Here is a 72089-nt window from a genome sequence, read left to right on the forward strand (position 1 = left end):
ACAAGGTCCCAACAGCCTCTTTAGAAGAGCTGGGCTTCCTGAGGGAGTTGCCCCATCCCACAGATGAGAACTAGTAAGGCCAATGGTATGAGCTTCCATGAGGAAGAAGACAATCCATTAATCAAAATCCTGTTCTAGACTGTTGAGAGAATCATACATCTTTGGGATATCATTTCAGTCCACTTCATCTTGCACGTGTGACTGGCCCTTCAAGTTGTGCACTGACATGAAGGTGTTATTACTGGGAACTGTCTAGGTCCTAGGAGGCTTTTAGAAAGAGAACATTGAAGGGGAAAGGGAAATATGATCAGGCACTGGGGGGGAGGGGTGGGTGGGTAATCAGGGGTGACCCTGAGGGCCAGCAGAAAGAATGGAAACAGGCAACCTTGTGAGGTAGGAGGTGGGGGGACCCTCTAGAATGTGCCAGAGATCTGGGAGGTGAGAGACACTCAGGACTCAAAGGGAGGCACCTTGGATGAAATGCCTGTGGTGGAGAGAGAACTTGTAGAGCCCACCTCCAATAGAAAGACAGTGCATCAAGTGGAAGGATGAGGTTGCCATCTCACAGTCAAAAACTCTGACCCAGAATTGTACCTGTCGAAAAGAATTGCAGGGACAAAAATGGAGAGGAGACTAAGCAAAAGGAGGTCCAGTGACTGGCCCAAGTTGGGATCCAGCTTAAAGGGAGGCTCTAAGGCCTGACACTATTACTGATGCTATGGTGTGCTTACAGACAGGAGTCTAGCATGCTGGTCCTCTCAGAGGCCCCACAAGCAGGTGAAAGAGTCAGATGCAGATACTTATACCCAACCAATGAACAGAAGCCAGGGACCCCTGTGGTTGAATTAAGGAAAGGCTAGAAGAAGCTGAGGAGGAAGGAGATCCCCTAGGAAGACCAGCAGTCTCAACTAACCTGGACAGCCAGGATCACTCAGACACTGAGCCACCAACCAGACAGCATACAGTAGCTAGTTCAAGGCCCCCAACACATGTAGAGTGAGAACTGCCTGGTTTGGTCTCAGTGGGAGAAGATGGGCCTAACCCTTGTGATACTTGAGGCCCTAGGGAGCAAGGAGGTCTTGTGGATGTGGAGGGACATACTCTTGAAGATGGGGGAAGAGGAATGGGATGAGGAATTGTTGGAGGGTTGACAGGAAAGGGGCATAACAACTGGACTGTAAAAAGAGATTAAAGAATAATAATTGAGAGAGAGAGAAGGTGGGAGGGGGAGGGGAGGGGGAGGGAGAGGGGCAGGGGGAGGGGGAGGGGGAGGGAGAGGGAGAGGGGAGGGAGAGGGAGAGGGAGAGGGAGAGGGAGAGGGAGAGGGAGAGGGAGAGGGAGAGGGAGAGGGAGAGGGAGAGGGAGAGGGAGAGGAATGAGAATAGATGTGTGGCAAAGGCTGGCCTTGAGCTCCTGATCTTCATGCCTCTGGCTCCTTCAGCAAATCCTACTGTGCCTCACCACAACAGGCTTGTAGAAGAATGCAAACTGATCCATAATCATTACCTTGTACAGAGCACAAGTCCAAGTGGATCAAAGACTCAGCATGAAACCAGATATACTGAACCTGACAGAAGAGAAAGTGGGGAATACCCTTGATGCATTGGCACAGGAGAGAATTTCCTGAGCAGAACACCAATGGCTCAGGCTCTAAGATCAACAATTGATAAATGGGACCTCATGAAACTGAAATGCTTCCTTCTGTAAAGCAAAGGACACTGTCAATCAAAGAGGCAGCCTAAGGAATGGGAAAATATTTTTACCAACTCCATTTCCAACAGTGGACTAATGTCCAAAACATATAAAGAACTCAAGAAGTCAGACTCCAAATAAACCCCAAATCATCCAATTGAAAAAATGGGGTACAGAGGAAAACTGAGAGTTCACAACAGAGGAATTAGATGGCCAAGAAGCACTTAAAAAATGTTCAGCATCCATAGTCATCAGGGAAATGCAAATCAAAACAACCCTGAGATTTCACCTCACACCAGTCAGAATGGCTAAGATCAAACACTCAGGTGACAGCAGATGCTGGAGAGGATGTGAAGAAAGAGGAATACTCCTCCATTGTTGGTGGGATTGCAAGCTGGTACAACCACTCTGGAAATCAGTCTGGTGGTTCCTCAGAAAATTGGAAATAGTTCTACTTGAAGATTCAGCTGTAGTGCTCCTGACAGCATACCCAAAAGATACCCCACCATACCAGAGGGATTCACATTCCATATGTTCATAGCAGACTTATTTTAATAGCCAGAAGCTGGAAAAAACCATATGTCCCTCAACCGAAGACTGGATACAAAAATGTGGTTCATTTAAACAACGAAATACTACTCAGCTCTTAAAAACAAGGATATCATTAATTTTACAGGCAAATGGATGGAACTAGAAAATATTATCCTGAGTGAGGTAATGCAGAACCCAAAAACCATACATGGTTTGTACTCACTGAGAAGTAGATATTAGCCAAAATGTACAGAATACTCATGATACAGCCCATGGTTACTAAGAAGTTTAACAAGAATGAAGGCCCAAGTGAGGATGTGCCAATCCCCCTTAGAAGGGGAACAAGTTATCCACAGGAGGCAGAGGGAGGAAGGGACCTAGGTGGGAGAGGGTAGGGGTGGGGTAAAGAAGTTCAGGCTCAGGTATGGGGAGAGACAGGATGGAAACCCAGAGGGCCAGGAGAATGAATGGAAATATGCAGCTTCCGTGGGTGAGAGGTATTGGCAACTTCTAGTCCCAAAGACTACGAGGCCCCCAGGACTCAATGGGGTGACCATAGCTGGATTGCCCATCTGTGTGGAGATGGAACCTGAAGAGACCACCTCCAGTGTGTATATACAGGGCCACCAGTGGAGGGATGGAGTTACCAACCCACCTTTAAATTTTTTGACCCAGAATTGTTCCTGTCTAAAAGAAATGCAGGGAGAAAAATGGAACAGAGACTGAAGGAAAGGCTGTCCAATGACAGGCCAAACTTGGGATTCATCCCATGGGCAGGCACAAACTCTGACACTATTACTGATGCTGTTGTGCTTGCAGACAGGATCCTAGCATGGCTGTCCTGTGAGATTCTTTACCAGGAGGTGACAGAGACAGATGCAGATACTCAACAGCCAAGCATTGGACAGAGATTGGTGACCCCTCTGGAAGAGTTAGGGGAAGGACTGAAAGAGCTGCAGGGGATGGCAACCCCATAAATGAACAACAGTGTCAACTAACCTGGACCCCTGGGAACTCCCAGGGACCAAGGCACCAACCAAAGAGTATATAGAGGCTGGCCCATGGCCCCAGTGTATATATCCCATATACAACCCCTTGTCTGGCCTAGGTGGGAGAGGATGTTTCTAATCCTGTAAAGAATTGATGCCCCAAGGGAGAGGACTTCGGGGGTGCAGTGTAGGGGTGAGTGGGTGAGCACTCCTCAGAGGCAAAAGGAGAGAGAAGGGGGTGAAGAATTCCTAGAAGGGGGGTTGATAGGGGCAACCTTTGGAGTGTAAATAAGACAATTAAAACAAAACAAAATAAAACAAAACAAAAAAGAGACTAGACACAGGAATAACATAGAAATGGAAATTATTTTTCCATGAAGTCAGTAATCCTTACCAAATGAACTCTTTCCCCCAAGCAGACAGCTATGAATATCATCAAGCTAAACCACACCAGACTGCATCTCTGTAAAAATGGCCAAAGTTACTGTAGCCAGGACATGGTGCTTTCAAGTCAGCCCAGGCTTGCCTAAGAGGTGATGGGAGAGACTTTTGGGCCCTCAGAGGTCTAGAACTCCAAGGAAGGAAGGAGAGAAACCTCAGAGAAAAGAAAACTGTGTGGTGAAAATTGTGTTTACTTTAGACTCTGGGATCCTGTTTCTCTAGCAAGAGGTCATGTGAGCAAAGTACAAGGCCCTTTGCTATCTCCAGATGCAAACAGCTGGGCCAGGGCAATGGCTCACTGCTTGAAGTGTTGGAGGCTCAAGCATCAGCACCTGAGGTCTGATCCCCACCACTGGCTTAAAAGCCAGGCAGCTATCCCAGCGCTAGGGAGCCTCTAGAAAACAGACTATGAATTCCTGGTGCTTTCTGGTCTAGAACAGACACATCTTAGAAAACTTGTCTCTAAAGCCTTAAGGGTGGTGAGCAAAGGAAGCAGTGGAGGGAGGTACCTTTGCCCACCTTGGGCCTACACCTGTTCAGAGGTCCCTCCCCACATACACTCACAAGTACAGGAACAGACATGCACACACTTTCAAGAATCACCTGCTCAGAGGTCCATACATAGACACACACTTGAACACACACACACACACACACACATTTTCAAGAATCACCTGCTCAGACTCAGAGGTCCATACATAGACTCACACTTGTACACACACACACACACACACACACACACACACACACACATTTTCAAGAATCACCTGCTCAGACTCAGAGGTCCATACATAGACTCACACTTGTACACACACACACACACACACACACACACACACACACACACACACACACATTTTCAAGAATTACTGAATTCCTAGCTGTGTGGAGGCCAGGCAAGGGCACAGGATGTGAGGAAGGAGGCTCCTGACATGGGACATGGGATCCAAGACTTTAGGGAGTGCTGCCCCAGAAACAGCTTGCAATGGGGTTGAAAAGAGGCTTGGAACCAGGAGTCCCAGGGTTCCCTGACTGGGAGACTCTGCAAAATGTGACCAGGGGTTATGTGAAAGTGTTTAAGACCAGGGCTGAACCAACATGGTCGACAAGCTGCAGAAGGGGACCTGTTGAAGAAGGCAAGCTGCATGTGACTCAGCAAAGATTCTTCTGGCAAGACTCTCATTGCTCATTCTGGGGACACCAGGCCTCCTGCCTATAAATAAGGCAGTGCACTTCATGATGGGAACCGAGTGTGACACAGGGGCCTCGACCCCTCAGCTCAGGCATTTCTCAGGGAGGGCCTGGCGCCCTTTGCTTCCAGGTCTGGCTGAGACACACACGTGGTGAGGACCCTGCGCAAAGTCCCAGTTGGGTGCACCTCCCGGGCGCACTGGCAGCTACAAGCTTCCCAGTCCCAGCGGTGCGGGGCGCCTGCGCAGTGGGCCGGCGGCGGCGCTCTTTGCGGGAGTCGGGGACCCCCGCCTCCGCCCCTCCGCTCCTCCGCCCGTCGCCCTCCGGCGCGCGCGCGCACGCGGACCCGGCCACGCGCGCGCACGCGCCTCACCTCGCTCAACCCCTGGCGCGGCAGCAACGGCGGCGCCGGCGGTGGCGGCGGAGCGGGGGAGCCGTCGAGCGCGCGCGTGAGCGAGCGAGCGCGGCGATCGGGAGGGCGGGGACCGCGCACGGTCCACTCCGGGGCTTTGCGGAGGCGTGGGCTCTGGGCTCCCGGCTCCGGGCGGCGGAAGCGGCGCCTCCAATCAGGCGGCGGGCTCGCGACCCTCGGCGCGCCAGGCTGGTGCTGCCCGCCCCGCGGACCGACTGACGCGCCGGCTCGCCCCCGCCCGCCCCCGCCTCGGCTCCCCGGGCTCCGCTGAGACTCCGATCCGCTCCACACCGCTCTCCTCTCTCCTCTCCTCCAGCCTCGCCAGGCCCTCTGAGTGCCAGCTGAGCTCCTGGGCTGCGCGCCGGCGGCCCGCTCGCTAGGCAGCTGCAAGCGACCTCCGAGGCGGCGGCGGCGGCGGCGGCGGTGGCGGCGCCGAGGATGAAGTGCAAGCCTAACCAGACGCGGACCTACGACCCCGAGGGCTTCAAGAAGCGCGCCGCGTGCCTGTGCTTCCGCAGCGAGCGCGAGGACGAGGTCCTGCTGGTGAGCAGCAGCCGCTACCCCGACCGCTGGATCGTGCCGGGAGGGGGCATGGAGCCCGAGGAGGAGCCGGACGGCGCGGCGGTGCGCGAGGTGTACGAGGAGGCGGGAGTCAAGGGGAAGTTGGGCCGCTTGCTGGGCGTCTTCGAGCAGAACCAGGACCGCAAGCACCGGACCTACGTGTTCGTGCTCACCGTCACCGAGCTGCTGGAGGATTGGGAAGACTCGGTCAGCATCGGCAGGAAGCGCGAGTGGTTCAAGATCGAAGATGCCATCAAGGTCCTGCAGTGCCACAAGCCCGTGCACGCCGAGTACCTGGAGAAACTGAAGCTGGGCGGCTCCCCTACTAATGGGAACTCGGCCGCCCCGTCCCCGCCACAGAGCGAGCCCTAGTATGTACCGCTCCCGCCCGGACTCCTGCCTGTCGCCTCCCCGCACTTGCCTCCTGCCTGCCAGGGGAGCACCTCTCCTGCCCTATGCGCCCGCCTGCCAGCCCGCACGGGCAGGAGGGAGGCTTCTTTTGTTTCCTTGGCAGGCAGACCTCTGAATCACGCTTGCAAACTGTCTAGGTTGCCAGGCGCTGTTTGTAGACAATTTGCACGTTTTTCAGATGCTTTTCCAATCGCTTCTTGGTGACACTGTAAAAATCTTGCGGTCAGCCACAGCTGCATGGGATTTTGGGAAAGGTGCCTTAACTGCTTGCCTTGCTCTTGGGGGGTGTGCGTGTGTGTGTGTATGTGTGTTCACGTGTGTGTCAGTGTATGCTTGTGTGCCTATCTGCTCTGTGATGTTTTTGTTTGGATGTTTTTTTTTTTCCTTTAACCAGCCTTAACATGTGTTTGTGAGTGTGTGTGTGTGTGCTTTTGATGTCAGGCTTCTTCTGTTTATTTTTTTTCTTAGTGGAGGGGCCTTTAGTGTCCTACCAGCTGGTGAGGGGCGTGTGTGAGTGGTGGGGGGCATCTTTTTATGTTTTTCCCTCATTTTCTCATTCACAGCCTTCACAGTGAATATGACTGGAGGGCATCTCTACCAACCTGTAATAAATATACATGGAAGCTGATACTAACTTAAGCATTTTATTCTATGTTACCTTTAAAAAATAACTTGCTAAACATAGAACTGAATATCATCAATTTTCCCCATTGGTTCTCTGTTACATAAATCCATTGAAGTAAAGTAGGTGTAGTCAGGAAAGTGATACTGTCAAAGAAATGAGTACAAACCAAAATGATAGTTTTTTTAATAAACCAAGCATGTAATCTCATATCCTAAATAGTAAATTATTGACTATAATTTTCCTTTCGCTAATTACTCAATATTCTCAATCACTGAATAGATATTCTCAGTTATCTCAGTCATAAGAGTCTATACCTATCCTAGAGAAATGAATTATTGCTTTATTTATGTATTGCATCCATAAAAATACCTCTTACCCCAAACATGCCACACATATGTTGGAAGTTTAACTACAATGTGGCATTCTAGACATAACACACAGTATTCTATTTTTACTTTTAAACTCTATTTGACTAATGGGGGAGACTATTGATTTAAGCAGGTTTCATTAGCATCCTATAAACAAACATATTGTTGTTTCATTCAAAAGTATTTGGATTGAGCAGTGCAATTTGCTGAGATTTTCTTTGGGATCCACAGAGATTGTTTATGCAATTTTCAACCTTCCAGTCCTTTCCATTTCCATGTTTCATACCAAAACCCCCAGCTAACACTTTTTTCAATTCAATTTTATACAGTCAAGTGAAATATCCTTTCCGGGGGTCAGTCTAGAAAAGTAAAGAATGAAAGCATTTAAATAAAATAATCCCAAGACATGTAGACAAAACAGCTGACTCAGAAAGAAAGCAAATCATGTCTATATCTTATATTCTCCTAAAGTCTGACAAGCAGGTGTGATATTCTCCTTGGAGTGGTTACTTAGTGCCTATGCATTTTATGTGTTGAGTGCAATGAAGATGTACAGCTGAAAATTTTAGTTTATCCCCTCCCCTCCAAATCCAGTACACTGATGCAAGATAATTAAGTCTTTTACACAAGATAATAGGAATTTGCTTTCAGCATGTTGTCTTAAAGGGCTGATCCCACCCCCATCCCCTCCCAGTTGGACAAGTGCCTATGCTTATCCTTTAAAAAGCTTGAAGAAGCCATGCTGAAGTTGAAATAATTTTGATATGTTTGATGCAGCCACAAGATGTATTAGAAACCTATGTTTTGTCAATCAGATCCCCCCCCCTTTTTTTTTTTGCAAGAAGTAAGGGGCTTGAAACACAGTTACAAATAATTCTTCGATCTGGTTTTATTTGAGAGAATTGATGGAAGGCTTTATTTAGAAGCAAAACCTGAAGTGTGTAAGAACAAGAGCAGGTAGCTTGTAACATAGCCGTATGGGTGGCAGTGCTTCTGGGACACATGGTTTAACAGTCTCTGGATGTGGAGTTGCGTCTTTCCTGGCTTCCTGTTAAATGGAGTTCCTTTAGAAGAAAGAACACTCTCTCCCTCAACAGTTGTTAACTGGGGAAGGGAACTGAAATTGCTTAGAACCTATATAATACTAACAGCTGGCCAAGCTTCTTTTTCCCAGAGTTCTTTTTGTGGAATCACCTATCATAGCTATGTTCCTAACTGACTGTTTTTCTAATAGAATGTGAACTCCCTGAGGATTAGGACTCAACCTGAATCCTGCATAACTCCAGGGCTTCAAAAGAGGGACTAAAATTCGGAGACACTTGTCATTGACTCCGGCATTAGAAATGTCTACTACCCGTGAATTCCCGAATTTTCTCTTTTAAGCTTTATAACATACCTGGGGGACTTTGTTTCTTTAGCCTCTCACCTGTGCTTACAGTGGAACTTCACTGGATAATTCACTGCGGGCTTTGCCAGTATAAAGGGTTGATGAACCATACTAAGTCCTCAGTAAATATTTGTTGTCTAGACGCTACAGGAATGGACAAACCAGTAAAACCTTTATTAATCAGATTATCTTTTTTTAGGTGAATGGAATAAATGTTGTTCAGATTTACTTTGAAAGAATCAAGTATGTGAACCCAATGATGAATGGAATTGTGAAGCACAGGTGAGCTCTTTGACATCCCAAGAACACAGCTCAGCCTATGCTTTTGGACACTCCTTTCCTGGTATTAACAGTGGCTACTCTTCACGTTGTTGCACTACCACTGTATCTGTACAGAATTCTATTTGGCACCTGTGGCCTTTTTGTGCTTTTTGTCTGTATTTCCCATCAGATTTGACCGTGAATGCAAAGAACTTGCTTTCTTAGTCCTTTTATATCTAGCATACATTACTTGATATATGGTAGGCGTCACTGAATATTTGTTTAATATTTTGTAATGATAATGAATGGTGAACCATCCCTCTTCTAATATCTCTAGCATATATGTGGCTTTTGTATATCAAGTGTTACATGATGATTTCAAGGCAGCTGTGAGATAGTAGCAACAATTGTTGTTCATATGTCTGTGTTATCCCAGACATTATGTACCTCCTACATTTGCCAAAATTTTGACCTAAATTTGACTGTGCCTCTTGACATAATTTCTCCTCTATAGAAAATGCAGGAGACAGAGAAACGGTTTACTATATGTCAAACAGATGAGATTCATAGAATCTCCTGACTTCAAGAAAACCCAGGACAGATGATCTAGTTTCTTCAGTATATAAGTCACAAGGATGAAAGGAAAGGGGGGAGGCTGAACCTATGGGTTGAGGAAGGCTTCAGAGAGTGGTCAGTACCTATATGGATCTAATTTTGATCCTGATTTGATCAAACCATAAGATGAATGAATTTATCAGACAATTAGAATACTTTGAGCATTGGCTGGATATTTTCACATTGATTATTGTAATACTGTGGTTATATTAGAATCAAGAATTCTTATCTGCATTCATATATTTACAGTTGAAATGATATAATGTCTGGGATTTGCTTTAAAATATGTCTTGATATTAAATACACTGGACATACTCAAACAAGATTGGCCTTTAAGATTGTCTAAGCTGAATGGTGATTAAATGATGTTCATTATATATGTTCATCTCTGCTTTTGTATGTTTGACATTTTCCGTAATAAAAAGTTAATCAAAATCATTGGAAATGTTGGAGTTCTTATAATTAAGTCTAGGATGCAATGCTGGGAGAAAACAATGAGGAAAAGGTTTATAGCTTGGTTTTTAAATGTTGGCTCCAGGATACTACTTCTGGTCGAAGATGTCAAATTCACAGAAACAAAAGGCGACATGCCCTGGAATGGCTAGTTACATCCTTGTTATAGACCACTGCTTTGAGTTTTTGTTTGTTTATTATTTTGTCCTACTGAAATAGGAATAGTTAAATCATTCCTTACAAGTATTGGAAAATGCTAGTTGGTTTCACTAAGCTGAGAGGAGGTTCCGATGCCATTTACATTCTAGTTCACAGCAATGTGAAATCAAGGGCAGGGTCTCTAGGGGATAATTTTATAAAAATCCGCATTATGCTATTTTAACAGGTTCTCTGGGAAACAAAACTAATTAGTTGTAGATGTGTGTGCTGCACAGTGTGTAATATTTTATTCAAAGGCAGGCAAAACAAAATAAACAGGATTCCTGACTACAGATAGTCTTGAGTTCTGTAGTGGTTCAGATTGTACAAAAACAAACAAACAAACAAACAAAAAACAAACCCTGAAGACAAAGGTCCCAAGTGCTAATTAACAGACTAGGGTCAGTCCTGACATTCATGAACAGGAGAAGCAGTTCAGGCAGCACTGAAGCCTCCTGTGAAGGATGAAGATTTCCTCTGTAGAAAGCAATGTGAAGCTATAGCTTTTGTTGCTGATAGTTAAGTGTTTCTAATCCCAAGAGCAAGCAGTTGCCCTGAATCATCTGTTGTCTGGAAAGGGGGCAATGAAAGTCTTACCTGGAGGCCTTTCTCATGCAAGCTGTTTAATGCTTTTGGTAACCAGGGTACCCAGTGAGAAAGCATCCTGATCTACTCCAGGAAGTTGTTTCCAAGCTCAGGTCAGTTGATTTGAGGAGATTTAAAATTTGGAGGCATGGGAAACTTGAGGTGATGTTAGTGGTGAAATAGGCTTTGGGGCCCATTAGGCTGTGGCTCAAAGCTGACTTCACCACAGACTGTAGTAGCCTATATCAGGTAATTTATTATGTCTGTAGTCTCCCGTTTTCCCATCTGTAAAATGTACCAGGTATTTTTAGTTCATACTGTTGCAAGCCACTGCTTCTGAGAAGCTCTTCTGAATCTCTTTGAGTATAGTATACTGGGACGTTCCCTGTACCCACCCTGTTCTGTCGTGTCACAGATCTTAGCCCATTCTTAATTAGTTTTAATCAACTGAACTATAAGGTCTCCTGACTCTGAGACTCAAACTGGGTTCTCCCTTATTTCCAGAGTCTGGAACATGGTACATGTGGTGCCTGTTATATAATTTATCTAATAAATTTATATAACTTTATTTATATAAATTTATAATACAAATTTATTTATATAATACATGTATATATTTATTGTATCAATTATTGTTTCAACTAGTATTTGCCAAAGAAATAAAGCCCCAAGCAAACAATCCAAAACAACACTAACTTCATCAGGGATTTGATTTCTAGAAATTAAGAAAGCTGAGACCTCGTAAGACACTATTATTGCATTTGTCTTTATTCACGAGAATACTTTATAAATCATGATTTTATTTTCTCAGAGTTTTCCATTTCTAATACATTTTTCTAACTTCTTAGCTCCATAACCTGCATTATGTGATTTTTTTTTAAAAAAAATTAGGGGCAAAATTAACCCCACACAGCTGTGTAAGATAACTCCATGATTCTTCATATGATTGAAGGATGTGGTATTTACTAAATACCCTTGGTTTTTAGTCAGCATAACAACTGCTGAATAGACACCAAGATGCTAGTTATATTAGTTTAATATATAATAAGTGACATAGCAATCAGAATGTAACAAGCTCATCATACATACAATGGCAAGGCCTGACTTACAGGATACGGAAGCCATATTGAGATGTGATGACTTTAGGACTTAAACCACTACAAAGAGTGAGCCACAGGGTTCATATCTACTTTGGTTTGTGTCTTAACTATTCTGAAATACAAAGACCAGAAGGATGATGGTTGTAATATAAATTGTGGGATGCTCTGTTGCAGAGAAGCCACTGTGGAGTGGTTTACATTCTGCAGCTCCCAGGCCTCATCAGAAACTTTGCTGATGAAAAACTGGTTCAGGAAAGGCTTCTGGGGGTGGGGGTGGGAGAGAGACAGGGGAGTCACTTAAAGCTTTCCATCTTCTATCCTGAGATGGCTAATACAAGTTTAAGACTCTCACTATATGCAGTGACAAAGATGCTTCACCTGATATAGCCACTTTGAAAATACAGAATGAACTCCCAACACACAATTTGCTCCCAATGAAAAGGCTATCACATCTAGATCAATCATGCACTTGCAGGTTCATTACTTACACGAAGGGTATTTGGGGGGGCAGCAGGGTAGGTGTGGAGGGGCAGCAGGGTAGGTGTGGAGTGGGGGAGGTTAAAGCTGGCCTGCCATTTCTAGAGAAGGGAAGAAGACAGAGTTTTATTGGGCTTATGATATAGGACTAGGGTATCGGAAGCAATGCCCGGCTGGCAGTTTGGATGGTGTGGAACTCTCTTGATCACCAAAGGAAAGAGCACTCTGTTTTTATCTTACTTGTAAGCATAAAGCAAAAGAGACATACTGTTTAAATGCTGTCAGCAGCCAGGCATGTAAAAGACTTTATTATAATTTCTCCTTGATTTTGGTAAGTAAAATATCTGAAAAGCAGTTTCCTTAATTAAATTTGGGATTACAGACAAGTTAGGACAGTGTAAGTTTCATCAGATGACCTGGAGTAGTGTTCTTACCTGGCATGTATAATGCTGAACATTATCAACGTTTGAAAAAAAAAGTGTTGTACATTCCAACCAAGGAAAAGGAGTTCTTTCATCTCAACAATGTCTGGAACTCTGAAAGACCAAAAAAAAAAAAAAAAAAAAAAAAACAACAAAAAAAACAAAAACAAAAAAACCAACCAACCAACCAAACAAACAAACAAACAAAAAACAAAACCAAACAAACAAACAAACAAAACAACTGTCTTGATTCAGCCTTGATTTGCAATTAGGGCACCTATTGCATTAGCTACAATATGAGAGTTAACTGTTTTGATCCTTAGATTTAATCTTTTTTTAGGGTCATCCTGGTTAAGTGATGACAAGTAAGTTCCTGTGGAAGTGTCCGTGATCATAGTATGCCCAACTCCTATTTTCCTTCATTCGCTTGAGCTTAGAGGGATCTCTAGGTAGACAATGAATTTGGAAAGGGGGTGACTTCATCCAGCACAGAATCTGACAAAAGAACTGAAGATAAGGGGCATCCATTCTCACCAGCATGACTGATCTGTCACAGGCCCCAGCATCTTCATTGAATCTTATAGCAAAAGGTTTGGTACTGATTCTAAGACCTAGTTAAGGCTGTAAATTAGAGGGCTATGTGCTAAGGATCTGTGAAAACCTCTTTGCAGGAGACACTGATTTGAAGCCAGCAATAGCCCCTCTAAAGACAGAGCATTAGTTTTGTGTCTTAGGCATAAGAAAATAGAGTGCATACAAATGGCTCTCAAGGACCAAAGCAGCTATGAGAGTAGGGTGTTAAAGCTTCTCCAGCAATGGGGTCTCTAGCAAGCACGGAATTAATAAGTGTGCTTGCAGCCTTTGCTGAGATGATGAACTTTTTTTGCAATAATGACATAAATGAGACAGTAGAATTTATAGGTGAAACTGAAAAAGGCCTAAAAGATGTTAGTTTTAATGTACCAAGTGCTAAGAATATCAGTAGGTTTTTTTTTTTTTTTTTTTTTTTTGACCATGCCAGGGAGAAAGCACCTCTCAGTTTCCCAAAGAATTAAGAAATTTAAGGAATTATATTACATGTGTACCAAGGGCCCCTCCTTTTCATAGGACTGTAGTTTTGAGCATTTGTATAGTCCATTGTTCATATCTGAAGGTTCTGTTTCCATGGTTTTTGCAACAGTGAATCAAAAGTATTTTTAAAAGCTGAACCTGTACCAAACAGGTACAGGGATCTTTTTATCTTGTCATGATTCCTTAAATAGCACACATAACTATTTAACATGGCATTTAGAAATGCTTTAAATTAAAATGATGGACATAAATTTATATGCAAACAGCATGTCATTTTATATAAGGCATTTGAGCATGTGAGAATACCTCAAGGGAAGAAGCAGTGATCCTGGAACCAATTCCCCATTGATACTGAAGGATAAATGTATGTCCTAAGTATTTTTACAGGATCGTTTAAAAAGAGGGTGTCTGTGCTCCTGGATATAATTAGGTCTTATCCACAAAGGTTGCTTGAGAAAAGCTGATGAACTACTTTCAGGGTATCTCCCTATAGGACAAAACAGAAAACTGTGGCCAAGAGGCTGTTGATGTAGGCATTGAACAAGATACAACAACCAAACTTGTATTAATTGCCATTTGGACTGAGGCCTTAATTTACATATTATAATATTACTCTCAGGAGTCTTAATGGGCGAAACCATGGCATTAAGGCTATGATAACCAAGAAGAGTCACTCAAGTTTAAGAGCTGGCAAAATTGGGCAGTTAAATGGAAAAACAGTTGAAACAATCATTCCTTGCCTAAATAGTTCTTGTATAATGGTTTCAGTCCTTAAAGTTCCTATTTAATTATACATTGGGGCACAATAATTATACAGTTGAGAAGGAAGTTAACTATGGGCTTCCATTTCTTAAAGCCACTGTATAATGTGAAAGATTTGATCTAACTTTGATTGCTCAGTGAGTTGAAACATCAAAAGAGGGTACATAGAGTCAGGTTTCTTATAAGCTTGTCTAGATTTGAGTGGCTATGGAAAGAGGTTTAAAGATTTACAGCAGAGATGGCTGTGATAGCGTGCACCTCTTATCACAGTACTAGAGAGACTCAGGCATGTAGATGAGGTGCTGAGGCCATCCGGGACTACATAGCAATAGCCTGTCTCAGAACGTGCAGACTAACAAAACAGAGCCATAATTCCAACAAATACTTTGGAGCAGTCAAGCCTAATAAAAAGAATGATGATATTCTTTGTGAGACTCCCCATCTGATACCTCAATTGAATTGTACCTTGGAGCTTATACCACATCTGTTTTGTTTACTTCGGTAAGGATTACTTAGATAAGACTAGAATCTTAACTGTAACTTCTGGTAAGATGTAGTGAGAATTTTGGTTTCTTTAAAAACACAATAATATGGGAATATGTTTTCTTTTCAATTTCTTTTTTTTTTTTAGATTTATTTATCTTGGATCCCATTACAGATGGTTCACAGCCACCAACTGGTTGTTGGGAATTGAACTCAGGACCTCTGGAAGAGCAGTCAGTGCTCTTTAACCACTGAGCCATCTCTCCAGCCCATATGGGGATATGTTTTCATTTTAATCCCAGGTATGGGATATGAGACTGGTTCACAGCAGGTGACTGTGATTTGCTTCACGCTCTAGCAGAGGCTTGATTTTTTTTCCAGGTGCAGGTAGTTTCTGTGAGTGTGTGACATTGGGAATTCTGGGGACTTTTCCGAGAATATATAAATGCTAGAGCCTTAATAGGGGGTGAGCTGGTTAGCTGTTGGTGGTTGGATTCTGTTGGTTGTGAGTTGTCAAGTAGTTGTGTGCAAAGAGGCAAAGAGGCAAAGATAAGAAATTAGATATCTTGATTGCAAAGTTCAAACTTGCCCAAAGGAACCCAATGCCCCTAGTTATCAGGAAGTTGTCTAATGATATCAGTGCCCCTTCTTTCTGTCCTACCTAGTGTTAGGAGGTTTAAAGTATGAAAGAAGAGGGGGTGGAAAAGGATGAAAGAAATAAAGAACCCACAAAGTAGCAAAAGTCAAGCTAGAGTAAGGTAACTGAATCCATGTGGATGATAGCTCTCAGATACAGAGTGGGAGATGGGCAAAGAGGTTAATCATTTTTACAAAGGAAGCTTTCTCTGACCATTTAGAGCGGTTTTCTTTTTATAGCCACATAACTGCTAGGAGCATAGCAAGCATTCTGTCATTTCTAAGGCTGCTAATCTGACTAACTTCTTATGTCCACGGATGCTCATCATTAGAAGAGCCCTTTTCACGGATGTTCCTATGGGTCACAAACGGAGATTATAGATCGTATGCAATGTTTATCTTCAAAGAGGCTGAGGCTTCATCAGAAAACTGTCTGTGCACTTAGACCACTACCACATTGTGTTTTCTTGCTACAGGGTGGAACTTTGTAGCCCAGGCTGGCCTAGAACTCTGTATGTGGCCCAGGCTGGTCTATAACAACCCCCTGCCTCCGTCTCCTAAATCCTAGATTTACAAGAATGAGCCAGTATCCCTGGCAAAACACTGTTGTTAATTGTCTCTTTTTCCCATGAGCAGGCAGACATGGTGCTGGAACAGTATCTGAGAGCTATCATCTGACCCAGAAGCAGGAGGCATAGTGGGGGTGGGTGGGTATAGAGAGACATAGAGCTTTTAATTCTGTAAGTTCTATCACTCTAGAGAATCCTAATACAGTCTTCATGTAGATAATACACCATCCCCATTTAAAGGCAGCTCATTGTATAATTACCGGCTTTACCAGACCTTGTCTTTCTTATTATCTGTGTCCTTTACATATTTGGTACCAAGGTGAGGGCAGAAAATATACAATGACTGGGGTGGTTTGGATGAGAATGGCCCCCAAACACTTACATTTGAATAGTTAGTTCTCAGTTGGTGGAACCGTTTGAGAAATTAAGCAAACAATGGCTGGCTGGGACTGGAAAGTTCAGGAATCTAGTAGTGCTTAGGCCCACAAGGCTGGATATCTCAGCTGGTCTTCTGTATGTGCTGGAATACTGAAGAAGTAGGGTGTGCTGGCAAGGCGGGGGTAAGCAGGCAAAGAGCAAAAGATTCTCTTCTCTAGGTCATTACATAGACTTCCAGCAGAAGATAATCCAGCCCAGATTAAAGGTGTGTCTTCCTCCTGCAAGATCTCAGCAAAGGTACTTTTCTTCCTAACTCAAAGGTCCAGACTAGAAGTGGACCCGTCAATTTCAATTCAAATAAAACATCTCTCACAGGTGCGCCCTCTATTTCTGGATTGTTCTTCATTCCAGATGCAGTCAAGATGACAACCAAGAATAGCCGTCACAGACAGTAAAAGGACAATTTTAGCCAAAAGTTGTCAGCTCCCTGTGATCTTTATCACACCATTCCTCGAAAAAAAAAAGGTGATACCGGGACAAAGGGACCAGGAGATAACAACACAAGTTATGTGGTAATTTGTCTCTTAGGAGTCAGTGTAGATGCTAGCTCTGTGATCTTAAATTCTTACAGCTTTAAGATGCCTACAATTGAAAGTCTCGTTCAACCCTTCTCTAAGTCATGAAGGAGAACAGAAAACTTTGATGACTGCCTTCCAGGAAAGAGAGGGTAGATCTCACATTGTCTTGTGTTTGGATCACATAGCCTTCTATAACTCTAATTAGCTGTGGTTTAGGTCTTTGCCTATGTGGCAACATGCATAGGTATGAAGATGCGATAAAAGAGATATTTCTTGATTAGCAAAAATCTAAGATGCCAGGCTAGGGGCATGGCTCAGTTGGCAAAGTGCTTGTGTTAGAAGCATGTGGATCTGAGCTAAATCCCTAGTATGTGCCTGATTTAGTGATGTCTCCTCATAGCAATGAAATGCTAAGACAGGACAGGAAGACTGGAAAATCCCGTAGGCTTCACTGGCCTAAGTCTAGTCTAAGTAATAAGCTCCAAGCTCATATTACGGGTCTTCTGTCAGTCAATGTGGGTTGGTCACGTTCCTCAGGATGACACCTGAAGTGGCTGTACTCCAGTGTCTACTGGTATATCCACACATGTACACATGTACCTACACTTATGGGCGCAAACTGTTTGCACAATTCTCCATTTATGATGGGATGTATTGCCTTTCCTTTTTGATTTGACTATTCGTTCTCAATGTGTTTTGCTGCTTCCTTTCTCTTTGGTCATTTCAGTCTGTCTAAAGTTCAAACTTAGCACATATGGCTCGTGGTGCATTTCTGTTAGTGATTTCTTCTGCACTAGATTGTGCGATCATCCAATGGAAGGTAGGGCTTCAGCTCCTTGGTCTTCTCAAATAGAGTTGTCATTACACTAAATGAAATATGGTAGACTTGTCTGTCAAATTAAAATTAATGTTTGCATTGACACTGACAGGAAAAGCCATCCTTCAAACCAAGTTACTATAAATTTATTTTTCTCTGTGTCTTGTGACACTAGTTTATCAAGTGTTATGAAAATTCTATTATGCAACTGGGAGAATCTGATGACTAGAAATTGAACTCATTTTTCTTTGTCTAGTCTCACAATAACTATGGCAGTTCTCAGCGTGCATGAAAATGTCAAGCAGTTTAGTAAAGTGCATCATCCCTGTGGTGTTTGCTTCATCTATATGTGACCTGTACTTAGTATTTTAAAAAGTAAATCATGGTAACTCTAAAATCAAACTCCTTGGAACTTAAATAACATTATTAAATAAACATAAAATTAAAATGTTATAACTTCTATGGTTATTCCCACCCCCAGAACCCTTCTGTAGAAAATATCCCCAATGCTAGGGACATTTCACGCTCTCACACATCAGTTCTAAGAGTTGGTATTCCAAGACTTAGGACCTCACTCAGGGATAAAAGTGCTCCTGATCTAGGGCCATCCAATAAACTAGGTAGAACTTGTTCCTGAACAAAGAAATAATTTTCATTTCCCCCTACTTCAGTAAGACTGATGAAAGACATGAAAGAAAAATATGAACTAATTTTTGCTTGATTCTCTGACAGCAGAAACATTCAGCTTCTGTTCTGTGAGGGTCCAGAAGAAATCAGCAACATAGCTCTTCCTGTAGAAGGGGGCAGCTTTGTAACAAAAACAACTCTGACAACAACCTGTGCAATTCCAAACTCCTTGTCTTCAGGCATACCTTCCTCAGAGAAACTTCTCAACTTGGCACTTGCAAATACAGTGGTTGTAACAAAATAATATATATTAGAGGAGAGGTGCAGGATTCCTTTTGAGGTCCTAAGACTAAATGGTCCCTAAGATAATATATTTTTTTTAATATGTACAAACCAATGTAGGAAAGGAAGACTTAGGAGATTAAACATGATTCATACAATGAAGACTTTTTAAAAATTTGCTCTTTAAAATATTGAAATGGGGCTTTAATGGATTAAAAAAGTGAAGTATCTGTGAACACACTGCACTCATTGGTCCACATGAAAACACAACACTTTAAACAGTGAGGTGATAGACAGTAAACTTGTCTTTAACATAGAGATATCTTATTACTGACAGAAGAAAGGTTCTGATTAAAAAACAAAAAAGGTAAGACACATAGTTGGAAGGAAACTGTACCTGGTTTTTTATGAAGTACTTCATATATGTTCTCTCTCTCAGGTCTCAGGGAAAATTTTAAAGAAAAGAATGTTATCCTCATCTTATGAATGAAAAAGTTAAGACCCATACAGGGTGTTTTTTGTCCCAATCAAACATACAGCTATTATTTTACAAAGTGACAAGAGATATTCCACCTGTTTAAATAATTTATAATATTTTTAATATTTTATATTTTTATATTCATTTCCCAACATCTTTTAAGGCCATTCTTCCCTGACTTCTTAGGTTTCTAGACACATACTGATGAATCTCTAAAATATAATAAACATTTAGAAACACATGCTTTAAGTTAGTATATGTTGAGGCTGAGGATGCCTCCATACTTTGGGTCCCTAAAGAATGAACTGCAACTTAGTAGGTAAACTATCTGTGATGGTTTGAATATGCTTGGCCCATGGGAAGTTGCCCTAATAAAAGGTGTAGCCTTATTTCAGAAGGTGCAGCCTTGTTAGAGGAAGTACGTCACGTTAGAGGTGGGGCTTTGAGGTCTCATAAATATGCCAGTGTGATTCAGACCCTCTTCCTGGCTGCCTGCGGAAGATAGTCTCCTGGCTGCCTCTGGATCAAGGTGTAGAACCATCAGCTCTTCCAGCATCGTGTCTGCTTATATGCTGCCATGCTTCCTGCCTTAATGATAATGGACTAAATCTCTGAAACTGTAAGCCAGCTGGAATGAACTGTTTTCCATTATAGGAGTTGCCTTGGTCATGGTGTCTCTTCCCAGCAATAAAACCCTAACTAAGATACTATCCAAAAATGAATTTTTAGGAGTGCACTTGCATAAACATGCGCTTGAATCTCAGAGGGTCACAGCAGATGAGCTTCAGTCAGTGAGAGAGTACACTGACCATAGCAGAGTAACAACCCATTGACCTGTAGCTCATGTCCATTTTCTGTTTGTACATGGTACCTACCCACATTGTGGAATGTTATTCCACGACCTTCTTCTGATTTTGAGGGTTGTCTCAGTAGCAAATCACTATTTTCCCATTTTTAATTTGTCTCAAGTTTTTAGGGACAATATCATTCAAAATGCTATTATGCTTCTTAGTGAATGTAGTCAGATCGAAGGAACACTGCTTATGAGGTAGCTGCAGCTGCAGGGGCAGCTAGAAATACAAATGGGCACTGTGAGAGAGCTACAGTACTTCCCCTGCTAGACTTCTTCGTCTGGTTGTGTAAGTATATTCCACTTTATTACTTCCCGACAGCTTTCTACCATACTGAAACCTGGAGCCTGTCCTACTAAACCTTCCCATATTCTTAAAACCACAGACTTTCACTCCCATTATCAATTAACCTTCCCTTTATCTTTGGGTTTTTTTTTTCATGGTATTTGTAAACATAAACATTATCCATTTGATGCTTTTGTTCCTTCATGGAGTGAAAGGCTGCTGATTTCAAGAGAGAAGAAGCTGTGCATTTCTGTTGATGATGACATTCTCTGCATCTAGATCCTAAGCTCATGGATAAGTGATTGTTACAAAATAACTGGGCTACAAGAAGAGTTGGGGACTTATATTCCAGACAACACATTTGTTCTGTCTTGAACAAGGTTCAAATCAAGCTGGATTGCAAAGCCCAGAATCTAGAAGATGAGTCAGACCAACCAAGATTCTGGCAAAACCGAGATGCTATGCCAAAATGATATGTAAGGAAATAAGTCCAGGATTCCTTTCTAGGTCACAGGGCAAAATGGTCTCCAAAATTCAGCATTAACTGGAGAAGGAATAGAGGCCTTAGGAAAATAGAAGACAACTGAGAGGTAGAACATCATTCAGACAATAAAGTAGATATGGAACACTGAAATAATGATATTGTAGGTATCTTTCAGAAATTCCCTAAATGTTGGGTTCAGCTTGTGCACTATGTATCCTGCACTGGGGAAGTACAGCAGAGCAGTGATGGCTGATGATAGCTGCCGTTCTGTTCTGATTTCTACACTGGCATAGTATCAATGAAGACCAGCGTGGAGCTGAAGTTCCACCCATATTTGCTAACAATAAGACAGAGTGAGGTGGTTTGAGACAGTGCTGGATGGCACTCCATTTCTATGATCCCGCCAAATTGTGATGTTAGCAAGACCCAGTATGAAGTAGAATTTCTTCCTACTCCTGATAACGCTCTGAAGGGGATGGTGCTAGTGTACATGGATCCCTTTACTCACTGTCAGCAGTGATCATTATTGAGTGAACAAAAGAAATAAAAAGGAAAGGTAAGAACAGTACAGGACTGCTCCTAGGTATGGTGGGGGAGAATGTTTACCATGGATATGTGGGAGAGCAGAGGCAAACACATCTAGGAGAGTTCACAGTGGTCATGACCCTGAAGTGTGTGGGAGGGGAAAGAGGAAGGGAGAAGAAGGGAGAGGGGGGAGCCTGGTGCAGCAGCCCAGATGCCAAAGGTACAAAAAAGGTGGGTACCCAAAATAGTCTGGATTATATAAGGAAGAGTCTCTGGGGGAGGGGGAAGGAAGGTAGCCCCTGCACTGGAAAGTTGAGGGTAGGGAGAGAGGTATGCCAGCCCTACCCTGTAAAGGGTAGGGAGTGAGGGATGCTGGGAGTACCTGGCAGCCAAGTCTGCTTTGATATGTTAAATAGGAGCCTCAGCGGGTCATCCTGGGTTTGAAACAATTACAAGGGTAATTTCTGCCTGCACACAGAGGCAGTGCAGAAGCGTCAGAAAATATGAGGTGGTGCTGACACATACATATGAATGAATGTCTGCAGGGCTGAGTAGAAAACAACATAAACCCAGCAGCAAGGATACAGAATATGATGGCTCAAAGCAGTGCTAGTTCATGCCTTCTTGTCTCGTAAGACATTTCCAACGAGTATGAAGCTGAAAGAGTTTGAATAAATAATGACTTGAAAAAGTACAACCATAGCAAGGGCTCAGCCTCATGTGACGTGGATTGAGAGGACTAACAGGAAAAAACCTCAAGAAATCAACATTGAATCCCCTCATTGTAAGGTTTCAGAAAGCTAAAATGTTATGAACATGATATGCCAGGAACATAAACTCACATGTTTCTGTGTTTCCACACTGTCAGGATTTAATGACAACAATAAATTCACCAAAGGTGAGCAGTTCTAACAACAATTTGTCATATAATCTGCATATAATCTGCCTACCTTAGATAGGGTGACCAGTGTAAAATAAAAGTTCTTATATTTTAATTAATCTATTTCACATACATGAGTGCTCTATCTGCATGTACACTTGCAGGCCAGAAGAGGGCGCCAGATCCCATTACAGATAGTTGTGACCCACCATGTGGTTGCTAGGAATTTAAATCAGGACCTCTGGAAGCCAATGCTCTAAATCACTGAGCCGTCTCCCCAATCCCCAAATTCTTTATTCCAATCTTAATTACTAATACTAACCCTCATATAACACATCACACATAATATGGATTAAAGAATGAATATATGTTAAAGAGGCTGCAGCAGAGTTCAAGGGGCTTCAGAAGTGGGCAGAAGAATTGTCTGCATTGATAAGATAACGAACCAGATCGATGCTGGGGGGGGGGAGGGGATCAGTTGAAGTCTAGTCTGAGAGCAAAACTGCAATTGCAGACTTCAGCTTCAAGGTCAAACCTCGTTTGAAGCAGAAAACTAGTCAAGAGCAGGAAATTGTGGGCCATGTTCAAACAGGTAAATAGGTGGACAGGCAAGCAGTTCAACAGGCAGTGTCAACAGCAGGGGACAAAGCCAAGAAGAAGCTCCAGGTAGAGTCAGGGAGACCCAATCCTTGATACGCACAGCAGGTGTCAAGTGATAGGTCGATGTGTACCCAAGTTATTGCAATATTGCATATTCATCACTTTATGATGTTCACATGAGGGAATTACAATTCCTTAGTTTGGCATGTCTTATAAGTTCTTGGTCTTCATTTCCATGATATAACAACTATGTGCCCTTATGGTCTTAATTCTTCACAATAAACTTCAAGGGTGGCTCCCTTTCTATTCCCAGGCACAAGTCATTTTTCAGTCTGTTCTGGATCGGTGGTTGCCTGACCAGAGATACAATTTCTGGGTCCACCTAGAGTCTGTAGTTATCCTTCTCTTTCAAAATGGAGTAAAAAAAATGCTTGTAAAATAGAATTCCCTTGGGCAGGGCACAGACTGAAAACCCACTATGGAGTAACGTAGAGTAGGGCGCAGCTTGATCTCAACACTGCAGACACTGAAATATCACACTGAATCATAGCATACTGAAATAGATGTCCTTCTACTATGTGTTAAAAATTTAGGGTCTCTGGCTATAGCTTAGTGGTAAAAAGCCTTACCAAGCTTGCACAAGGCCTTAGGTTCCACAACCAGCACTAATGAAAAATTAATTTAAAACATGCACACATGTAATGATCAAATCGGAATAGTTAGCACTTCTGTTTCTTTTTATGTTTGAATTATCCAACAAGGTTGCACCTATTTTACCAAGGCCATAGCTTCTTATAGGGCCACACATTCAAACATGTTAGTCTATTGGGGACCATTCCTATTCAAACTACCACAGTATCTTGCAGACAGTCACATTCTTGCTTTGGCCCCTTACACCACTCCCTCTGTATGGGAACAGGAAACAATGCTCTCCCGTTACCTTCTCATTAAGACCCTAATCTTATCATATTAAAAGGTCCAACCTTAGATCTCACTCAACATTTATTACTTCTGTAATAATCTTATCACCAAATAACATTTCAACATATCAACCTCAATAATAACACACACTAATCTTTTCTTTAAATATAAGTGCTATAAACAAATTGATGGAAAGAGCCACAAGAACTGATTCTTATGTGCTGTGTATGAGAAATATATTTGATAATACCATAAATAAGGTAGGGAGAAAGTAATAGTGTAAAGACATACAGCATGAATATATTAACTGAAACAAAACAAGTGGCTTGGCTAATACATGGTAAAAACTCATTGTAAAAGTTGTTAGAGGTAAGGAAGGATTAGCCCATTAATGAGGTATTAGGAACATGTACACATATGCACAAAGGTCAGAACTTCAAAACACATGAAGAAAGTAAATGGATAGAACTGAAAGGAGAAATGAACAATTCATAAACATCATGGGGAAACTTCCTGCAGTATCATTCTCAGCAAGTAAACTTATTAGTTGAAAAAAAAGCAACAATCTTATAGAGGAAGTTAACACTATAGACCAAAGGCAAGTAATTGAAATATATAGGATATTTACCCAGGATGTAAGAATGCACATCACTTTTCAAGAGTGCTTAGAATATTCACCAAGGTAAACTGTATTCTGGATCATAAAAATTCCTACAATTTAAAAGAATTACAATCATATTGTGTTCCCTCCATAATACCTCACCCCACAATATCAACAGGGCTTCAGTATAAAATTACTTGTCAGGTCAGGTTGTAGCACATGCCTTAGATCTCAGCACTCAGGAGGGAGGGGCAGGCAGATGTCTTGAGTTTGAGGCCAGCCTTATTTACAGAGTAAGTTCCAGGGACAGTCAGAACTACACAGAGAAACCCTGTCTTGAAAACCGTTTGTGTGTGTGCATGCGTGCGTGTGTGTATGCAGATACATACATACATACATACCACACTGGCTAGGGCCAGCAGGATGGCTTGACAGATAAAGGCACCTTCCACCAATTCTGATGACTTGACTTTCATCCCCCAGACTCACATGATAAAGACAACAACCAACTTCCACAAGTTATAAGTTGTCCTCAGACCTCCACTCTCATGCCATGGCATGTGAACATACACATACATACATACACCACCAGCATACATGCACTCATGCTCGGACACACACACACACACACACACACACGCACGCACGCACGCACGCACGCACACATACATCACACTGTGAATAAATCTAAATGAAATTTTAAAATCAGTATTGAATTATAACTGAGAGGACTAACTACAGAACATATTTTATTTTAAACACAAGCTAAAGAGGAGGGAACAGCAATTATACCAAGAGTGAAGCCTTTTCCACCAGTTCCTAGACAAAAAATCCTGAATATAACCAAGTCTTAGCTAACTATGCACGCAATTCTCACTAAAAGAATAATTATCACAGTTACAGTTACGACTACTCAATATACTATGTCTGCCTTACAGACAAAGACATATGTGTACATACAAATCATATTAAAAAGCAAGAAAATCTACAATTTGAACAGACAATGCAAGCATTAAAACCAATCAATAATATGACACAAATAATGGAATTTGTACAGAGAATTTTAACACAACTACAATTCTTGATTTCTGAGATCAAGGGTTCATTTTTTTATGTGCAACGTAAGAATAAGATGGTGATCTAGTTCTCTTTGTTTCCGATTTATTCACATAACATCATCACCAGTTCCATCTAAGTTGCCAGAAATAGCAGGCCTTCATATTTTGTGCATTTTAAAGCCAGTAAGTACTCCACTGTGAGCATTTTTATAAGTATCCTTTAATAACTTATGTTTTGGTTAAAACAGCAGAGGTCGTGGAGACTAAGGGTGCTGAATAGTGCTTCCTCCCTCATCACAAAATGCCATCTTGGACTTTGCCTCCAGTGGCCATGGCAACCAGAGCAGAACAAAATGATAGAGCCACATCTACGATAATGGAAATGGCACTTCTGACACTCTCTAGCTGTGAAAGATCCCAGCTATTGTTCCTCTGCTTCCTCCCTCAGCTGCAAGTGATCTTATGAGATATTAGACTTTTCTAGAGATCAAAAGGTTAATTAAAACAGGGACTCAGTGATGCAGCTTCCATGACATCACCATGCACGATGTGGATGGTCATTTCTATGATTACACTGTTTTGGAGTCACCCACGATCCTGTAAGTAAACCTTACATTCTGTAAGCAAGCCCAGTAAACTCATGGGTCTCACCAAATTGGACTTTGGTGAAACTGTAATTTCGTGTATCACTGGTGCTAATCTGGGGTAAATAGGCATTTGTTTATATCTCTTCAGGAAAAGTTAATACAAGAAGCAAGGGAGAGATACAATGAAATTGATTGATTCGATTCTTTTACACTTGGGAACAAGAAGCTCTGGGGTACTATTGCTTAGTAAGGTCACTAAGGAAAACAATTTTAAAAACTAAAATGGAATTTTGAATGGTTTCATCAAAAAGAAATAATACATGGGTGATGAGATATATCTATCCTGATTTATGCTGTACATATGTGATAAAACAACACATGATATCCAATGGAGTTTTGTTTTGTTTCAGGTATCAGTTTTGGGTGTAACTTTAGTTAAGATGGGAAGCCCCAGTCAGAAGGCAAGCCAGGGGTCCTCATGAAGACACTGGTATTTCTACCCTGAGGCTAAGCCCACAGAACTCTCAAGACTCAAATCCAATTTCAGGTTCTGATGATAAGACAATGACTCTGTCAATGAACAGAGGGTTGTTTTAAAATTTATCTTTATTTTAGGCCTTTTTCTTTTTCAGATCATCTTACATGTTAATTAAAGCATGCCACCTATTTAATTTTTTAAAATTGTATTGGCCAGGTTAAGCATACAAGATAAACCAGTTTGGAGGTAGAAATATTTCCCCCCATTTTACCAAACACATGTTAGTAATTGTCACACAAAAAGATAACTAGTGTACCAGATTCTGGTTTATTTCCAAATGTTTTCTCCCTTTTGGAAACCTTCTTCCCCATATTCATATATAATTCTTCTGCTTCAGGGAACTTGCTTATTGTACCGAGGGAATGCATCTAAAGTGGGTTTATTAGAATGGCTTACAGGCTGAGATCCAGCTAGTCCAAAAAATGGCTGCCTTTGAACAGAAAGTCTAGAAATCCAGTAGGTGTTCAGTCCACAAGACTAGACATTTCAGTGTATATCTGAATCCTGAAGAGGTGGGTTCTAATACCCCTGAAATGAGAGTGAGGGCAAGCAGGCAAAGAGCAAAAGCTTCTTTCTTCCATATTCTTTATTTAGGCTGCCATGAGAAGGTGTGGCCTAGATTTAGGGAGGGTCTTCTGACCTCAGGTAATCTAATAAACTAAAAATCCCCCCCCCAGATATGCCCAGTGACTTGGGTTTTTAGTTAATTATAGATGTAATCAAGTTGACAATCAAGATTTGCCATCACAAAAATACTTAGAACCCCAAACAGGTCTGATGAGAGAAGAATTTATTCATGGTACATGTTATGCCATGCTTTTTCTTCCAGGAAAAATAGATGCCATCCTGGACTTTGCCCTGGTAACCATGACAACTAGAGCAGAACAAAACAGTATTAGCCAGGTCAATTGCAATGAGCTACTGATATTCCCTAGGGAGGGTCAATAGCTTTTCATCTGAAATTCTAAATATTACCCCCCTCCCTAGTTGAGAGTGATCTAGGGCAATGTCACACTATATAGAAAGTGGAATGTTAATTGGAAAGGTGCTCCATGATGTAACTTCCAAGAAGCCACCATTGACAATGGGGTGGGGCTTTGCAGTAATTCTGCTGTTTGAAGGGTTACCTATGTTTCTGTGAGTAACACCGTATCCATGTCCTATAAACAAGCCCAATGAAGTCAATTTTGAATTTCAAATGAGTTGAATTTTGATGTAATCATACTTTCAGCCTGTTGTTGGTGCTAATCTAGGGTGTAGAGACATTTGTTTGTGTCTCCCCAATAGGCAGTGTGAAAACATATTATACTCAAGGTATAGATATCAAAAATGCAAAATAAAACCTATAGTGGAAAATACCAACACACTACAGCAAAGATAGAAGAATAACATCATATGCTTTATCAGTAACCCCAAAAGTCAGAAAAGTATGCAACAATATAATTTAAGTCCAGAGATGTAAATAATTGCCAACCAACATTGCTATATTCAGCGAAGCTATCTTTTAAAACACAGAGATATACGAACATTTTAAGACAAACATAAACTACAGGAATTTATGACCACCAACCCAGCACTGAAGAAGACACTTAAAAGAAAATATGTTGCCCAACATAGTAATCCAGCAAACCTTAATATTAATAGAAGAAAAAAGAAAAAAATAAACACCAATCCAACAAACCAGAAAAATAAACTCACAAAATTATTGGAATTAGAAAATACATGTAAAAAGTTACAAAATATGTAAATATTCATGACTCACCAATGAGGAGTGAGAACACCAAATTCTAACCATCAAGGATGAGATACCAACTAGGAAATAGAAGTACTGAGTTAGTAAACAAAGTCTAATTAACTATCTGTTGTCTCCACGAAATGGACTGCGATGGCAAAGAAACCCTCTGATGGAGAGTGAAAGAATGGAAGTCTATCATGCAAATGGAAGGCCCAAACAAGCTGCTGTAGCTATTGTGATATCTGGTATAAATGTAAAATTTCAGAGGAGATCAATAAAAGTACTGTATATAAATAAAAGGGATAATTAACGCACAAAGATTATATAAGAGTTGTAAATACATGTGCAGAAAATATCGAGGCTCCCAATTTCATAAAACAAACACTAATGCACATAAAATGTACGAGGACCTGATAAAATAAAAGTGGGTGATCGTAATTTCAAAACTCCATTCTCATCTTTAGATGGGTCATCCAAACTATAATTTAATTAGGAAACCAGGTTTAAGAATTGTTTTCACAGCCTATGCTGCGCGGCAGCCACTCTGTAATGCCAGCACCACCTCTCTCCAGCTGAAGTAGGAGAAGGTGGGTAAGTAAGGAGGTGGCCATACCATGGCTCCTACAAAGCAGACTGCCTGTAAATCCAGCGGTGGTAAAGCACCCAGGAAACAACTGGCTACAAAAGCTGCTCACAAGAGTGCGCCCTCTACTGGAGGGGTGAAGAACCCTCATTGTTACAGTATTAGAGGCCTGGTAGAGTGGCACTCTGAAATTGGGCACTATCAGAAATCCACTGAACTCCTGATTCGCAAACTCCCCTTTCTCAACATCTGGTCCAAGAAAATGCTCAGGACTTCAAAACAGACCTGTACTTCCAGAGTGCAGCTTTTGAGGCTTTGCAGAAGGCAAGTGAGGCCTATCTGGTTGGTCTTTTTGAAGATACCAACCTGTGTGCTATCCATGCCAAATGTGTAATAGTTATGCCAGAAGATACCCAGCTAGCTCGCCGCATACACGCGCTTAAGAGCTATGAGGGGAAACATTTCATAATAAAAATCTTTTTCTCTTCTTCCTGTTATCAGTAGTTCTGAATTTTTTCCATGGGGTCACAGAATGAGGTATTGGCAGTTTCTCAATGTTTATTTGTGTGTGAATTTTTAATATAAATGCAAGATATAAAGCATTAGTGCAAGCAAAATGCTTCAGTGCACACATTTCAACAGTTCAACTTTATAACAATTATAAATGAAGCTGTTAAAAATTTCTGGACAATGCCAGAATTTTGAATTTTTAAAAAATAAGTAAATTGCTTCTTGACAGCAACTAAATGACGTTTGTAGCATTTTTATCATATAGTAGATTATATCCATTCACTATACTTTTCTGAGTATACATGAGTATACTTTTCTTAGTGCTACATGCAAGTACATGTTTTTAATGTCTGTCTTCTGTGTTGTTCCTGTAAATTTGCTATTAAAATACATACATACATACATACATACATACGTATGTGTATATATATATATATATATATATATATATATATATATATCCTGAGTTAAATTATATAATAGAACAAATGGACTTAACAGAGAATATTCCATTCCTTAGAAACTCTTAAAACCATCTCTAAAACAGATCTTACTCTAGGAGAGCATATATTAAATACAAAGAGATCAAAAATTGTGTATTTTATCATATCAATTGCAAGATAAATTAAAGAAATGACACAAATACATAAAAATCAAATAATGTACTCCTGAATAACCTTGCAGCTCATTGAAGAAATCAGAGAGTAAATTTTAAAAATTCCAAGAACCAAAGGAAAATCAAATCCCAGCTTGCTATAACCTCTGAGATACCACTAAGGCAGTTCCCAAGAAAAAAGTTTGTAACTCTAAGTATTTCCATTTAAAAATATCAGATGGATCTCCTATAAATAGTCTAAAAATGAATCTTATAATCTTAGAAAAAAACAAGCCTGATCACAAAACATCAGGCACAGATCACATGGTCATTGCCATAGATGCAGAACAAGTCCTTGACAAAGTAGAACATTCCTTCATGATATAAATCCCAAAGGGATATAGTTTCAACATAACCATTACTTTTATTTAGCAAACATTATACAAACTAGGGAAAAACTAAAAGTGTTTATTCTAAAATTATGAAGGAGATGAAGAAACCCACTCATATTCAATAGATTGCTCAAAATCTTTGGTAGAGAAATTAGAAAACAAAAATGAAAAAGACAGTAATAGGAAAGCAAGAGGTCAGTTATCTTTATTTGCAGATGACATGATCCTATAATTAAGACCCTTCATAGTCAACCCAAACCTCTCACCTAGTAAACTCTTCCACTAAAAGCATTCCACCAAAAGCATCGATAAAGACACTAGAGGATGGAGAAGATTTCCATTTCACTAGTTGTTAGAATTAATATTGTAAAATGATTATACTAGTGAAAGAAGTCTACAGATTCAAGGCAATCCACTCCAAAATACTAATGATATTCTGCACATAATTACAAAAAAGAAACCTATAAATCAGATGAAAGCTCAAAAGCTCTGTAACCCCTCTCCAACCCCCCCCCAAAAAACCCACCAAAACCAAAACCAAACAAACAAAAAAACCCTAAGCAGAAAGAATGATGCTGGAGGTATTGTAATATATAATCTTAATACACTAGAGACAAATGTACAAAAGCTGACATGTAGATCAGTAAAATAGAATACAGGACCGATATATAAACCCATACAGCAACGGTCACCTAATCTTTGACAAAGGTATTGAAAATATACATTAGACAAATAGTATTTACAACAGGTTGTACTAGGAAACATAGATACCCATATGTAAAAGAATAAAAATAGATCCTTATCACTTTCTCCATAAAATCTATAATGAACTCTACAAATCTTGTTACATTCTCTTGAGTTCTTTTCCTTCTGTTGAGTTGCCTTGTTCAACTTCAATGTTTATTGATGCACCATTCAGAGTAGCCAGGAAATAGAACTACTCTAGATGTATATCAACACATGAATAAAATAACGATGATAAAGAAAATGTGGTGTATATACATGCAATGGAATGTTATAAACTATAAAGAAAAAATAAAATTATGACATTCACAGAAATATGGCTGGTTGGAGCTAGAGATAACCATTAATTTGTTTTAAGTATCTCTCATATATAAATTTTAGATTACACATATTAGTGTGTGTGTGTGTTTGTGCGCGCGCGCACGCGCGCGCATGCACGCACAGGACATAAAAGTAGAAAGGAGATTTTGACAAGGAAGGGATATAAATGGAGCTACAGAAGGCTTTCTTCATTTCCATTAGGTTGAAACAAGAAAAGGCAATAGTATATGAGTATGAATGCAGAGAGAATATTTTTAAGGATAAAAGGGACAAGCAAAGCAGGGAGGCAAAAAAAGAGAGGGCAGTGGCTGAAGGACTGAATTAGTAGAAAGTATAATGTTGCATATGTGTGAAAATATGACAATGACATATCATATAACTAAAAATAATAATTTAAAATATGAAATAAAATCACTATAAGAAATTGATGATTAAGATTTCACCTATTCAAATATAAAAAGGAGATGAAACATGTGAATAAATAGGTAATGTATATATAGTTGAAACTCAAGATCTATAAGGAAATCCCAGAAATAAAAATGCTAACAGAAATGAAGAAAGCCTTCTGTAGCTCCATCATGAGACTAGAGTCTCATTGTCCTTCCTACCCAATGGGGCAACAATGCTCCCACTAGATACCACAGACTAGCAAATAAAAAGCTTGGAATGGGTTATTTCTTTTGGAGTTTTTGGCCAGTAAGATTGCACAGATACCCTGAACATTATAAGCTGTTGCAAATACTATTTGTTACCCTCCAGAACTTGACAATAAAACTTTCTTGCTATCGGAAGAAAAGAGTAATCATAAATTTTACTCAGATGTGAACCTTGTGATCTACAATAGTAACCAACAAGACATACCCAACAGTACATTATCGGCACAAGCACCATGAGAATAGCCAACTCCATTGTGATTGGATTTAAGTTCCACTCCATAAGATAAAAGCCATAACTGGCATCATTATCAGACAAAGAAGCTATAGTTTTTTTTTTAGGTTATAGGCCCTTAAAAAGAACCTACAACTATTATTCTGCTAAATGGACATACTGTTATAACAATGACGGATGATTTAGCATTATACATATAGATTACTGCATCTCCTAACTCTCATCATAGAAGCTTCTATTTGTGGTTGATAGTGATTAATACTAAGGGTATACAGAATATTCAGCCCTCAATAGACTGTATATACTGCACCATCTCCTCTAAAAGCTCAAAAATTGGTGTGGAATAGTGGGCAGAAAGGGTATTAGAGGCACAGGTGGTATAATAATACAAGAAACAGTGTCTTCCAGACATAGCAAGACAGCTACGGATATGGACTTGTGCAACTTAATAGAGATCAAATCTCACCATGCAGGGGGAATTTCTTCTCAAGGTCCCACACCTAGCTGAGGAGCTATTGACATTTTTTAGCTTCTGAGAAAAGGAAAGTCAGTTCTTTCTAAGAACGTGGCCTCTGGTAAGTCAATCATGGTTTGTTGGGATGCCAAGAACATATGAAAAGTAGAAATTGGGCTTGATGGCTTTAATGACAACAACAAAGACAGACAGTTACAGTGAATGTGAAAGGGGGTAGATATGGGATGATCTGGGGCAAGGGGTGAATATGATCAAAACATGAGCACATTTTTTTAAAGAATAAAAAATGACTCTAACTACATGGCCAAGTAAATAAGCAAATTAAGTATATGTCAGTGTAAACGATCTAAACTGAAAGCATAAAGAAAAGTTTGAGTACTACATACAAGAGGTGTAGGACAATTTTGAAAGGCATAACAGATAACAATGCCAGAAGAAGAGAAACAGAAAACCTATTTGAAGTAATAATGAGAAATTTCCAGAATTAATTTCAGACATAAATTAAAAAACACAGGATGACTAGACAATCCCCAAATACATATACCTATGTATAGCATAGTCAACAGTAAGACATAACAACAATGAGGATAATAAAGGAATGTGGAAGAAATAATATACCCTACCTTCTGAGAACTACAGGCAAGAATTACATTGCCTTTTTATTTAGCAGTAATTCAAGCAAGACACATATAACAGGTTACTTTATTCTTTGTAAAGAAATCTAAATTCCCTAAAATGCTATATCTAGAAAAAAATATCCTTCAGATAGGGTGTAATATATGGATTGTAATATGAATAAAAACTGAGGGAACTAGTTATCTGTTAAGTAAAGAATAGAATTGGTAAGGATTTTTGGGGGTGTGTTTCAAGACAGGGCTTCTCTGTGTATCCATGAATGCCCTGGAATTCACTCTGTAGACCAGGCTGACCTCCAACTCATAGAGATCTGCTTGTGTCTACCTCCTGAGAGGGCTGAGACTCAGGCATGTGCCTCTACCGCCAGATGATAAGAAGAATTTCTACACAGAGAAGGAAAATAATGTATCTCAGAAATTTGGACATGCATAAAAAAGATTATAACTATAGAGGAAAGCAAATTAGGATATTTTATCTTTCTTAAGCTTACATGTTCTAATAGTCAACTTTGTCTAAAGTAATAACAATACATTAATTTATTATAATAGTTATGAATAGTATGAAATGAAGGACAAAGAGTTATCAAAGGATACAAGGATGAACTGGTGGTATTCTCAGGTAGCTGCACTAATCCATAAAGTTGGAAAGATTATGTGAAAATATATTTATATTAGTTGTAAAAATAGCAGAGCTAGGAAAGCCATGAGAAAAACATTTTAAAAGAAATACATTCCATATGGGAGAAAAGAAAATATATGATTTTGTAAAATCATGAGTTAAACATTGGAGAGGGCTGTAAAAGGAAGAGAAAGAATGGAGCAAGTACAGTGGCTGGGAAAACAACTGTAAATGATATATACCGATAAAGTACATCAATAGTCTTTTAAAATATGTCATTGTATATTAAAATAAACTTAAGAAATCAATTTCCAGCATGACAGCATGAGAAAAAGTGCAGGCCTGCTTACATAGGAAACTGATAAATGTTAAAAAAAAAAAAAACAGTAAACATAAGAACAATACTCAATGGACTCAGAAAGGGAATGTGCGTGTGCATGTGCAGCGTGTGTGTGTGTGTGTGTGTGTGTGTGTAAAGCAATAATAATTAGAGAAGAAGAGGTCATGAACTTGAGATTTGCGAGGAAGTAGGGAGGATGCAGGAAGAGCTGGAAGGAACAGAGGAAGGGATGGAAATGGTGGAAATACAGCCTTCATGTATAAACTTCTCAAAAATTAAAAGTAAACTCTCTAGAAATGTCTCTAGAGTCATGCATAAAATGATGAGAAAATTTTATTGAAAAATATATGAAAATTCAGTAATGAAAGGCAGAGTCTGTGGTGTTTGAACTAAGATGGCTCCTTCCTTGGCCACTAGTTGGGTAAAGCCTACCAGCCTCCAGTTGATGAGCACCTTTTTGGCACTTCTTTTCCCACCCACCAGTTTTCCATGATGTTAAAGTTCAAAGTGATTACAGTTTTGAGGAAAGAATCCATTTTCTTTCTGAGCATCATTGACTCAGGCAATGGAGGCTGTTCTTGAAGTACGGGAGTAGAGATCTCACTCTAATTAGCACTTGAGCCTAGGTCAGTATTTTTCTGCTCATGAAGGCAAGTGAAGAAGACTTTTGCAGCAGTCTAGATGCAGCAGCACTGGATAAAGCCTCCTTATTCCCTTTCTATTCTACACGTACATCTTATATACTGATTGTTGCAAGGTATAAGGCTCCAGAACCAGGTCCAGTAACATAAAAGTACCAAGAGAGGTAAGAGAGAAAGGAAACTAGATTAAAATTCAAAACAGTAATAGTTAAAATCACCCCCAATCTATTGAATACATCTAAGAAGCTGAACTATTTTCAAATAGGATACATTCAAACATGTGCGTGCACACACAAACACAACATATTAAAGATACAGAAAACCACAAAGAAAGAGTAATTCTTGAAAGCAACAGGAGAAACAAAATCAGACTTGCTATTTGCTTACACAGCTCAGTAAGATTTACTCTTGACTTTCCAGAAGTAACAATGAAATCAATCACCCAACCAACAAACAAACCTACTAAACAATCAACTAATAGGCTGACATATTCAAATTATTCCATCCAAAATTAAAGAGAAAGAACCTCTGAAACTAGAATCATGTATACAAACCAAAGCACCATTAAATTTTTTTTGTTTTTTTCCTTATATATGTTACATCCAGGCTGCTCTTTCTCCTCTCTCCTCTCACCTCTCCTCTAGGTCCCTCCATCCATGTCCCCCTTTCCCTAGGTCCACTCCTTCCTTTCCCTTCATAAAAGGGCATGCCTCTCAGGGATACCAACCAAATAGCATAACAAGCTACAGTCAGACTACACATACCCCCTCATAACAAGGCTGGATATGGCAACCCAGTAGGAAAAAAAGATTGCCAAGTGCAGGGTAAAGAGTCAAAGATACCACCCGCTCCCATCCCACAAGAACACCAAGCAACACAGCCATAACACATATGTAGAGTACCTAGCTCAGACTCATACTGGGTTCATGATTATCATCAAAGCAACATTTTAGTGATGTCAAAATAAAAGCCATTAACAGGTCAGCACGAACTGAGAACTTGGTACTAGAAAACCTAAAAAGTAGATCTCAGGATGAAACCATATGATCATCCAAATCTGTGAGAATAAGCAAGGTGCATCTGGATGGTGACTAAGTGTGTCAAACTGACTGGCATATTAAATGCATAGATAAAGGTGTGTCTGTAAGAATGTTTCTAGCTGATCTTAGTACTCAAACTGACAGAGAATTCAATAGATTGCCTCCTCAATGTGAGTAGGTATTATGTGGTCTGTCTAGAGACTGAACAGAACAAAAACTGATAGATAATTTGTTTTCTTTGCCTGACTGCTGGCCTAGTTCACTTGCTGTTTACTGGGGCTTATGACCCTGCCCTTGCAGTTTTCAGAACACCAGTTTCCATGGAGCACCTGCTTACAGAGGACAGATGGTAAAATATCTGATTTTCATAATAACATGAGCCAATTTCTTTTAATAAACTACAAATATCTTCTGTGTGCTCCACATCTCTGGTTAACCCTAAATAATAAAGATTTGGGGACAAAGAATGGTTCTAGACAATGCTAAGGGCAAGTTTCCTCAATTAGTGTGTGGGTACTCATAATCTTGTGTTGGGGGCACAGAATGAAGGTTCTTGTGACTCCAAATGTCCAGCAAAACCAGGAATGTTAAGCACACAGGGTTTTCCCCTTAAAGGAATGGTGGTAAAAAAACGGTTCTTTTATCCCAAAGGCTGGATGGAAGGCAGAGTTGATTAACAGCCTGGTGGTCTGTATTGTCCCTGGGGCCATGACATACCAAGCTCCTACAACCAGGACCAGAGGCAATAGTAATCTAGGTGACTCTTATAATCAAGGACTCCTCAAGCTCCCACAACCAGGACCAGAGATATATTGTAGTCTTAATGGCCCTTACATTATCTGTATAGCCAGAGGCTCACCCGAGATGTACCAGAACCAGAGGTGGATAATAGCTCCAATTACCTTTATACTATCTGTATGAACCAGACCAGGCCAGGTTCTTCCCTAGGCCCTTAAACAAGTGCAGGCAGCCTACCTCTAGAACCCATATGCTTAGAAGAAATGACATGTATCCTTTGAGTTTCGATAAAAGGATGCTTTCTTGTGCACCTGAAATTGTATTATACCAGTAAATTTTTCCCCAAATTTTACTGTATTTGAATTTATTGAGAATAAAACATCATGCAGCAGACCCCCTCCCAAAGTCTTGATCCAGTTAGACAAAGTCAGTCTGAACTGAGGTTTCATTCTCACCTCTTCACAATTCCCTACTGGCCCTAATCACCTGCAGGCTCCCCCTAGTTATGAAATTTAAATATGCTAACAACTATAGACTGTAGGAAAGATACTACTTCTGGTTCATAGCACACATAACTCAACAAAAGAAATTGTATTTGTTTATCTTTGTTGCTGTGATAAAACAACATGACCAAAAGCAACTTCATGAGGGGAAAAGAATGTAGTTTGGGTTTATGGTTCTGAAAGAGTCCTTCGTGGCTGGGGAAGCATGGTAGAAGGCTGAAACAAAAATCTAAAATTGCATACCATCCACTGCAAACACCGAGCAGAGAGAGCAAACCAGCGGTGGGGAGAGGTTACAGTCTCCCAAAGACTATCCCCAGTGACAGTTTCCTCCAGCAAGGTGATACCTCCTAAAAATTCCATAAGCTCTTCAGCCAAGGTCTGAGTGCTCAAGTATCTGAACCTATGTGGGATATTTCTCACCCAAACTACTACATTCTACTTCCTGCCTCACATGGGCTCATGGCCATGTCATGGTCATGGTCAACTCCAAAAGACTACATAGTCTGTCACAGTCTCAGCATTGTTGAGAAGTCCAGTCCCTTCTGAGACTCAAGGTAATCTCTTAACTCTAAGCTCCTGCAAAATCAAAAGCAAAATTTATACTATCGATTTGAAATGACACAGAATATACATCCCCATTCCAAAATAGAGGAATGAGAACAGACTGAGGAAATACTGGACCAGAGCAAGACTGAAGCTTAGCAAGGCAAATATCAAATTCTGTGGCTCCATAACTGGTGTCTGCACCTTTGGCTCCCAAAGGCTTTAATGGCTCAGTGTCTTCCACTCTGTTGTCTGTAATATACAATGTTCTTTTGAACTGATTCCACTCCCTGTATCAAGTTCCCCTTGGTAGATTCTTCTTTACATCTTTAAACATCGTGGATCTACATCCAAGCCAAGCTTCACATTCAAACCTCTATGCAATGTACTCTCAGGGTCTGTGGCCTCTATGGCCTTTCTCACAGTGACTTCAGCACTGTTGCAAGCTGCTGGGGCCTCAGTCTCTCTCTGAAGCCACTGCTGGGGCCTCAGTCTCTCTCTGAAGCCACAGAGGAAGAATGCATAACCCTTTCACTCTTACTCTTTTGTGTCTCCAAAGCCAATGCCACATGGATGATACTGCCAAGTTCATCTGACAGCTTGGGATGGACTCTGATTGTATTGAGCTATATTAGTTGTAGCTTCTGTATGTTGAAACAATTGTTTTCTTGGAGTAATAGATCCCTTGGATATGTGAGAAGTTCATTTGGGTGAGAGCTTGCCCTGATAACACCCTTTTCATTGTTCCAGTGCAAAGAAGGAAGCCTCTCATTTAAGCCTCTAATTTCCTGAACACTTAAAGCCTCTCTTTTTTTCACAAGCCTCATCTGTAACACTAAGCTTCTTAGTGCTCCTTTTCTCCCTAAAACTGTACATTCTACATTTCTTTTTGCTTTACTTGTTCTTTTCCTTTATAGACCTGCATAAGTATCGATAATAACCACGCCACAGACTCAACAGTATACAATCTTGACATTCCCATCAGCTCTGGGGAGGACTGTGGGAACAAATATCAACAGTGGGATATGAACAAGACATGGTCATGCCTGCCTGCAATCTCAGCACTTAGAAGCCTGGGGAATGATTGTGAATTCAAACCAGACTAGGCTGTATAGAAAAACTATATCTCAATACTGCATCACCACCACAAACAAGAGTGAGGGAAAATGGTGACAAATACATATGGCTGGATCAAATGAGTTTAAGGACACACACTCAGGCGGTACAGGTATTGCATCTAATGTAGGCTTAGTACAGTAAGGGGTCTCACTGTTTACTTGCTTGACTGTAACAGAGACCAAAAGGTGACCTACAATAAGAAAACTGGGAACAACAGGCCTATCTTGGATCAATATAGAAAAAAGGATAGAAAGACAAAGAGAAGCTGGTGTGTAAATGTCATTTAAGACCTAGCCACTTGTACTGGGAGGGTCAGAAAATATACTTTTTCTAATTCTGTGAGAAATTGTGAGAAAACCCAAAATATTTGCATTACCTTGGTATGGCTGAGACAGAACACCTGACAGAAACATCCTAGGGAATGACATTTCAGCTTACACTTTATGAGGCTCTGAGACTACCATGGTACACAAGGTGTAATGGAGCTGCTCAGTTCAGAAGTGTGGACATTTCACATGGTGGCAGATAAGGAAGCAGGATGGGGCTAGAACCAGAGGATGAGCTATAACTTTCAGAGGCCTGCCCCTAATGGCCTATTGTCAGCAGTTAGGCTCCTCCTCCTAAAAGGTTCCTTGCTCAAAATATAACAGCTTGCTAAGGAAAAACATTCAGAATATGGTCTTCTGAAGAATGTTCAAATTTTAATTGTAACAGAATCCTTAAAGAATCTGTTTTGTCTATAAGCCTGATATTGCCGTGGAAACTGCAGCTAGTCAATCAGAAAATGTAAATACAATGAGGGTAATTGGGTCTCAGAATAGCAGCTTCAGGGAGAAGTACTCAGCTCTCAAATATATGCTGTGATGGTTTGTATATGCTTGGCCTAGGGAGTGGCACTATTTGGAGTTGTGGCCTTGTTGGAATAGGTGTGTCACTGTGAGCATAGACTTAAGACTCTCATCCTAGCTGTCTGGAAGTCAGTATTCTGCTAGTAGCCTTCAGATGAAGATGTAGAACTCTCAGCTCCTCCTGCCCCATGCCTGCCTGGATGCTGCCATGTTCCTGCCTTGAAGATAATGGACTGAACCTCTGAACCTGTAAGCCAGCTCTAATTAAATGTTGTTCTTATAAAAGTTGCCTTAGTCATGGTATCTGTTCACAGCAGTAAGACCCTAACTGAGACAGTAAGCAAGGCCACTGTAATAGACAATGAGATCAAAGCAGTAATCACAATGGCTAAACTTACACAAAGTTCAATGTTGGCCATATCACCTGGCATTTTTAATATTATTTGATTTTGGAATCTAATTACTATGAGGTCTGGTAAGTACTTGGGTAAAAGAGTACCTTGTAATATCAGGTGCTGTCACCTTTCAAAGAAACATCTGTACATGAATGTTGGTAGAAGCAATGTATACAATAGGGAAAATGTAGAAACAACCAATATGTTTACTGACCGATGAATACATGAACTAAATGTGATATAGCCACAGATCAGGATGGTATTTTAAATAAAAATGAGAGGTCCAAAGTCTTTCACTATCTTCCCATTGTTCAGTTGTGGGTCTCTGTGTTCGTTTCCATCTACAAAAGGAGGCTTCTCTGATAGTGTAAAGTGAGGCAGACCTATGGTTATAGCAGAATGTGCTTGGGACTCACTTGATTGCTATGTTCCATTAGCAGAACAATAGTATTTGGTCTCCCTTTGGTCCCTGGCCTATCTAGTCTCAGGTTCTTGGCCACCAAGGCAGGGTCAGGCATGGGTCCCATCTCATGGACTATACCTTTGATCCAATCAGAGAGTGGTTGCTTACTCCCATGACTTTTGTGCCACTATTGTACCAGTGCATCATGAATGCAGGTTATCATGGCTTACCAAAGGGATTATAGCTGAGTTGGTCTTTACCTTTCTCCTTTGAAAGTATTCAGAGTACCTTCCAGTAGCGTGAACACTACTAGTCAGAAGAAGTGAAGGCTCAGTCTTAAGTTAAATGTCTTTATCAAACCCCTCCACTCAGGGTTCAGGGAATTATGCCGAAGAGGAAAGAATGCAAAAGCCAGAGCAAGTAGATGACACCAAAGAAGCAGTGTCTTCCAGATACAAGAAGACTGGTGTACAGATGAACTCATAGAAATTGTGGTAGCATACTCAAGTTTAAGCCACATGGGGTCCCAGTGCTGAGAGAAGTAGACCCAAGGCTCCATCCCTAGCCCAGAAGCTATCCCAATTCACAACCATTCTCAAAAGAAAAATTAATTTTCTCCAATGTAATCTCTTAGTATACAAACCATACTTAAGAAAATTCTCCAAGCCCAGCAGTAGCTGGACAATACAAAAATGAACTTAATAATATTGGGGATGGCAGTCTCATAATGTTTTGTCTGGACTTATTTTATTTTTGCCTTATAGGTATTTTGCTTGTATATTGTTTTTCTGACTTCATGTTTTTATGGATTTATTTTTTTGTGTGTTTGTCTGTCCATCTGTGTAGTTGTCTGAGAATGTGTGTTTTTCTTGTCCTTTAAAAAACATTCTAGTTTGTTTACTGTTTGAGAGAGAGGGAAGGGAGAGGGAGGGGGAGGGAGAGGGGGAGGGGCAGGGACAGGGAGAGGGAGAGGGAGGGGGAGGGGGAGGGGCAGGGAGAGGGAGAGGGAGAGGGAGAGGGAGGGAGGGAGGAGGAGGGAGAGAGGGAGAGGGAGAGGGAGAGAGGGAGGGAGAGGGAGAGGGAGAGGGAGAGGGAGAGGGAGAGGGAGAGAGAGAGAGAGAGAGAGAGAGAGAGAGAGAGAGAGAGAGAGCATGGAGAGCATGGAGTTGGGTGAGTGGGAAGGAAGGAGCTGGGGGATGAGAAACTGAAATCAGAAAATATTGCTTGAAAAAGTCTTATTTTCAATTAAAAAATAACTGAAATAAAATGAACCACTGCTATAACACAGAATTCAAGTCATTATACAAAGTAAAAGATGCTAGCTACTAATGACAACATATTGAATGATTCCATTCACATAAAAGAAAGGAAATACAGTAATAATTAGAGCTATTAAGCAGCTAAGTAATTATGGGTGATTGCCAGGAAGATGGATAACTGGTAATGTATATAGGACTTCTTTTACAGATGATGTAAGTGCTCTAATTATAGTGATGAAAGTAAACACCTATTAGGATGGTAAGAGCAACTGTACACCTCAAATGGATGGGATTCCAATAAGTTCTTTTAAAAGATAATTTTATATTGTGTTCTATCAATCTATCTACAATTTAAAAGGACATGGGTAGGTTAAAAGTAAAGTGGTAGAAATATTAACCAATGGGACAGGATAGACAGTGCAGGAGTGCAGGAGTGCAGTTAAATAACTAAGATTCTCCAAGGAAAATTTCCATATAGACTCACCAATTTGTGCAATTAGCTGTTCATACAAAAGAATAACTTTGCAAAGGGTAGGCAAACCAAGTGATATGCTTGTTTTAGCATCCTAACAGGAAGATACACATTGAAGAAGGCAGCAAGGAAGGAGTTGCCCATATCAGCCCCTCGTTAGTTGGGGATGGAAAAGGAATTAAGTTCAGGCCTTAGATCTGAAACACAGTATCAGATCCCCAGTGCTGCAATCCGGTGGCAAGCAGAGCCTGTAAGTTCTGCTTCCAACCTGTACCTACAGACTGAGCATCTAGGACTGCAATAACTATGCAGACAAGTGACTGACTCTACCAACCCTCAGCAAAAGAACAAGAACACAATTCTACCTGCTTGAGATCCAGTCCCAGGCAAAATCCAAAAGTGTAGACAAGAGCACACCAAAGGAGCTTCTAGAACTGTTTAGTATTAGAGCAGACTCAAGTTTTGGCTGCTTCATTTCCAGTCCTGGAGTGAGAAAAAACAAAACAAAACAAAACAAAACCACTTTCCATACTATCTACGTCCCTATGGCCATGTGATTAAACTATAGCCCCGTGTATTACTCGCCTTGATCTCCAAGAAATTTACTTCTATTATTCATCCACAACCGTCTGGCAGTATAGCTCCCCTTAGTTTAGTGCTTAGAGGAATCTCTAGCCTGTCTCAGCACCAGGGAGAGTTCTGTGAAGCACTATCCAAGGCCTTGATTCTACGCATTGCTAATTTGGTCTCAGCATGCTAAAGGGGTGATGTAGCATGGCAGCATTTGTGTCAGAATCAGGCTGAGTCCTGTGCCCCCTGATCACAGGCCAGTAACTACAAATGAGGGATCTGGGACTAACCTGAGGATGCACAAATGATGTTGCAAACTGACAAGACACCAGGATCTTAACAATGCATGTATTGGGGTATAGCTGGTAGTAGAGTTCATGCCTTCCGTGGAGAATTGGGTTTAGTTCCCAGTGGGAAAGTGAGACGGAAGAAGAAAGAGAATGGAAAATAAACTCAAAGAACTTTAAAGGAACCATGCCCCTCACTTGATAAAAATAAGGTGCTGTTATACACTGAGAAAAGAATAGCCAGTGTGTGAGCCACCAACCAGGCAGCACACATGAGTTGGTCTTAGGCCTCTGACACATACAGCAGAGGGCTGCCTGGTCTGACCTCAGTGAGAGAAGACACACCTAATCCTTGATAGATTTGAGGCCCTAGGGAGTGGGAAGGCCTGGCAGGGAGGGGAGTACATCTTCTTGGAGATGGGGAGCAGGAATGGGATGAGGAACTCTGGGAGGGCAGACTGAAGCGGGCAACAACTGGACTGTAAAAAATAATATATATGAACATATAGAATAGCCGGTATGGATGAACTCTTACATGAAGTTTCCTGGGGCTCACTGGCTACCACGCTTAGTGAATCCCAGACCAGTGAGAGAATTGTGAACATTTCCTAAGGAACAACACCAAAAGTTGATTTCTGGCTTCTACTTATACATGCACTTGTGCACACACACATAAACACAAATGAAAAGTAAGAGAAATCTAAAACCTTGTGTATCTCTAGTGGAAATATCAAATGGTGAAGCCATTATGGAAAACAGCAATATGAAGAGTTAACTGGAGATTAGTTAGTGTAGCTCTATGAAAGTGTATTTTCCTAGCATATATGGGGTCCTTTGATACCCAGTTCCACAAAAATGAATGAAAGAAATATCATATAAAATTCTAATCTGTTGATAAATAAAAAGAATTTAAAGCAGGATAACTGTCTCCCTATATATGGAATCATATATACTATAGTTCTATATGTATTAAGTATACAAATACACACATAGTTGAATGCATAAAAACAAGCAGTAGTATAAATATTGTTGAGGAGTCAGCTAGGAAAGATGCAAAACATCAAGTTTAAAAAGTACAATGTTGCAGTTACACAGAATGAGTAAGTCTAGAAATTTCAACCTGGTAACTATAGTTAATCATGTGGCATTATATAATGGAAGTTTATTGAGAGTAGATATTTGGTACTCTTTTAAAATTATTTTTTAGAAAGATAAGCTTTTTGAATACTTATTTATTATGTACATAGTGTTCTGCCCGCATGTATGCCTGCATACCAGAAGAGGCACCACATCTCATTATAGATGGTTGTGAGCCACCATGTGGTTGCTAGGAATTGAACTTAGGACCTCTGGAAGAGCAGTCAGTGCTCTCAATCTCTGAGCCATCTCTCCAGCCCTGATATTTGATACTCTAAACACAGATATAAAAGACAAGACAAATAACATTAACTGACTTGACTATGGCAAACATTTAACAATGTATATGTATATGATGTATATGATATATATGTATATGAAGATATTATGCTAAGCCAGTGAAAACCCTGGGCTACATAGTGACAGTCTGTCTCAAAGAGAGAGGGGGCACAGAGAGACAGAGAGACACAGAGAGAGAAACAGACAGACAAAGAAGAAAGAGAAGGGAAGAAAGAGAGAAGGGAAGAAATGAAGGATGGGAGCATGAAAAACAGAAAGGGAGAGAGGAAGGGAAAGAGGAAAGAAAGAAGGAAGTCAACCTTTTGATGTAAGAACAGATAAATAAAAGTAACGGCACCAGGGTCTGCTTCCCCTGGCTACTGCAATGCTTTTATGAACATAGATATAAAAATACTTCTCTAAGACCTGATTTATTTATTTGTTTGTTTGTCTGTTTGTTTATTTATTTATTATTCAGCTCCTATCAGGATAGAAACTCTGACACATATTACAACTTGGGTGAATTCTTATGATCCATCTTCCCAATGACATAAGCCAATCATAGAAAAATAGATAGTTTACAACTCCACTTATATGAGCTATCTGTATTAGTCAAATTTATAGAAGCGGAGAATAGAATGGTATTGATCAGATGTTGGGGGACAGAGGATATGGGGTGTCAACAAATATATAAAGCTATAATTTGCAAGATAAAAATGAATAACTGGCTGCATAGCAGTGAAAATATAATTAACACTCCTGAATATGTAAAATGTTTAAATTGGAGATCATAGGGATAGAATATTTGTTAAACAAGCAATAAGCAAATAAAGAAAATGTAGAAAAAGGAAAGATGTTTAAGATGACATTTTTACATTCCATTTATTTTATCAATATTTAAAATAAAATGGAATTTGTAGTGATTAGGTATTTTTGGCTCTATCTACTAGCTAGACTTTTAACACACGTATCAGACTCAATGTTTAAACCTAGACGATCATGTTACCAGACAGAATTCCAATTACTATTAAGAAAAATGTAATTACATATATTACCCGAAGCAAAAGCATTCATTATTTTATGTTTTCTAACAAATAACAAATGAAGAGAATTATAAATCTGTTGGCTGCCAAAACGTGTATCTGAGCTATGATAATAACTAATGTTCAAAATATGTATAATTGAAGTAGTAACTAATCTTTACTGAAAGCAGTGTCGAACAAGTTGACAGATTTGCCTGGAAACACATCATTTTAGATCCAGTTTATGCCATAACACGGATGACAAAGGCTGTATTAATGAGGTATTGGGGCTGGAGAGATGGCTCAGTGGTTAACAACATTGGCTATTCTTCCAGAGCATTCAGGTTTCATTTCACACACATGGTGTCCAGAACACACACGGTGGTTCATAACTGTGTTTACCTTCAGTTCTAGGAGACTGGGCACACTCTTCAGGCCTCCATATGCAGCGGGTATACAAGTGGTACATGGACATACATGCAAGCAAAACACATAAAATAAAAGCAAAACATCATGTTAGTTCCCATGTCTCAGAGGATGGCACCAGAATAGGCCAGATGATATGCACCATGAATGCTGTGGAACTCTGTGGTGGAGGAGGCATTTCAATGCTACAGCCATTCTATATCCTGCAGTTATGTTCTGCAGGGAAGATGGAACACACTGGAGAGTCTATGTCCCCTGGATTCAGAGAGGTGACAAGAAACTGCTGTATGAGAGCATTTCTCAAAATGTTATTGTAGAAGCATCTCAAAGAGTAGACTGTCTTACCATGAGGGATACATGGCATTCCTACATTTTGGGAGCAAACTGAACCTTGTTTTTAAGGTCCATAGACAAGTTTGTCATCGTGCCAGTGCAGAGAAGATCCTCCACATATACTGGATGCTGAAGTGAGCTAATCTTGACATGGTTTGCTGGAGTGTTATTTCATTATGTTTTAATTACCCAGTTGGTTTTGCTTCAAGTCCCATATTGATACCAGGTAGTTAAAAATTACAGCAGACTCCTCACGGGTTTGCTCCTTTTACTGTACACAATATTGCCTTGCACTGGGGTAAATGTACTGTCATTGCAACTGAACAATATTATTTAAACAGAGAGATCAAAATTTAACCTTGCTTTTCACTGGTAGTTCCTATTTCAATGCGAAATAAAGTAGGAACTCATTTTAATAAGTTAACTCATTCATAGGAGATTCCTTGTACATTTAACACACTGCATACTTAATGGAGTTTAATCAACTTTAATGACAAACTTTCACAAAATTTCTTTAACTTAAGAAGGTTTTTTTTTTCTTATTAATAGCACATGTGGGAGAATTACTAAGTAATTTGATAATGTTCATGAGATTTCTTGTTTCTAAGAGAGACAAAGACAGAGAGGGGTGAGAGACTGTTAGAGAGAATAAGATTTTTTCCACTGTAAACAGAGTAACAAAATAGCTAAAATGTGGCTGTGGATTCAATCAATATAGAGCTAGAATTTGGGGCTCTAGTTTGGTAAATGAAAAGGTGGCCTTTTTGAACTAGTCTGTGAAGAGTTGAATATGGCTGTACCCTCAAAACTCTTGTACACATTTAATCCTAGTAAGGCTTTTCGGAGACGATCAGTTTAGATTATCAAGTGGTTCAGAAGTGATCAGGACTAGCCATCATGACAGAGCTCCCATGATTAGATCCTATGGCTCTGGAAGGGGAAAGGCCAGAAGACATTTCCATTCTCTCAATCTCTTTCTCCCTCCCTCCCTCCTTTCCTCCGTCCTTCCTTCCCACCTTCCTTCACCTCCCTCGCTTCACCCCTCTTATGTCCACTTCTCTCATTATACAATGCCATGTGTTCCTTAGGACTCTATCAGCAAAAGACAGTTCAACACCAGAGTCAGTTCAACATGTGTCTCCAAAATTAAGTAAAAACCAACTTTTACTTCCTTAACAATTTACTCAGTCTGTAGAGTTATGTTATTAGCAACAGAAACCAGATGTGCCTACTCTAAAAATCTGTGACTTCTCATTTCTAAAAATGTAGGAAAATAATGCTATTTACGTTGGGGATTAAATTTTATATATTTGTCTATATATGTGGGAACATTAGTGATTGGTACATCATAAATGCTCAGCAAATCAAAGTATTTCTGGACCACATGTTTTTATGTCTTACAGACTATCTTTATTGAAATCACCCAAAACTATGTCAGCAGCATAGGAACTGCTTCCCAGGTGCTAGATCATCACCTCATCCTGAGAGCTAATGTCATGTTAACTTCAGGAAAGCAGAACATTTCAAAAAGCTCTTCATGTTGGTTAAGGACTGAATTAATCTAATCTGACTAATGACTGTATAAGAGGAGATTTTGAATACTCACTGATAAGTAGATATTAGCCAAAAAAGTACAGAATACCTAGGATACGACCTACAGACCGACCATAAAAAGCATAACAAGTAGAAAGGCCTCAGTCTCACTTAGAAGGAAGAAGAAAATAATGATGGAAGGCAGAGGGAGGGAGGGCCCTGGTGGGAAAGGGAAGGCAGAGGGGAAAGGGGGAACAGGATCATGTATGTGGGGCATGAGAGAAACCCAGAGGGCCAAGAGAATGAATGGAAATAAGCAGCCTCAGGGTGTGGGAGTGGGGAGACCCCAAGAAAGTACCAGAGATCCAGGATCTCAGGACTCATTGAGGGGGACCTTAGCCAAAATCCTCAACATTGGGGAGAGGGAACTTGAAGAGCCCATATCCAGTAGATAGACAGGGCCTCAATGGAGGGACAGTGTTACTAACCCACAGTCAAAATTTTTGACCCAGAATTGCTCCCGTCTAAAAAAACTGCAGGGGCAAAACTGGAGAAGAGATGAAGGAAAGGCAGTCCAATGACTATCCCAACTTGGGATCCATCTCATGGGGAGGCAGGGGCACCAAACTCTGACACTATTACTGATGTTATGATTTGCTTACAGACAGGAGCCTAGCATGGCTGTCCTCTGAGAGGCCCTACCAGCAGCTGAACAAGTTAGATGCAGATACTGACACCCAACCATTGGATTGAAGTCAGGGACCACTATGGTTGAATTAGGGGAAAGACTGAAGAAGCTGAAAGGGAGAGTGACCCCATGGGAAAATCAGCAGACTCAACTAACCCAGACTGTAGGGAGTTCCCATTGACTGAGCCACCAACCAGAGTATACAAGGGCTGGTTCGAGGCCCCTGGCACATATATAGCAGAAGTCTGCCTGGTCTGGCCTTAGTGGGAGAAGATGCGTTTAATCCTTGAGAGACTTGAGGTCCCAGAGAGGTGGGGGGACTGGTGGGGGAAGCACCTTCTCAGAGGCAAGAGGGAGGAGGAATGGGATGAGGAACTATGGGGGGGGGGGAAACCAAAGGAGGGAAATGACTGAAATGTAAAAAAAAAAAAAAAAAAAAAAAAAAAAAAAAAAAAAAAAAAAAAAAAAAAAAAAAAAAAACAACTTAATAAAAAATCTCAAAGTATGTTACACAAAGAAAAAAAAAGATACCAAAGATGTCATGTCTAAAGGAAAAGGGAGAACACAGAAGAGTACAAAAAACTCGAAAGTCCCCAGGAAAATTCAATTCTTCCAATACCTCAATCTTGGAACTTCATATTCTGTAATCTCTGAGCCTTTAAATCTCCGATGTTTATGCAACATGTTTGTAATATTTTGTTATGGTAGTCCTAGCCCACACACTGTATTTCTGTCTTTCTAGAATGACAGCAGATATTATGCCCAATGCATCAAACTCCAAGGTACATAATCTAGTCTATAGTAGGTTTATAATCAATATACATTTACTATACCAATAAAATAGAGCTGGGGAAAAGGCTACCCTTTATTGATATCTCCATATGGCAGAAAACTAGACAATGTGGGCGTGGGCTAAGAGAAACGTGATGTGGATTCATATGGCATGAATTTGATTTCTACACAGCTTCATTATAAAGGGTCCTAGCCTTTTCTGTGGTGTGCACTGACTCACTGAGCAGTCTGGGATCAGACTGTCTGATTCATATCAGTTACATTATTAGCTTCCAGTGTGACCATGGAAACGTCTTTTCATAGCTTTCTGTGATTCATTCTCTTTACCTGCAACTGACATAATGGTGGCTGTCACATCTTAGAGCATGTAAAATTAAGTCAGACAACACGAGCAAGGCTCATCTGAACTCACAGACACTAACACAGCATGCACAGGGCCTGCATGAGTTTGCACTACAGTCCTCTGTGCTTATATTTTGGCTTCTGAATTAGTATTTTTATGGGATTCCTGAGTATGTGAACATGTGGCTCTCTGATTCTTGTGCCTTCTCTTGGGCTCTGTCTTATTAAACTTCATTGTGATCATTTTTGTTTTACTTTTATATTCTATTTTGTTATGTTTTGAAAATTGAATGAATGAATAAATGAATGAATGAATGAATGAATGAATGAATGAAAACCTAGTCAATAGGGTAAAGGTTACCAATTGAACTCTCACTTAGAACTGCTAGGATAGGCAAACTCAATTTTCTCAAATGGTGTGACACTGTGTATCAACCACTCCAGGGTGGGACCAACATAGAATGGACTCCACAGATTATGTGTGTAGTTACAGTTTGGTGGTATTTTGTTTTGTTTTCCTATTTGGGTATTGCTTTATTTTGTTTATTTGGGGGGGGGGGTATTGTATTGGGATCTTTTTTTCCTATTTATTATTTTTTATTGTATATTTTCTTTATTTACATTTCAAATGTTATCCACTTTCCTGGTTCCCTCTTTTATTCCATCCCCCTCCCCCTTCTTCTATGAGGGTGTTCCCCTCCCACCCACCCACTCCTGCCTCTCTGTCCTGGCATTCCCCTACACTGGGGCATCAAGCCTTCACAGGACCAAGGACCTCCCCTCTCATTGATGCCAGATAAGGCCATCCTCTGCTACATAAGCAGCTGGAGCCATGGGTCCCCTCTCCACCCCCTGTGTACTCTTTGGTTGGTGGTTTACTCCCTGGGAGCTCTGGGGGTCTGGTTGGTTGATATTGTTGTTCTTCCTATAGGGATGCAAACCCCTTCAGCTCCTTCAGTCTTTTCTCTGACTCCTCTGTTGGGGAACCCTGTGATCTTTTTAAAGAAAGAACTTAAAGTTGAAAGGGTAGGAAGAGTAGAGGATCTGGAAGGACTTGAGGGAGAGGAAGAATATTATCAAAATATATTTAAAATTTAGATAATAAAAAATAATTAAGTAAAACAATAACACATTTAAGTACTTACAGATGTTATGTGGCTCAGAAAAAAAAGCCCACAAAATTTTAACTCTTAGAAGATATCTCAGTATTATTGTAAGTAAGTATAGAAACTAAAATCTTTGGTGATTATTATTAACTTATGGCCAATTATGTAAATTAGTATATTCATTATAGACACCAATGTAGATATTCTTCAAAAGATTAAAGATAGAACCATCATATGATCCAACAACATTACCAAGTATATATACAAAGGAATTTAAATAAGTATATTAAAAGGACTTCTGCACTTCTCTGCTTATTTTAACAGTATTTACAATAGCTGAGATATGGAATCAAGCAAGACATACATGAATGAATGAATGAATTTTAAAATGTGGAATATATGTACAATGTATATGCAATATTAAGCCACTAAAGAGTGGAATCACCTTATTTGCAGCAACATGACTGCAGCTAGGAGACCTTATGTTAAGTGAGATTAAGCAAGCATAAGAAAAGAGTTATGTTAGAAATTTGATCACGAGGGCTGAGGAGGTTGCTCCATTGGTAAAGTACTTTCATTACAAGTGTAAACACCTGAATTTGATCTCCAGAACCACATAAATGTCTAGTGTAGTATCATACTCTTGTAATCCCAGAAATGGGGAAATGAAGATAGACCCGAGCCTTGGGGCAAAGACAGTCATGTCAAGACACCTTAAAGGTCTCCTGGGTGAGCATCAGGCCAATGAGGCCCTGTCTCAACAAAAGGGGGATGGTAATCTTGAGGAAGAACACCTGCCTCAACAAAAGGGGGATGGTAATCTTGAGAAGCAACACCCAAAATTGTCCTCTGACCTACACGCATGCACACATGTGCCCATATAGCAAACTTGATGACTAAGTAAAGAGTAGAACTATGGATATTAAAGGCTATAAAGTACCATGCCCCTTCCTAGTGGGATGGATACACAGCATTCAGATAATGCAGAGCAAAACACAGAGGTTGGGAAGCTGTTCTAATGTTCCATAGCATAGAGACATAACTGTAGTCTGTAACAATTCATTATTCATTTCAGTGAAACTAGAAAATTTATAGAGTGTCAACACATAGACTAATTCTAATATCCTGATTTGATCATGATATATCATGTACATTTCTCAAATTATAATTCAATAACTTATAAATAAGTACAAATATTATCAATTAAAAACTAAATGTAGTAGCTGGAGATTAGCTCAGTTGTTAGGATATTTGTCTATCATGCAGGAAGCCATAGGTTCAATTCTCAGCACCACATAAACCAAGCTTGGTGGTACACACTTATAGTCCCAGAACTAGGGATGTGAAAAAGGGACAAGGCCAGCCTTGGATATATAAGCTCCTACCTCAAAAAGAAGGAAAGAGAAGAAAAGAAAAAAAGAAAAGAAAAGAGGGATGGAAGAAGAGGGAAGGAAGGAAGGAAAGAAGGAAGGTGGGTAAAACTTTTATACAGGTTAACAAATCTGTATAAAATATACTTGTAATCATTGCACAAAATGAAATAATATAAAGATCACAGAACTGTCCCATATCTTTGTAACTAATCAAATGTATGGATTGTGAGTCATTGCAATTTGGTTCCCTGGCTCCATATAAAAGGAAGCATATTACCTTAGAATTCAAATTTTATAAATAAACCTGTGAACGTGGCCAAATTTTCCTAATGTGTGTGTGTGTGTGTGTGTGTGTGTGTGTGTGTGTGTGTGTGTGTGTATGGTTGGTGAATATGTAAACATGTGTGTGGTATAAGTGGAGATGTGAGGAGGATGCTGTGTATCCTTCATGATCAACCAGTTCCCTTGATCATCTTATTCCCTTGAGACGTGTTCTGTGATTGAATCTAGATCTCACTGTTTTGGGGCTAGATTGGTAGTCAGCAAGTCCCAGAGATCCCTCTGTGTCCTTGCTGACTCAGTATAGTAGTTGTAGGCATGTGTGGCCGCATCTAGGTTTTTAGAAACATGGGTGATTGAGATCTGAGTGGAGGTCTTCATGCTTTCTCAGCAAGTGCTCTATCCCACTGAGTCATCTCCTTAGTCCACAGATTGCCTTCTTGTTAAATTTTCCCGGAGTGCCTCATGTTTGTCCTGAATATATCCCATCTCAAAATACTACATCACCTCTGGATTTCTCTTTGGCTCTGATATGTGTAACTACTGATATAAGAATCCCTTTAGCATTTCACAATCTATGAAATGCAAATAGTAGGATGAAGAATTGCAAAGAGTTTGATGATATCTCTCATTTTAAGAATTTTCCATTACAGGGTAATTGGAAAGGAAGGTTTTTCTCATTTTGTTTTTGTTGTTAATTAAAAGCCAAAAACTATTAAATAAAAGCATTTAGTAATCTGAAAACTAAAATTTGTTAAAGACAAATATCTCATAGTTCTGTATAATGTGTAGTCTTTATAATCTCAAAGTTCTCTGTATCTTCTTTGGCTTAGAATGAGAGAAATGATTCCTATTATCTGAGCTTTCAGTTTTTGCCCAATTTTCTTACTTATCAATCAGAAAGGCTCTAAAGAATGCATGATTATACAGAGTCCCATAGAGTCATTCATGTCATATGAAGTAAACTGGCAAAGTCTACCTGAATCTATGTACTTTAGAGGCTAGAAGTCTTAATGAAGAGGAGAGGAATATCAAGCAACAAAAGATGTGAGACACACACACACACACACACACACACACACACACACACACACACACACTCACTCCATGGGGTCAAGTGTCCTTCTGAAAGGCAAACCAGGCAAAACTATTAAGCTACTCTGAAAGGTTGGGCAGAACATGACAAATTTTTTTCTGACCTGCACACACACACACACACACACACACACACACACACACACACACGTGCACATATATGCAAAGTTAATTATGAAGTAGAGAGTATATTAAAAGCTATGAGGTAACTCTTCATAGTGGATAGATTGAACTCTGTTCACTTTTACAAGATTTCTCAACAGGTGATAATCTTTTCTCTGTATGTTCTATACAAGCTCATAACAGTGTTGAAGGCTGACTTGGGTTCTCTTGTTCCATTAGGTTTCTATCATCTTGGTGCTTGGAAAGACCAAAACAATAATAATTACTAGTCCTGTAGGTAAATATCTAAATGAATCCATGGGGCTCAGTTCTTTTCACAGATTTTAGGAAAGACTCTTCCAGTTTTTGAAAAATTTAGCTTCTAGAGATTTTGCAAATTCTTCACCTTCAAAGCAAGCTCTTCTTTCAATTGTCATATTTTCTTTTTATCACTGACCTGTTTGCAATATTTTCATAAGACACTTATGATTATATTATGCCTATCTGAATAACAGATGACATGCTGCCATGTTAAGACAATTAAATTAATCACATCTGCAAAGTTCCTCTTGAAATATTCCTACTGGGCCAGACAGTAGTGGAACATGCCTTTAATCCCAGAAGTTAGAAGGTAGAGGCAGGAAGATCTCTGTGAGTTCAAGGCCAGTGTGGTCTACAGAGCAAATTCCTGGACAGCCAGGGTAACACAGAGAAAGCCTATCTTCCATGTTCCCATCGGTCTCAGGCAGACTGAGATCAGGCTTCCCTGTATTTCATCTATCTACAAACAAAACACAACCCAGGGGACTATTGTGCTAAGAGCTGGTCAGTCTGGGTTGCATTTGAATGGAGTGGGCCATTCCTATCCACAGACTTAAAACTCCTACCCTGCCCATAAGAAGACTACAAAGGAACAAAATCTCAGAGAGATTCTCCCTTATGAACATGAAGTCCTACTAGCTCCGTTCTGGGTATCCAACCCCCACCCCTTTTAATTAGTCTTCTTACTCATGTCTAAGCTTAGACATGCTATCTTCTAGGAAAGCTTTGCTACATCCCAACCCAAGTCCTGGCTTAATGGCCTACTTATTGTTCTCACAAAACCCTCTCTTGTCACACTCTTAATCTCTGCTTCTTAAATCTTAAAAACATTTCAAAATGATGGCATTTCAGAACATTTATATAATCTTATATTATCTACTTAATTTTTACCCAACAGTTTATTTAACTGTCTCCGAACATTGACTATTTCAATTTCCTCTGTGGTGTAATAATAGTTCAAATATCAATTCAGTTTTTAATCTTAGCTGAGGCACTTAGAGTCAATTCCAGTGTTATGATTTGGACACCCACCCCCAAAACCGCATGAGTGAAATAAAGGCTCTATGTCTATGTTAAAAGCTTGGTCCTCAATTGGTGACAATACGAAATGGTGACTGAACCATGAGAAGGGTGCTAACTCTATCAATGGATCAATGCATTGATGAATTGACAGTCAAATATACTGCTAGGAGGTAGGCCCTGGTTGAAGGATACAGTTCACAGAAGGTATATGCATTTGAAATGCTGGTCACCAGACACTTAACCTGTCTGCTTCTACTTCCTGAACCCCAGTTGGGTAAGCATTTCTGTTCTACTATGTCCTTTCTACAATGCTACCAATTTCCAGATACTTTTGTTGTGTGGTATTATTATTCTTGGGGCGTATGAATAAATATCTACTGACCTCAGAGAAGCAGTATCACTGAATTTTAGCTGGGTGAACCAATTATTTTGATTAGGGTTACTAGTGGGAACAGAATGGCTCAAAGAGAGTTACATTGCTAAAAGACCAGTCCAGTATGCATGACAACCCACGAAAGCTACAAAACTTGCAATGAGGTCAACAGACTGGACAATATCTCTTTCAAGCAGTTCTGCTGGTCTAAAAGTATTTCTCAGCAGTACTTACTGCTCAAATATGCTTGGGAAGGGAGAGGCACAATGAATCTGGTCAGTTTTAAGGACTTCCTGAAACTTTTGAGTTGTGTACCTCCCGAGTCTAATGAGTTTCCCTGCAAGATGGTTTGCCTCCCTTTAGAACCTATTGAGTCTCAAGGAGATTCCTTGAGACATAGGATGTTTCACCTCCCTTTGGAACAGCCTGTGTCTTAATGAGCTGTAATCCAAGGTGTAAAGCTTATACTGGAGAAAACTGGGAAACAACAGCTTTATTTTCAGTCACTGTGCTGTCACAGGTGTATATCTGTGTATGCTTGTCTGGGTGGGTAGATATATAGAGATTGGATCAGTGGAAGAATCGATCTGATCTTTTTAAAAAAAAAAAAAAAAAACGGAAGCCTAGAGACATGTCTCAGCAGTTAAGAGCACTGGCTACTGTTCAAGAAGACCCAGGTTTGATTTCAAGCAACCACATGGCTCACTGTTTGTAACTCCAGTCCCAGGGGATCCAACACCCTCTTCTGGCCTCCTCAGGCACCAGTCACACATATGGTACACAGACATTCATGCAGATAAAACACTTATAAGCATAAAATAAATAAAATTAAACAAACACATCCATATCAGAGGCTGAAATTAGTTCATCTTTTTAAAATTTCCCAAACCTAACAATAAAAACATAATACTAAATACAAATGATAATTTATAGAAATAACCTTAAAATGTCTACTACAATCCAAAAGAAAGGTTGACTAGCTATTGCAAACAATGGAACAAGGAAACTCATTTGAGATAAAGATCAGAATTACATAATGATAGATCAATTTCTACAGAAGATGTAAGAATGCTTGATATGTATGTGCCCAACCCTGGTATCAAAATTCAAGAAGCAAAAGCTAGCAGAATCACAAAGAGAAACAAATTAACTGTACACTTAGATGCTTCAGCACCCTTCCATCAATAATTGGCACATTCCAGCATATAGAAAATCAGTAAAAGGTATAGGTAAACCAAAGGACACCATCAATTGCATGGACAGTTCTGCTATTTTTTGTTGTTGTAGTAGTTTGACATAAGACCCCCACTCTGTATCACAGGTTGCCTGCAATTCAATGCATATCTCAGGTTGGCCTTAAACTCAAAGCAGTCTTTTTGGTTGTTTGCCTTTGCCTCCTGAGTGCTGTGATTACAAGGGTAAGTCACTGTGCCCAGCCTGCATTACTACTTATAATTTCCAATTATCCAAATTAGTCGTATACATACGTTTTCATATACAAAAAATGACTAAGATGACAACTTTTGTTATAAAACATATTCTAACACTGAAAAAGAATAGAAATCATACAAAGCATGTTCTCAGACCATAGCCAAATTAATATAAAAATCAATAATAGAAACTTAAATAAACCCACAATATTTAGGATCAGATAAAATATAATCAAAATTCACTGTATAAAAATTTAAACATTAAAAATGTTAAAATATAAAAAAATGAGATTAACTTTTTAAAGTATTGATAGCCTTTAATGACTGAAAAGTATTTTACTATAAAAAGATTAAAACAAAATATCATGAGGGGATGAGACAGTTCAGTCAGTAAAGGGCTTACTACACATGTGTGTGAAGACCTGAGTTTGGCTTCCAGCATCCAAGTAAAAGCGACTATAGTGGTGCGCATTTGGAATCCTAGTGCTAAGAATGCAGAGATGGTGGGACTTACTGGCTATCGAGTCTAGCTGGATTGGTGAGCTCCAGAGTCACTGAAAGAGACTCTGTCTCAAAAAACATAGTAGATGGCTCTTGAAGAAGAAGCCAAGGCTGTCCATATATATATATATATATATATATATATATATATATATATATATATATATATATGTATATATGCATGCACACGCACACACACACCTTTGAAATAACATGAGTCAACTCTAAGAAAATTAAAACATATTCTAACTTAAATAAAGATGTATTATTAGTTGTTCAGGATTCAGTGAAAGCAGTGCTTTGAAGGAAATTTATACAATTTGTAACCACAAAACCAAATCAACCAAAAGATAAGAGAAACCAAAAATCAGTAATCTAAGCTTATGTCTTTAGAAAACCAAACAAAGAATAAAAAGAAACATGGACAATAAAATTAAAAACAAGCAACTTTGAAAAAGTGAAACTAGCTATAGTTTACAAAACATTCAGTAAAACTGATAAATCCCCAATGAAGCAAAAATAAAAAATAAATACCACAAAATGAGCTGAACTAATTTAACATTTATATTTTTTTAAAAAAAATCTATACACATAGCCTAAAAACTTTTCACAAAGTAATTGAAAATATATCAGACTTAAATATGTAATAAACAAATATAAAACTTCTGGAAGGTATCATTATCAAATATCATTAGTAACTGGAAGCAATGCCAAGATTTCTCTGTTGAACACCTTTTAATGCTGTTAATACCTTTTAGCGAGCTAAAATAAACCATATGACACTAAATATTCTAACAACACAATGTGGGATAATTGAGATCTGTTCTAAAATGTTCAGTCTAATTATTGGAAGTTTTTCTTTTTTTTTTTTAAGGCAGACACGATACAGAAAAAGAAGTTAGCATAGTCATCCATGCCACGCTGATTGTGCAGCTACCAAAGACACAAGATTTAAAGGGTCACAAATGGAGTCTTGCATTCCATTGCCAGGCAACATTAGACAGGGTAAAAGTCTCTGCAAAGAGGCTGTAAGAGGACACTGTGAGGCTGGGAAAGTGAAAGCTAAGTTGTAATGAAGACCCCAGGATAATGGCGGTATCAGAGCAATTGGGACATCAATTAAGCAAAGCTGCATAGGGTGAAGTCAGCTCAAGAAAGAAGCTATGTGTGTGTCACAGGTGGCAGAAGAGGGCGAGTGGGGCCACCCAAACCTTTTAGAACACAGACAATTCTATTATGAGCCTGAGACACCAGACATGGATCTAAAAAACCTGGCATTTGCTCTATTCCGTGCTATGCCCCAATCCTTCCCTTTGAGGATGGAAAGTTTATTCTGTGCTAATGTATGTTGGGAGCATGTAACTTGTTTTTGGATTCTGTTAAGTTAAAGACTTTGCCTTGAATCTCAGATGAGAATCGGTGGAGACTTGGATTTTTTATCAGTTCTATGACATTTCTTTTGAATGCATGTGCATATGTCCACATAACAAGGTATGTGAGTGAAGGTCAAAGGACAGCTTGTGGGAGCTGCTTCTCTCCTTCCACTCTGTGGGTCCTGGGTTCAAATTCAGCCTGGTCAGGCTTGGAAACAGGTGTCATTCACCACTAGACCATCTCACCAACCACAGGCTTTAGAGTTAATAAGTGTTAGAGACATGAAAAACTATGGAGACTTCTGAAGTTGAGCTGAATGTATTTTGTAGCATGAGATGGCCATGGGTCTATAGGAACAAGGGGTGGAAGGCTTTAAAGTAATGGTTTGGATGTCAAGTTGATGAAGAGTTGAGTATGACTGTTAATAATAGTCATCAACTTGAAAGAATCTACAATCACAAGTCTACCCATGCCTGTGACATATTATCTAAATTAGTTTTGCCTTTGGCCACACCTATGAGGGATTTTCTTGATTAGGTTAACGGAGGTGGGAAGACCTGCCTACTGTGGGGACACCAATCCATGGGCTAGGATCTCAGACCGAACAATAAAGAGAAAGTGAGCTGATCACAAGCATTCATCTGACTCTGCTTCCTGACTGCTGATACAATGAAACCAGCTGCCTGCAATTCTTACTGCCACTATGTCCCAGTCAGGACCATGCCCTGGATCTATGAGCACAAAGAACATTCCTTTACATTGCTTTTGTCAGGGTATTTTATAAAAGCAACCAGACAAGTAACAAACAGAAGGGTTGAAAGGTAGGTAAAAGCCCTGCTGGCATGACACATGACGTTGTATACTTACCACAGCATGCAAGGCCAATTCATAGTAATGTCTCTTAAATCATTTCTCTCATTGATTTTTCAATTTGAAACACTGTATATTGATATTTCCTTTCTACCATATTTGCAAGCTCTGAGCCACTGTTTAAAATTTTTTGTCCAAACTACCTCCCCAATCCATTCCTACATAAACCTTCTATTTATCCATTGACAGATAGCTGGAGAAGCAACATTCACTACACTATAGTAAATTTTTTCCTGAGGGTGTCTGTGTCTACCACTCTATTGTGTGGCTTTAGAGTGCGAGAGCTTTATTTCTGACTCTTTTCTCTAGTTCATTGAAAGGTAGGTGTTTAATAAATATTTGCTCGATGAACATTGTTAGTGAGGTGTAACTGGAGAGTGTGAGTACAAGTCGGGGGGGGGGAGAAACAGCAAATTAAAATTAAAGCGATTTTCTTTAATTACAAAATATAGAACAAAATATAGTAAGAAAAAAAAAACCAAAAATATCACATCAAAATTGGATAGGACATACCAGCAAAAGGAAAACAACCCAAGGGAAGGCATGAGAATCAGAGACCCACTAATTCATACACCCAGGAATCCAATAAAAAACACTAAACTGGAAGCCATAATATATACACAAAGGACCTGGTCCAGAACCATGGAGGCCCTGTATATGTTGTCTCCATATGAGCTTTGCTCATATTGATTTAGAGGACCTTGCTTTCTTGGTGTCCTCCATTCTCTCTGGCTCTTATACCCTTAAATTAAGGCGATTTTTAATCCACACGTTCTTTGATTTGAGTCTGTACTACCAGCTTCATAGCTTAGGGTCCTGGATAAAAACCTCTGTGAACGTCTCCACACACCATGTACCAAATTGTCTCACAAGACACACTCTAGGGTCAGATGGCCTGGTTCATATGAACTTCATAACTAATATTCAGTGGACCCATGGCAAATTCTGACCTTTTTGGGCTTCAGTATCCTCATCTGGAAGATAAGTTTACTAGTAATTCTTCCCTGATATTAAATTTTGTTATGATAAAATGGGGTAAAATTTTATAATAACCAAAGCCTATGTATGAAAAACCTAAATGAACATTATACTAACCAGGGGAAATCTGAATTTAATTCCTCTAAAGTAAGGAATAAGATTAGTTATTCAGTCTTTCTAATCTTCTTGCCTTCCTTTTTTGAGACAGAGTTTCTCTATAGTCTTGGATATCCTGGAATTTGCTCTGTAGACCAGGCTGGCCTTAAACTCAAAGAGATCAACCTGCCTCTGTCTCAGGAGTTCCAAGATTACAGGTGTGTGCCACTACTGCCCAGATCACTCTTTCCAATTTTATCCATGTATTATCCAGACAAACAGAAACAGATAGAAGGGACACAAATATGAAAGCAGAAGGTGAAATTATCTGTATGTCCCAGGGATATTAAGAAATATAAATAAAAAGAATACAAAGGAACAATGAAACAAAGAATGTGTTTCCTATATATAAAAGCCTCTGAAAAATCATGTTTAAAGTGAGTTGGCTCTATTAGACTTTCAGCAGAGTTGCCAGATCCAAACTGAACACAGAATATTTGGTAGTTCCTCTATACACCAATAATGAACTTGCTGAGAAAGGGATTCTTAGAGAAGAAGGGGAGAGAGGATGGGAGAAGGATGGAGGGAGGAGGTGACAGGGAGGGGAGCAGTGAGTAGGATGTAAAGTGAATAACTAAAATAACAACAACAATAACAACAACAAAGAATCACAATCACGATATCTTCAAAAATAGCCATTTAATAGGCTGTCTAGGTGTGCAGGCCTCAGAATTTGCTTAGATTCTTTAAGCTGTGGAACTGGCTGTAGGCAAATGTGTCATACTCCCCTACCAATCCCCACCTTCAAACACTAAAAGCAGCCTAGAGAGCTGTATACGGAGATCTCTTGAATGACTGTCAGTGAAACAAAGCATTGGGAATAAGAAAGTCAAGTGTCCCCACCTGGCCCCTGCCTCTTGATGGCCTGAATCTTGGAACCACTGACAAGGAAGATCTTTTACAGTGTTTTAGCACCCGAATCTGTGGGTAGCTTGGAACTTTTTTTTTTTAATTTGTTCTTTGTTTAAGAAGATGAATTAGGGCTGGAGAGATGGCTCAGTGGTTAAGAGCACCGACTGCTCTTCCAGAGGTCCTGAGTTCAATTCCCAGCAACCACATGGTAGCTCACAACCATCTGTAATGGGATCTGAGGCCCTCTTCTGGTGTGTGTCTGAAGACAGCTACTGTGTACTTATGTAAATAAAATATTTAAAAATAAATTTAAAAAAAGAAGATGAATTAAAGTCAAGATTTCAGACAAACAATACACAAGGAATTTCCCTTCCTTTTGGAGGTTTATTACAAATCCACTGACAGCCTACAAAGTATGAAGTCAGAGAGCAAGATCAAGAAAAATGGTTGGGCGGCAAAAATTAAGGACAGGCATCATGTTCAGCTTCTCATGTCAGCATTCTGAAACCTTTAACCTATGAACTCTAGAACTTCCTATTGAACATAAGTGAGACTTCAGACTTGTGCATCTTGCCTGCGCTTCCCCACCCATTGTGCAAACCCATAGTTTGGGGTTCTCCTATATTTATTGTCTAAGATGAATATTTTGTAGATCAACGCATATGGAAGAAAAGGACTTGATCCTGTAAAAAAAATTTTTCTTAGTACTTTTACTTATGAAAGAAAATAATAGAAACCCCAAATTATTAATATATGATGCAATGAAAAGGTCTTCAAGCATATAAAAGTGACTTTTAGCTAACTCATACTTTACAAAGGAAAAAAAAGATCATTTTTGTAGTCTGTACTTGATGTGTGGGGTTTAAATGCTTTTTAATTCTAGAGACACTACATAGGGGGAGATGAAAAGAGAAGCCATTCCTTCTAGGTTTTAAGGTACCTTTAAAAGGTCTTTCAGAAGTACTCATCTCTTATATCACGGCTTTTTTGATTTCCTTTGTGGTACTAGGAATTCAATCTAGAGCTTTGCTGTGTGACAGGCTCCCTGCCACTTAAGAACGTCTGCAAAGAAATACCATTTTAAAAAATTCAATTACGAATTCAAGTTAACCTGGTAGAATACATACTTGTAATCTTACTACCTAGGAGGTAGAGGATCAAGAGCTTAAGATCAGTCTAGACAATATAGCAGACTTAATTAAGCCTGGGTTGCACAAGTCCCTGCAGTAAAAACAACATAAACAAGAAGCGATTCAGGTTACTTACTAGCATTAGTTTTGTTAGCCATGGTGTTCATGCTAATATTATCAAACATGGACCCTATGTCTTCATCCAATAGATGGTCAAACTTCAAAGAAAAATAAGGGAGGAAGTTTATTAGAAAACGTAAAAAGAATTAACCTTACCTCCTCAGCAGAGACAAACAAACTAGAGTCATTGAAAGTTTTTTTTTTCTCTCCCTTTGGTCCTAACAGAATTATGTGTAGATCATTCAATTCTAAGCCTGGTGATTTTAAAAAATATAAATCAACATGATTTTACCTAGTAAATACTTGACCAAAACATAGTGTCAGTTCTCTTTTAGTTCTGACAGGCAGCAGGTATTTAAATTAATAGAACTTAGAAATAAGTGCACAGCATTTATTTAAAAGCTGGCATGTTGGCAGAACTTTTCAGATGACAAAAGTGTGTGTTTGTGGTTTTCAGATTTGATCACCAATCAGTTTATCCTTGCAAGAAACAGAGCAGTATCAAACAGACTTAAAACTTCAAAGTTGATTAGGATGGAGATTGCAATACTGGAAGCAAATTATAGTAGTTGATTGAAGTAATGTTTATTATGTTATTAATGAACTTTTGTTCATACTACTGAAAATAAAATATTTATTAAAAAATCTCCATGAGTAAATCTAACCCAAGGATGTGAAAAGAACTATATAAAGAAGAGTTTCAAATAAAGTACAAAGAAATTGAATATGATGCTAGAAGGTGAAAAGATTCTCCAATGTGCCAAAGGATAGTCTATTTAATCCATAGTGCTTGAAAAACTTGAAGAAACTAAGTCCATGACCTTCACCCTATACAAAAGTCAACTCAAAATAGATGAAAAATCTCAATGTAAGGCCATTAACTATGAAACTACTGTTGGAAAACGTAGGAAATCCTTTAAAATATTAGAATTGGCAAAGACTTTATGACTAGTTTTCTAACGGCTCAGAAAAATACCAAAAATCAATTTAATTAATTAGCACACCATTTAATTAATTAAGACATTTCATTTATACATCAAATTAAAAAGCTTTCATACATGCCTAGAGTGAGAAATGTCCATTGGAGTTGTTGATCAAGGTAGTTCAAGAGACTCTCAAAACTTTATAGGCTATTGTTGTTGCCCTTGGTTGCTTCCCAAAGGTTGAAAAATTTGTCTTTATTGCCAAAGACAGCTCACACTTTCGACACAAAACTCAGATGAATAAAGTTGGATCTAACTGGTGGCATAACTATCATAGTACTAGAAGATACCAAGATGCCAAGAAAGGGAAGCACTCAGTAGCCCTATCCATTTGTGATGCCCAGGAGCCACAACAATAACCAACATGGTAAGATATCCCTAAAGGTACAATATTGGCATTCATATCTGGACAATAATTAACAGTTGTATGATCGGTGTTAAGACCCATTTTACAGGAGGAAAATCATGCCTGGTACTCTAAACCAACTACCCTGGGCTAGTGAAGTCATGGATCTTATTTAAAACACACACACACACACACACACACACACACACACACACACACACACACACTCCAAACTACTACCACTATTTTACTAGACAAACATAATTCCTAACTTCATTCTGAAACTTATCCTGACACCAACCAACAGTTCTCACCTCCACATCAAAGCTTCTTTTTGCAGCAAAAAGGAAACCATTACAGAAAACCACACCTAGTCATAACGTAGAGACCAGTTTGAGAGACCAGAGGGAGCCTGACCTCCTAGATGCATCTACAACATAACACAACACTTGTACCTAAGGCTCACATAATAACATAGCAGAAAAAGAAATGGAAATATTGTAAGAGCCAGAGAATAAAAAAATCAACCAACCAAACAAAAAACCTGCTGTGAGACTGTGTCACCTGGAAATGACAGGAAAGCTATATTGTGCTAACTGAACAAATGGCTGCCTGAACGATGACAATACCAATACAAATGCTGACAAGGAAGGGGGAAATGTCAAGGGGTCCCATTCCTAGACAAAATCTACAAGCAAAGAATCACAGCTGAGAGAAAAAGAATTAGTTTCTCCCAGGGATGAGCTCTGTAATTGCTCATCCAGCACAAAGTACTGAAATGGTATCAGAAGCAACACCACATAGATTCAGCAGGTTGTATGTATGTATGTATGTATGTATGTATGTAGGTAGGTAGGTAGGTATGTATGTATGTAAAACAAGAAAAGAGGCCACAAATTTGAGAGGGTGGGGAGCATAGGAGGTATTGGAGGGAGGGGAACATAGAAGACCTTGGAGTAAAAGAATGGAAGAGGTGATGTAATTAGATTTTAATTAAAATTAAACAAATGTGAAAGTAAAAAATTCAATATTTAATGCCTTGTGTAAAAATAAATAAGTACACTCATTTAAAAAATACCCTTTCACCGCTAAGGAAATAATTAACAGAATGAAGAGGCATTTCATAGAATGGGAGAAAATTTTGTCAGCTTTTCAACTGACAAGGGATTAATATCCAGAATATATAAAGAACTATAAACAAAACAAACAAACAAAAGTCCCTAAAGAAATGAATGACACAATGGAAAAATGGACAGATGAATTGAATACGAATAAAATGTGTGTGTGTGTATTATGCAAACCAGCTACCTTACAATAGAAACATTTGCCAATCCATGCTTTCTATACTGTTATTCATAAAAGTCAAGTTATGGAGCCAGTCTAGGTGGTCACCAATGAATAAATCAACAAAATATAGCATATGATGCATTACTATTTAGCCATACAGGAAAATGAAATCATATCTTTGCAGGAAAATGGATTGAATCTTAGATAATCATATTGAGTGGTATAAGCCACACTCAGAAAGAGTTTCTCCCAATTACAGAACCTATATTAAAAAGAAAAGGCATGATAACACAATAGGAGTTATTTGGAAAGAAGTCAGCCAATGGGAGAGGGCAGAGAATATAAGAGAGAATTACAGGGGGTGAATGCCATTAAAATACATTATACGCACATATAAGATGTCACAATGAAAACCATATTTTGTATAATTAATACATTCTAATAAATTTTGGAAGAGGAAAACCAACATCGATATCATTAAATGTTGAAATGACAGAATTAAGAATGTAAACCTCAAAACTGGAATTCTTGGCTACAAAGGAGCCTCCACACTAACAAGGAATCAGTTCTCTTGCATTTTTCTGTTTTGTTTTTCCTTCATTTGGTTTGTTTTGCAGTCCATTCCTATTCTGTCCTAGCCCGATGTCTTTTGGGGGTATGGGAGGTACATCTACTTTGCATTTGCACTAGCCTAATTAAATTTAAATTCTTCACCTTAACTGTGGGGAAGCACTTGAGGAAAAGATTCTACTTAATGTTTGTTTTTCTCCACCCAGCATACAGAACATTTCCTAGATTTTAGCATATAAGAAAACTAAAAGTAAATCGAAATAAAAATGTTTTAAGAATACCAAACCTTTGTGAAATTACTTCAGAATACATTAATTAAATCCAGCTCCTTTCATATTAAATATTTCAAATATGTTCTTGTATTTATTCTCTGCTATGTTTAAATAAAATAGTATTTTTCTCCTTTTCCATATTTATTTATATACAATTATATACATACACAATTATTGAGAGCTAAAGCCACTTGTACACCATTTCCATGAGTATTGGGCAGGATTTATCCGGATGAGAATGGAAAATCTAGGTTTTCGATACCAACACAAAAGCTTATCAGGACGAAAATTTAGAAAAGAGGGGCTGCCTGCAGACACACTGCACCAACACATTGCACCAGCAATGTCATTCTAACAGTAAGGGAGCACTTTGGCCTCCTTTTCAACAAGTGACTAGTCTTTGCACTTCAAAGAAGCAAAGAAGTGATCACCTATTAAGTTTTTAAGACTTGAGCTTCCCCGTCTTTCTTCCCTCAAATCCCTGCAGGGTCAAGAGTCTAAGTTTTGCTTTTATGACTGAGGAAACCAGAGGGGTTGTGGGTGGGGGTGGGGACAGAGTGGGGCAGAATAAAGACACAACCACAACAAAACCGCACAGCCAAGGGAGAAATCACCACGCTCTCCCCACCCCTAGCCCCAGCTACCTTGAATCTGGTCCCAGGAGAGCACAGCAGCCTGGGGTCCATGCTGAGGTCTGGAGCCTTTTGGAAGCTGCAGAGGCAAAGCCCCTTTACAGAAGGGAAGCAGTGATTTAAAAAAAAAAAAAAAAAAAAAAAAGGCCAGGGGCGCAGATGCTCGGCTCTTTGCCGCCTGCCTTTGCCAATGACCTAGCCCCGGCAAGCAGCGCAAGCGCTGGGAAGCGCTCAGACAGCGCCGGGCCTTGGCCCTAAAGGCTCCTAAGCCAAGTTGCTGCGGAAAGCTTCGTGCCCAGGGCTGTAGTAGGGCGCTGCGGATGAGGCGTGGCGCAGGGTTGGGGGCTGTGCCCCTGCAGCCTCGCCAGTGTAGGATTACAGCTGAGGATTCTGCAGGAAGGGGCAGCGCCTGCGCCTGCACTTCGCAGCCTCCGCCCTCCTTGCTCCGCATGGTGAGGGGAGCATCACAGCTCACCAGCTAGCTTCCGCCGCAGGTGCACTGGGTCTGATTCCCTTTACTGTTCCGAGCTGCCTGGACCACAGGACGTTTTCCTAAAGGTAAAGTCCAAGAAGAAGTGGACTCACTCTCCCACTCATTCACCTTTGTTCTCCTGCGATTCTGCACATTCAGTATTTAAATGGTCAGTGTTTTGCTTTTTTTTTTTTTTTGAAGTGGTTTACCCTTGCAATCTCAGTTCTTTGATGCGTTTTTTTGAAGCCATTTGTCACGTTTGTCCGTCGTCTCCTAAGAAGGCAGCGCTTGTGTGATTGCGCGCGCGTGCGTAGATTTTCAACTTCTTTACTCTAAGGAGCTGAAATCAGAAGTGGCCATTTTTACAGTATGGTACAGTCTAAGTCTGTGGTTTGAAAATGCATGATCAAGAGGCGATAAACAGGGTGTGAGGAGTTTTAAGGAGTTGCGAAGATTGTGGGAAGGTTGTGGATTTAGAACCAAATAATTTTTATTTAAATGCTATTGTTCCTTTTAGTTTTAAAAATCGTGTAAATAATTTTGAAAAATAAAAGATGAGCGTTGCAATTTTAGTAGAAATAATCTGTAAAAAAATTCACATAGAAAACATATACAAATAATAATATCATGGGCAGGCTATGTGAGAAACACAAAGTCAAAATTTGATGGATAACAATAAAATTTACAACTATGTCAACTTCATTGGGTTTGGTTTACTAAGTACTTGTGATTTCAATCTATAGTTGTGGGCATATTCTCAGATCACACGTTACAATTCACACAATGAAATTGTGCAGGTATATGTATATCTACATACATAAATGTGTATATGTGTTACAGAATGGGTAAGAAAAGGTTAAAGACCTTACAGGATCCAAAGAGGCAGTATTGAAGATACATACAGAGAGCTTTCTTAATAAAAGTTATGGTAAAGTGTCTTTAGGTGCCAGATACAAAATTTTAGGAACAAATGACATAATAGTGTTTTGTTCTGGGCACAGAGTTGTCAGATTCCAGCAGCAGGCCAGTTTGAATGGCAATTAGAAATGTGTCTGTATATCAATTGCAGGAGAAACTGTGCTTCAGCTAGAGGCTTGGTACTTTGCTGTGGCAGTTTTCCTGGCTGGGACCCATGGCCAGTGACCAACTGATAGGTCAGTGTGTGCCATGATCTTGCCTTGGGATGCTCCTTTTATAGTCAAGGTGAATGAATTACATTATTTGCTGGTCTTGTGCATTTGATAAGTTCTGTAGCCCGGTGTTGTTAATATGGTTTTGCTATGCCTGTCTGTCCATGTGTCCGCTACTCGATTTAATAAGTTCACAGGTGGTTGTAGCTTGCTTGTGGACAAATAAGTTATTTATCAGACTGTACCTTATAATTTGTGCTGGACAGAGGACAGATGAATATTGTTTACTTGCATAAAGGAGATAAAAAGTCATCCTGCTTTGACATTTGAACTCAAAGTTGAGGAAACTATTGTTTTATAAAGTAAAATTCCCCAGGGCAAGGTACAGCCTGGAAGGTATTGTTCAATATAATTGGGAGTGACTTAGTGCAGGGCACCACCGCCTTTCCACAACTCAGGTTATTTTTTTAAAAAATCAAATAAATGTTTCAATATATATGCAGTTAACATCTTTCATTTGCTGACACTAATTAGTATTTGTAAGTAGAGCTTTAATCTCATCATATTTGCATGTTAATTGACTTAATGTGGAAAGTGCATCTTGTTAAATTTGGAGAAAACAATGCAAAAGAATGAACTGTACTGCTTTTCACAAGAAAAAAAACAAGGCTGAAAGAACTGTTAGTTGCTGAAAGTCATATATTAAGTCAGAGTTAGAATTAAGAGTCTTCGAAGCCCATCTGGTTGAGCTCTATATTGTGCACACTCTCAACCTGTCTCCAACTGCATGGCTTTAGGCAACCACACCTTTATCAGAAAATGGTGTTATTGTTTCACTAGGATTAAAAACCTAAATTGCTGATGAAAATTCAAGGAGAATTGAATATAATTATCCACATCTTTTAGGAGAAACATTTACATATTCTTAAATAAGTAAAATTTAAATTTCCAAATTTTTATAATAATTAGCGTAAACCATCTTTTCAGATAGCACACAAGCTCTCATGCATGCGCGTGCATGTGCACCCCCCACACACACACACGGGGCCGAGGGGAGGGAGATCCATGGATTAATCTGATTTATGAACATGAGTTTTCTGTTTTGTAAAACTGAGTAAAATTCAACAGCAGATATAACTGTCGTATCCTAGTCTTTTCCTAGTTACATGAACACAGTATAATAGTAGGGAATATATTAATTTATTCATTGTAGCTGTAATTTGAAAGGGAGCATATGATTAATCTTTAATGGATTTAACCAGATTGATAAGTAGTAGTTCTCCTGTTCCTGGTTTGTTTTCTACCACCATAATTTACAATTTTGTGTCTGAAATTCTCAGGAGCAAATGTTTCAAAAATTTTATACCATGTTAATTATTTTAGATCCACAACAAAGTTGGAAATAATACTTCTGAATCTAACAAAACAGTAATTCTGCAGTGAAAAATAAATATCACATTAATATAAATAAATTTATGTCAATTGAGGTCAAGGTTTATGTAGAAATGATTCATGCAACGTTTGCTTTTCAAAGCATCTTTGATTTTAGATGTGTCTATTATTAGGTTCCAAGTTTTAAGTATATTTCTGTCAATTCTTCTTGCGTTTCATAGTTTATTTTTTCTTGTAGCTTTTTGCTTTCATTTAAAAATAACATTCAAATAGGGGCATGCATAATTATAAGGTTCAAGTTAATGACATTTTACAAAACTGAATATGTGCATGTGACAACCACCAAAGCAATGATTTAAAACACTTTTGACAACTCAGGAAATCATGTTATTTTTCGATTAGTTATCACTTATAAAAGTGAACAGCTATTATGACCTTTGTCAGTATAAGTTTGTTTTGGCTGTTTTTATACTATATACAATTTTTGTAACTCATGAATACTTTTATGTGTGGTTTATTTTGCTCACTACTAATACTTTTGAGATCCGTCCATTTTGTTACATAAGAGATATTTCATACCGCAGTTTGTGCATTAAATTATTGATGGATATGTGAATTGTCACTTGTGACTATTTCCAACAGTGCCACTGTGAAGACTATACATGTCTGTCATATATAGGCTTTGATTGTGTGGTGAGCAGAATTCTACAACTGTCCTGTGTGACCCTTGTCTTTGTTGTCATCTCCTACTGAGTAGAATCTTTGTATAGACTAAGAGGTCTCTCCTGTGAGTATGTTAGGCTTATGGTGAAAAAAGAAAGGATTTTGTAAATGTAAGTAAAGTCCCAAGCCAGTTGTCCTTAATTTAAGTGGGGGTAGAACTAATCCGGTAAAATCTTAACCTAGCCACTGCAGGCACTTAAAGAGGTGGGCAAAGCTTTAGAACTAGGTAGGAAACAAAGGCTGGAGGCTTTTATGGAGATAATAGCGAAAGCCTAAATCATCTTGGAAAATCCCTTAATTGTCTTGGGCAGAAAGTTGAAATCAGCCTTGGAACTTTGAGCTCCTTCCTTTCAATTCAGTCTCATATTAAACCATAATGCTTATAGATAAAATGTCATTGTATGTTGTACTGTTAGGAACGGTAACCTATCATTTTAGTGTCACTCAGGCACAGTTCATGAAGCTCTATACTCCAGAAGTTATACTGGATGGATGATAATCAGGAATCAGATATGTATGATGCAGTTTGGATGAATTTTGGAGTAAGCGATAGCATAATATGATGAGAAATTTGTAGAATTTTGGATGATAAACAGCTTTTGTATGTAGAGCAGCCTGGATTCTGGGATCCTGGAAATAGATTGATAGGGAGAATTTCAAGATGGCTCCTAAGGATCTTGTGTCATCCTCTCTTGTCAAATAAGGAGAGTTTGTGATATATAATGATGAGAAGTTTTATATGTGAGAAAGGAGATTTTTTTTCCCGCAAATATATCTAGGTTCCCGTCAGTGGTCACTCATTTAAGGTTATTTTGAGTGGACCAGGACTAAGAGGGTGAGGTTTTAAATTGGACTGTGCTCGTCTTAAAAGACTGTATCTATAGGAAGGAATGTGGAGGGGGGTTGTGGAAAGGAACTACACGAGGCCTCTAGAATATATGACTAGAACTAAATTCTGTCCCCAAACACATTCAGCTTAGAAATGAGTTCCTTCTCATAGAAGTGAAACTTGGGTGACTGATTCCATCCTGTCACTGTGTAGACAACCCATCATGGCCAGTATAGGCCTTTGAACCTTCAGAACTGCAAACTAATAAATGGCCACTGTATTGTCATTCCATTTGTGGCTGTTTCATAAAAGAACAAACACACATGGAATCACTGGGTTATAGAAAACGCAAAAGTTCTGCTTAAATACATATTGTCAAATAGTCTTTAAAGTCGAGGTACCAGCTTACATCCACAAAGGTCCTCCATAC

General features: G+C 39.4%; 1 protein-coding gene across 2 annotated transcripts; it reads left to right on the plus strand.

Moving 5' to 3' along the window:
- Window positions 1–5515: 5515 nt before the first annotated feature.
- Window positions 5516–9919, plus strand: LOC117694882 (diphosphoinositol polyphosphate phosphohydrolase 3-alpha). Of its 2 annotated transcripts, XM_034485908.2 has the most exons (2): window positions 5516–6188; window positions 8808–9919. In XM_034485908.2, coding segments are annotated over exons 1-2 (495 nt in total). In that variant the 5' UTR covers window positions 5516–5694; the 3' UTR covers window positions 8809–9919. The 2 variants fall into 2 exon arrangements, with proteins under 2 accessions (XP_034341799.1, XP_076774290.1); XM_076918175.1 differs by lacking the exon at window positions 8808–9919 and having other exon boundaries at window positions 5549–6333.
- The last annotated feature ends 62170 nt before the right edge of the window (window positions 9920–72089 follow it).

This window comes from Arvicanthis niloticus, chromosome X (assembly GCF_011762505.2).
Source record: "Arvicanthis niloticus isolate mArvNil1 chromosome X, mArvNil1.pat.X, whole genome shotgun sequence".
In the NCBI taxonomy this organism is placed as follows: domain Eukaryota; kingdom Metazoa; phylum Chordata; class Mammalia; order Rodentia; family Muridae; genus Arvicanthis; species Arvicanthis niloticus.

Coding starts and splice junctions, on each gene's coding strand:
- LOC117694882 (XM_034485908.2), top strand. CDS start 5,695: ATGAAGTGCAAGCCTAACCAGACGCGGACCTACGACCCCGAGGGCTTC.